Source organism: Tyto alba, unplaced genomic scaffold, assembly GCF_018691265.1.
Source record: "Tyto alba isolate M040663 unplaced genomic scaffold, T.alba_DEE_v4.0 Super-Scaffold_8, whole genome shotgun sequence".
Lineage (NCBI taxonomy): Eukaryota > Metazoa > Chordata > Aves > Strigiformes > Tytonidae > Tyto > Tyto alba.
Window position 1 is genome coordinate 20451475 of NW_024881329.1, and position 70282 is coordinate 20521756.

Sequence of the window (70282 nt, forward strand, 5' to 3'; positions counted from 1 at the left end):
ATAAGCAATATAAATTATATAAATACATAAATAAATAATAAAAATACATGAATAACGATAAATAAAAATAAATATATGAATATATTAAAAAGTAAACACATTAATAAAGAAAAATAATTAATAAAAATTAAATAAAAAGTTTAACCCAATGAATAAATAAATAAAAATAATATGAATATAAAAAATAAAATATCTAAGTGTATAAAATTAAAAACAAATAAAATAAAATAATAATATAAAATAAAAATCAATAAATTAAATTTAAAAATAAAATAAATTGAAAAATAAAATAAAATAAATAAATATAAAGTAAATAAAATAAATATTTTTTAAAATAAGGTAAAATTTTAAAAATGAATAAAATAAATTTTTAAATAAAATAAATTATATATATAAATAATAAAATGTAAATCAATAAAATAAACAGAAAAAATAAAGTAAAATAAATTTTAAAATGTAAATATTTAAATAATATAATTTAAAGAATAAAATATATTAAAATATTTTATTATTTTTGATATATTATTTTATGATACGATTTCATATTTTTTTTGTTTTTTTTATTTATATATTTATTTTATATATTCATATATTTACTTTTTATTTATTTGCTTTTATTATTTATATCATTTATATTACTTATATATGTTATTTGTTTTTATATATTTTATTTTATTTTTCTTTTATTCCTCTTATTAATTTTATTTATTTACATATTAATATATTATTATTTAATTATTCATTTATAATTTAGATTATTTATATTATTTATATAGTATTTGGGTTTAAATAATTTTTTATTTATATTTTTTATTTACCGATATAATTACTTATAATTCATATTATTAGTTTTATATTAATATATCATTATCTATTCATTTTTATATTTTATAGTGTTTATAATGATATTATTTATGTATTATTTATTTATTTAGTTTGTATAGTCATGTATTATTTATATCATTATTTTTAATTTATATATTTATTTAATTCATATTATTCATATACTTTATAATTCTTATTATTTATAGATAATTTATTTGCTTTTATTTATTTTTATATAATTTATAGTATTGATGCAGCCCCACCCCTTACCCCACCCCCCCCGAAGGCCGAGCGGGTTTTGGGTGGGGGGCGGGGGGGGGTTGCGCAGGGCAGGAGGGTGCGGAGTCCCCCGCGTGAGCCGCTCCGCGTCCGCTCCCGTTCCGCCCCCCGGGACCTCGCGGAGGAAAGTGCCGGCGGGTGGGGGCCGGGGCGAGGGGGGCACCGCGGGAAGGGACGCAGCGAACCCGAAACGCGCCCCGCCCCGCGCCCCGCGGACTCACCTCTGACACCCGGGTGATGCGCAGGGCGCGGTGCCAGCGCCGCATTCGCAGAACCCCCCCCCCCCCCCCCGGGAGCCCCAATTCCACCGCGACGGCGCAGCGTGGGGCCGCGCTCCCCAAACCCCGCGGTGCCGAGGGGCCGCTGCCCGCGGAGGGGAGCGCGCGCCGGGACGGAGGGCGCGGAGCATCGCCCGGCGCTTGCCCGGGGGGGGGGGGGCGCGACACGGCGCTTTTTTTTTTTTTTTTTTCTTTTTTGGAGGGAACAGCTCATTGTACACCCCCCCCCCTCCCCCGGCCCCCGATCCATTTTGGCAGCCGATCACCGCTCCACATCTCCGCAGCGGCGTAACCCCCGCGCAGCCAGCCCAGCAACACACACACACACCCCCCCCCCCGTGCCCCCCGCTTTTCTCAGCCCCGCTCCCGCGCGGCTCTGCCCGCCTCCGTGCGCCCCGTCGGGCCCCCCCCCTCCCCCCGGCACCGGGCGGGCTCTGCCCGTCCCCCCGCGGCGCTGGGGGGGCCGGGCTGCTCCGCGGGAGCGGGGGGAGGCTCGTCCCCCTCGCAGGCGGCTATAAAGGGGCTCGGAGCGGCGGCCGTGGGCTGAGCGGCCGCGGCCATGAGCGCTGGGGGGAGCCCCGACGGGGCGGCCGCGGGGCCGGCGCTGCTGCTGCTGCTGCTGGTGCTGCTGCTCGGGGCCCTGCTGCTGCTGGCCGGGGCCCGCTGCCGCCCCGGCGCCAAGGTGAGGGGCTCGGGCATCCGGACCCCCCCGGGACCCTTCGCTTGGCCTTTGGTGGGCAACGCTCTGCAGCTGGGCCGCCTGCCCCACTTGGCTTTCGAGCGGCTGGCGCGCCGCTACGGCCCCGTCTTCCAGCTGCGGCTGGGGCGCCGGCGGGCCGTGGTGCTCAACGGCGAGGCCGTCATCCGGCGGGCGCTGGTGGGGCTGGGCGCCCGTTTCGCCGGCCGCCCCGATTTCCCGTCCTTCGCGCTGGTGTCCGGCGGGTGCAGCGTGGCCTTCGGGTCCTGCTCGCCGCGGTGGAGGGCTCGCCGGCGCCTGGCCCACGCCGCGCTGCGTGCCCGCGCCACGGCCGCCGAGGTGGAGCGGCACGTGGCGGCTGAGGCCGGGGACCTCGTGCGGCTCTTGCTGCGGCGCAGCCGGGGCGGCGCGTACTTCGAGCCCTCCCCGCTCTTGGTGGTGGCCAGCGCCAACGTCCTCTGCGCCCTCTGCTTCGGCCGCCGCTACGGCCACGCCGACGGCGAGTTTGCGGCGCTGCTGGGCCGTAACGACCGCTTCGGGCAGACGGTGGGGGCGGGCAGCGTGGTGGACGTGCTGCCCTGGCTCCTGTGCTTCCCCAACCCCGTGCGCCGCGTCTTCCGCGACTTCCAAGCCCTCAACCGGGAGCTGCACGGCTTCGTCCGCGCCAAGGTGGCTCAGCACCGCCGGACCTTCGACCCGCGCGCCCTCCGCGACGTCAGCGACGTCATGATCGCCGCGGTGGAGCGCGGCCACAGGCCCCCCGAGGGGCTGGGGCCCGAGGACGTGGAGGGTGCCATGACCGACCTCTTTGGCGCGGGGCAGGACACCACGTCCACGGCGCTCTCGTGGGTCCTGCTGCTGCTGCTGAAGCACCCGCGGCTCCAGCGCGACCTCCACGCCGAGCTGGACCGGGTGGTGGGAGGCTCCCGGCTGCCCACGGCCGAGGACCGGCCCCGCCTGCCCCTCCTGGAGGCCTTCATCTACGAGACGCTGCGCTACAGCAGCTTCGTGCCCATCACCATCCCGCACGCTACCACCGACGACGTGGAGCTCGAGGGCTTCCACATCCCCAAGGGCACCGTGGTCTTCGTCAACCAGTGGTCGGTCAACCACGACGGCAGCAAGTGGCCCGACCCGCAGCGCTTCGACCCCGCGCGCTTCCTGGATGAGCAGCAGTGCCTGGACCGCGACCGGGCCGGCAGCGTCCTGATCTTCTCGGCCGGCCAGCGGCGCTGCATCGGTGACCAGCTCTCCAAGCTCCAGCTCTTCCTCTTCGCCGCCCTCCTCCTCCACCAGTGCTCCTTCCACGCCAACCCTGCGGAGCACCTCACCATGGACTGCGTGCACGGGCTGGCGCTGAAGCCGCGGCCCTTCACCGTCACCGTGCGGCAGAGGCACCCCCAGCTCCTCCAGCCCTGAGCTGGGGTGGGTCCCATCTGTGCTGCACCCCCTACGGTTTGGAGCTGGGGGGGGGGTGGGGGGGTGGGGACACCCCGCTTTGCCCACAGGTGGATCTTGCCCCCCATGGGGTGAAGGGCAGCAAGTCCCCACAGCAATAAACACTTTTGACACGGGACTTGGCTCCGCTCGTTTTCTCCGGGGTGGGGGGGAGGGGCTGGCTGGAAGCATCATTCCCACCCAGGCCTCCCCCCCCACCCCGAGCTCTCCCACCCCAAAACAGGTCAAACCCACCTTCCCCACTGAGACCAGACCCCCACTTCGCCCCAGGGTGCAGCAAGGAGCGATTCGCTTCAGCTATGGTGGCAGAAGGCTGGAGGAGGAAAGTTGGGGGCTTGGGGGGGGGGAAATGCACTTCGCAACGAGAAGGAAAACCACGTGGGAGCTCAGGGAGGCTGGAGGGGTCTTGTCGATGGCGCGTAAGGACCAGTTGCTGGGGGACAGGAGGACAGCCCCATCCCTTTGAGGCCGGGAGCAAGTGTCCCTGCTCCAGTTTGGGTGTGAAAGGGGGTTCGGGAAGGTTTTAGTGGGGGGGACTCTCTCACCTCCCTCCCCCCCCAGACCTCACTGGTGGCTTGTGGCATGGGGTGGGGGGACACCTCCCTGGGGATAGAGCAACCAAGAGGTATTTCTCCTCAACAAGCCTCTGCTTGGAGCAGAAAAAGGCTTTGGGCACCCAAAAATAGGCTCTGACCACGTGCATTGTGTCTCTGCTGAAATGGGGCACGGCCCTTCCCCAAAAATCAAGCTTTTTCCCCCCAAATTCAGCTCCTGAATGACATCTGGCAGCGTGACCTGCAGCTGTAAGGAAATCCTCTTCTGAGCACAAGTCCCTCGTGCCGATGCTGCCTTGCACACCCAGCCCCAGCACGCGGCCGTACCTCATCACGGAGACATTAAAGCAGATAAAACTTACCATTTTTTTTAAGGTCCAACCAAGGCGAATAGAGTCAGCTTTACAGCAGGGTGTCTTCGGCTTTATCTAGTCCCCAAAAGGGAGGGCACAAAGAGCCACACAAGTTAAAGCCACGCTTATCTTCGTGCCACCAGCCTGTGGCCACCCTGAGGAACTTCAGAGACTGGCACAAATCCCCTCCCAACAAGAATTTACCAAAAGGCAATCTCCTTCAGAGGCTTTACCAATCGGTAAGGCTGGATTTATGGGTTCTTTGGGGGCAAAGGCAGCAGAAACAAGTTGCCACCTGCCTATGCTGGTGTTTGCTCTCACCAGGAAAAGGCTGGTCCTAAAACCCACATTGGGCTTTGCCACAACACCCAAAGTCAGTTGGGTGGCAGCTGCCTTCCGCCTCTCGACTTCGTTTGACCCGTCGGAACACTGTCCCAGGAATGTTCTGTGTTGGGGCGTGTTCCAACCACCCCCTTGCCAGCTCCTTGGGTGCAAACTGACGGTGCAAATGCACGAATTAAATCCTCACTGGCCCCATGAATAGCACGAGGAGGATCTGGAACTCCTCCAATGTGTAGCGTAGAAATTATGTCACGGTCACGTCCCGCTGAGCATCCGGGCTGGTCAACCTTATTTATGGCTACACTAAAGCAGAGGAATGAAGATGGGAACAACCCCAGGGCCTCAGCCCTCCTCTTCAAGGCATCTCAGAGCACGAGGACACCTCCAAGGCCATCTCACACCCCAGTGCTACCAGTGGCACCAGTATGACCATGACACCCCTGGTCAACAGAAGCAACACTCCCACCGTAACCCGCAGGGAACCGGCGCAAAGCGAAGGCAGCAACTGCCCTTTGAGTGGAAACCCCGAGCTGGGACTCCGATCCCTGGGGCTCTGTGTAAACCCACCTGCACGTTGAGGGTGTTTTCCTCCCCTTTCTTGGCTCTCAACCACCAAAAAAAAAAAAAAATAGATGAGGCGGCCGCTGCTCTTCGGGAGCTGGTGGATGCTGAGAAAGATCGCTCGGCTTGTCCTTGTCGCTGTATTCTTCTTGTCTCGCCTGCGGCTGACACGGAGCCCACCAGGGACACGGTGTGGGGGCCCCCCTCTGCCATAAAAACGGGACACCCCCGTGCTCTTTACAGAACGGAGGCTGAGGAGGGGGAAGAGGTGCTGGGCTGGCCGGGGAGCACCGTGACGCCTCTGCGCTTGGCCCAGGCGCAGCTCAGCAGCCACGGGAGCATCCCGGCCGGCTCGCCTCTGCCCCTCCGGACCCTGCCCTGCCCCACGGCGGCTGAGTCGGGCTCTCCCAGCCCCAGGGGCGAAGGTTCAGGTGTTGGCGTCGGCTACGGCACCGACATGCTGCCGTGCACGAGGCGGCGGCAGCGCGCAGAGCGTGCGGCCACGGCTCCTCTTTCCACAGCCGCAGGAAGAATTTGCTTCCAACACTCACTTGAATGATTATGCAATGTTTTGACCACCTCATTTCTCATGTTTAAGGACAGACACTGCCAGGAAATATGATTTTTTTTTTTTTTTTTTTTTTTTTTTTTTACTATGGAAGCAGGATGCTGGGAAATGCGTTGTGTATTTACAGTCCCCTGGGTCCCAACTCCTTCCCGCTCCTCGCCCGCGCTGGCAGCCGTCTTCGCACGCAGGCAGGTACCACACCGCTCCCTCCCAGCTTCTGGGCCACCCAAACGCTGGAACACGCTCTCTGCTATTAAGCGAAAGACGCACAAGAGACCTGGCTGCAAAACTAAGCCTTTTACTAAGAGGAAAAGCAATCAGTCCATCATCAATCTTGCCTTCAAAACAGTTCACGGCAGGTATGTAAGCAACCCAGCACAGGGAGCCCGGACAAATCTGAGAGCCTCTTCCGCTTTTCATAAACAACTTAATTACCAAAACCTGATCCAAAAGGCCTTTAACTTCTACATTGCAGTCAAGCTGACATCAGGCCAGTAAATAAGCAGCTGATTTTTCTTATGGGATACATTTATAGCGACTGGACTCTCCATAGACAGAGGGCAATCCTGTATTACCTTGTCTGTCTTCAGGGTCCTGAGCCCTTCTCCGAAAAGTGAGAATTTAAATTCATCTTCTGAAGAGAACACAACCTCTGGCTACTGCAGTCATTGAGAGCATCGTGCCCGATACTGCCGTGGCTGCCTGTACATGCAAAACCAGAAGCGTGGCAGGTCTAGAGCGAGTGTTTTGTGTTCAACCTTATTCCCCCATCTCTTCCCCCCTGAATTTTGACCTCAATTTCCCTTCACAGTGAAAACATTTCCCTAAGGACAGCTTTTTCTCCGATTTTACCAAGTGTTTTGCAGACAACACTCAAATATTAGCCAAGCCAACTTAGGTAAATTTTAATTATATCAGTGTTTTCTGCTGAAAAAAACCCAACAGTGTATTTATTATAATATTCAGGGGACTTTCAGGTGAGCTTACGCTAAATAACTCCGAATAAAACAGCGACTGCTCCCTCACATCAACAAAGATTAGTCACGTAGCAGCCAGAATTGCTGTAAAAAGGAGACAGCAAGCCCATTGCTTGCAATCCTCCCACTTCAGGTTGTCTCAAACCAAGCAGGGTCTGCACAGGTCAGATTTTGCCAGGGAATTTCCAAGGAATTACAAGTGTCATTGAACCAAAGAAATCCAGGGTTAGCAGAAAGAAGCCGGGATGGGATGACTGTCCCATTCCTCGGAGGAAGCGGTGTTGACATTTCCATTCCAATACTGAGTCAGAAGTTTCCCAGCACATGGGAGAGGTGGTCACAGCTCTGGTATGCTCTTTTTATTGGAAACCAACTGCATAACTGAATTTTGTCTGCTTTTAAATCCCTATTTCTGAACAGGCTACCCTGTCCTGAGCCATGGGGTCAACGCCAGCCTCCTCTCAGAGATGTCCAAGTTGCTTAAAACCGTTTTCCCAACCGTGCTCTAAGCCACCACGCCCTCGGTCACCAAGTTAATGCTCAGGTCTTGCAAAATGTCCCTTTTAAAAGTCATTCTGAAACTTCTGATGGTCCAGGAGCCAGAGATTTACCGCTAAAGGACAGGGTACCCACAGGTCCCTCCCTGACTCGGTGTCCCCAGCGTGTCACACCTTTGGCCAAGCCAAAGAGCCCCCTGGGCCACAGGTCCCATCCTGCACAACCCCCTTTTCTGCAGGAGACCTTGGCAGGCTGCCCCTTGGACCGGCTCCTTCTCTCAGACAAATCAAAATTGTCCCTGAGGCGACCCAGTGAACCAGAGGATGCTACGATTTCACCTGGGAGACAGAAAGGACGAGGCAACAGCAGCTGCTCACAGAAGGCAGCCCGGCGTCTGCGGCCCGGGGAGGGGAAGCTGTCGGCGCGGTGGCTGGTGGTGCTCAGCCACCTTCCCCCACGCTTGTGACCGCTGGCTTCTCCCAGGGATGGGCAATTAGGGCTGTAATGCCTTAATTTAACGTAGCCAAAATTGCTCCTACCTGTTCCATCGGGCAGCCTAAACCCTCTTTCCCACTTCACTTGCTTCTTTGTACAACTACTGCACTCGAACTCCCAAACTAAGCAGAGTTTGAGGGATGCCGAAGCACAGTCAGTGTTATAATTCACTCTCTCTCCAAAGTAATTTAATATAAAATGACCCAAAAATCAGGCAGTCTAAACCACCCAGAACCAGCACGCCCCTCGCTCGTGGTTTCTGACCTGGGGAAGCTGAAGACAGCTTTCAGGATCACGAAGGTTGAGCGCAGAGTACTCACACCGGGTCACAGCTGATTATCCACCTTTATTTAAAAACAACTTCACCTGGAGTACATCATTCCCCACAAAGCGTGGCTGTATTATTTGGTGCGTTTTAAAAACATAAGCAGTAGTTGTTGTAGTGACACACAAAACCTGCTACAGGTGTAACCCACGTTATTACATATATAAACAACAATGTTGTACCTTACTTTCCCTTGATTTCCTATCGCCTTCGGCACGGCCACTGTGAGTACAAGTCCAAGGATGTTACGCAGACGACCTCCACCCGGCTGTCGGGTTCCTTCACCTACATATGCGCTGGCATAAAAAGCAAGAGAGCAACACAGGCGTCTTTCAGCAGGATGCCCTCCCCTTCTCCTTATTTATAAACACTATTTCAAACAGAACAGCACGGTGAAGAAACATGAGTTAAATAGCTTCAGTTATTTTTTAGTATCATCATTTAACCACAGGTAGGTGTGTTTTAAAATTAAGACAAGAGTAGCTCCAGGAAATTATTCCCTCGCCCTTATCTAGATGAGAGCAGGACAGAGAGTCTCTCTACCAAAATTGTACCAGGCAAATTGATTTCTTGTGGCCCTGGGATGTGTACAGTGCAGACAACTCTGAGAAATTCCCATTGTGCTCTGGAATCAGTCCGCAAAGCACATGCAAATTTTAAAAAGTCTCGATTTCCGTGTTGTCTGAAAGCTATCGGAGTGCATCCCCCCCCCGCAAACAGGAGGAGCTGCTTCCCCATCCCAGCGCGCGGCGAACCCAGAGCCTAACAGCAGACTGCGCATTTTATTGCTAAATCAAAAAATAAACCCCAAGCACGGCTGACTGGGAAGTGTTTTAGTTACACAGCCTTGCCTTATCTCCACATCAACCTGCAAGCTATGCTATTAGAATTAAATTATGTTACTTAGCCGCATTCCTCCTCTTCACAAGAAGCCAGGAAAAGGGAAAACCAAAAAAAAAAAAAAAAGGTTCTTTTGATCGTTATGTCATAAGTTCCTGGAGATCAGACTGAAGACGGCAAAATACAGCTTTTATCTGCACTTGAAAGGATCTGCGAGTTCTGTCATCGCCTTTCATCGTCGTCTTAGAGACGCATTAATTAGGTTCCGGCAGATAGAGCAGACAAGAAAAAACAACATGTGAGACACCAGCCTCCAGCCCAGCTCTCCCGGCAGGAGCTGTGCTGCCAGAGGAAAGCTCTCCTGCAAGAAACCCCGAGTGACAGACCCCTCAGCTCCAGATCCCCCCAGAAAGGGACGAGACCACACGCACAAAGGATACGCGGGAGCACAACGCCAGAGCCCGCTCTCTTGAGCCAAAACTGAAGTCTATTTAAAAAACCAAACAAAAAACCTCCACAAAACTGAAGCAGGCACAGAAAATGCACATAAAGCTTAAAGCATTCACCGACAGTCCAAAACAGAATAAATGAGGTTGAAAGGTTGCAGCCAGGTGAAACCACCTGAGGATGAACATCAAATGAGAAGAATTACCATAATTTAATTACCACCTTTTCCTCCAGGGAAGCAGGTTAGTTTTACTCAAAGACAGAAAAGGTTCTGGTCACAGCCCAACACGCCCCACACGACTGCACCAAATGCCTTCTCCCCACAGAAGAAAATGACTTCATCTTCTATTGGTAAGAAAAACAAGATTTTTGGTATCAGTTTCCAAACAGGCAGTTTAGTTTGTAATCCAAAGCCGTGTTTTTACAGCACTCTTTCAGGAGACTTTTTAACAGAAGCTGCTTGTCTGGAGAGGTGCTGCCAACCAGAACAGCACCTTGGCAATTAACAAATTAACAAAATGCTTTCCTCATGCATCCCCCTCTTAAAGACTTAACGAACACACATGGGATGAAACACTCAAACCCAAGCCAGCACAGAGACCCAAGCAGCAGATGAAAGGAACAGCAAATCAGCATTTTTTTCTCAAGACGAGAACCCCTTGTTGTTTTGAAGCAGACAAGCCCAGAAAAATCAAAGGAGAATTTAAATCCGTGAAAAAAGAGTGAAAGTTTTCTCCAGGAAATACATAATCCAAAGACTCCTCTTAACAGTTTATGTTTCGACAAGTTAAACAACAGGTGAAGGCCTGAAGGCGTCTGCAAGTCAGTAAATACGGGACTCTTGGTAGTGTAAATATTTCCTTTTCGCACTCTTCTGATTACATATGCTGAAACCATTTACTTTTGGAAGGCAGCAACACACAGAACAACAAACATTACTGCTTAATGTCACTCTGGGACTTGCTGGCAGGGAAAGGCAATGCAAGGACAGTGAACTATACGGCTGTTTGGAGAGCTGTTACCATTTCTCTCCAGAAAAACCCCTGCAAATCTCCCATGAAAGAATCAAGTTGCTGATCATCATCTTTTGGATATCACTGTTGCAGGTTTCCCAGCCTGGCTTAAGCAATCAAAAAGAAAATAGCAAAAAAACTTGTGCAAATATTTAAAGATTGGATGTTTCAGAAAAAAAAAAAAAGCGCGCCATCCACTGGGACATATTCAAACCAAGACAGATTCACACCAAGTAAAAAAAGAGGCAGCTTCATCACTCCACTGAAGAACTCAAGAGCATACATTAAATAAAAAAAGTCCCACAATTACAGATCAAGTTATCAACTCATCACAAGGGGAGCTCTGCACCAAAACACAGGGATCAACTTTAGCCTGTCAGAATTCGGTTGTCTGTTTATAAGTATCAATTCTTATCATTTCAAGCAAATAAAGCTAATTGCACACTTTCCTGGATCTCATCTCACGAGTTCAGCACCAAAATTTTAGAGACGTTTATTTGGACAAACAAAACAAAAAGCCAGAAAGTGCCAAATCCATAAAAAGGGAAGTTTTTAAGCTCAAGTTTGCTACACATTGCCACTTCAGTGTTATTTTCACAAAGTAAAAAAACCTGTGAGTTTAATACACATGTGCAAGGGACTAAAAAGGTGATTCAGAAGTGTTTGACTACTGCTCTGCCTTACTTTGCACTCCACAACCACCACACAACACGGCAAGACGCAACGAACATTACAAAATAAGCGTCCAGTTAGCTGCCAGCTGGAAAATCGAAGGGCTGTCAGGAAAGCCTGGCTAAGTGTTTGGAGAAATTTTTGACGGCAGTTTTTGCTTCACCATCTGTGTCAGTGTACAGCAGTTTACTCTCCCCGGTGCCCAGAAGCTGTCAGAGGAAATGTCAGTTGTCGGCTCCACCTTCTCGCTGTCGCCTCGGGAGGCAAGGGGAGCTGGTAGAAGAACATTACCAGCAAGCATCAGCTTTGCCACAGAATATTCCTGCTCCTGTAACCAGTGGTCCGCTTATAAATAACTACTTTTCAAGCTAAGTTATCACATCTAAACCATAGCAGCGTAGTTTAGAGGGACATAAGTTTTCAGTCTCATGTGAGCGAAGGGAGTGACATCACTGGGAGGAAGCCCTAAAGTTTAAAATCTTATCACTCACTTTTCTGACAAAAGCAATGCACCTCTTAAAAAATAAAGTTTGTATTGTGTAGGAAATCTCATTGGTCCCCTGGTAATAACTCACCGCAGTGAGCAGTGCTGGCTTCCCCCCACGGCAGCTCAGGCAGAGCTGGGAAGGGCAGAGCGGGTTTCGGACACCACCATCAGTTGTCTCACAGCAGGGAGGAAAGGGCTGACAACTGGCTTATTTTAAGTCACGGCTGTCTTCTCTTTTTTGTAAGTGTCTTCTCTTAAGTCACAGCTTCAGCGCCCGTTTGACTGACCGGGCTGAGGGCAGTGAGAACATCCTGCTGCCTCCAGCGCGTCGCGCTGGTAAAAATCAGCAGCACCCCGACCGCCGAGCACAGCGGCTCGGGATGTGATCGCAGCTAAACATCCAGGAAAGGCATCAGTTACTTCAGCTGAGGCTAGTACGACGTATTATTAAGGAAAAGAGAAAACAGCTAATCTGAAAAAAATGGTGGCTGAAGACTTCCTCGGGAATTGGTTGAGAGCTCACCAGCAAGCAGGGCTGAAGTTCAAGTTGCTAGACAGGTAGAGGTTGTGATATAAAATCTATATGTGTAGATATAAATATATATCCTTATATATTTATTTATACATATAAATATATAAAGATATAAAGATATATAAATATATATATTATATCACAAAGTATCTATCTCGCATATATCTATGATATATAATCACAAATATTTTTATATCACAAATTCTACCTATACACCCTCCTCCCCCCACACCCCCCACCTGTTTTTAGGAATTTTACATTTTCTAGGAATTTTAAAATCAAACATATGCAGTGCTGTAAGACGGAAAATAATACAAAATTTTATCTGATTAAATCCCACCAAGATCTTTCCCTGGGTGTGCTGATGAGACTGCTACATGCTTCTTCCTGTAAACTCTTGCGGCTTATCCATGTGCAAAGTTGTCAGGATCATGAAACCCCTTTCACTGGAATTTTACTGTCCGTGCAGTATCAAGTGAGATGAGACTTTACACAGTTAATCTTCCCAGGCTGATCGCATCTCTTCGAGTTCTCTCTCACTGTCTGCATCCTGGAAATGCAGTAAGAAAATATACAGCCTAATTGAAATAATTAAAAAACAGAATTTCCCTTTTCTTCTCCCATCCCATACGAGGTTTAAAGTATACCCCCAGCCTTACATTCTTCCTCTTAATGCTTTTTCCCCCCCCCTCCTGTACTGCCCTCCCGACACTACTGTCTTTGAAGCCTACTGAAGTTTTCCAAATATCAAAGAGAGTTTCTCTTCTATTTCCTTTTGAGAGATGAGAACTGACAACCAAAACAGCAGAATTCAAACCTCTGCTCCCTCACTGACTTTCATAGCCTGGATAAATGCCTTTGTTTTTCCTTCTCAACATGATGGAAGTTATTTGACTGATGATGAGAACTAACATTTGCAAAGACTTAACAAAGCCACTTAAGCACTGGCTTCCTTATTCGACTCCCACTTTTAATTTCAAAGCAGGAGAGAGAATTAACTGTTCATGAATTCTCTGCCTGTAGCGCTCTCATGGTCTTTCCTGAAAAATCTCAATGCTTTTCTCATTAAACTCTTAAGCCTCCAACACATATATTTCTTGTTCTTTTGGAAAAAACCTCTTCCTAGTTACCAGACATACCGTTCTCTGTCTAGAGAGCTTTCCAACCAGCGTACGGTGAGGAAGCTCCTCATCAGGCAGAGCTCGGATGTCTCCTCCTGGAGAAGGGCACAATCCTGCCCGGTGCCCAGCTCCCCTGGCAGCGGCTGGGCTCTGCAGTGCTGGTGGTAGCACTGCCAAGCCAGCTCCTCGCCAGGCAAGACCTGATTTTGGTTTGACAAGACCTCTTGCATGCTTGTGGCTTGATTCTCAGCACAACACACTTCCGCTACAGCACCCTAAAAACTAATTGCAGCCTTTAAAAGAGAGTGGCGTGAAAACACCGTGTATTTCTATAATTCTGCCTTCCACCCAGAGTGTTTATTCCGTCAGATTAAGGCTGAAGCTGTAAGATCTGGAGGACCTTGCTTAATATTACTTTTCTTACATTTTTCATGATGATGCAAATAACATCAGATTAATATTAAAAGCTGAAGTGTTTTTATTCACTTTCTAACTGGCAGTAATTTGAGGGCACCTTCTATAAAGTTTCTGCTTAACAGGGAAAGTGCAAAGGAAAAGGAAAGTGCGGAAGAGCTCCCAGCTGAGGAACACTGCCACATGGCAGCTTCTAAAATGCAGTACAGTCCACTCTCCAAAAACCCTGCAGAAGTAGTAAAAGAGCTGAAATATCCTAGATATTAAAAATAATAAAAATGCTGGGCAGCACGCACAAACCTGGGAATGGCTCAGTGCAACCATCAGCAGGCTGGGGAGCCCAGGGGCTACGCGCTGGCGGCTCCTCCAAAGCCCCAGAGGAACTGGAAGGGGTAAGGTGGCGCTCCAGCCCTAGCACCGCCACTCAGCTTAAGGGGCTCCCCCCCCAAAGGAAAAAACCTGCCCAAAACTGGGGTGCTGGGACCGCACTGCTGCCGCCCGGCAGCGCCGCAGATACTCCAGCGTGGGAGCTGCGGTGCCGAGCAGGTGCTGGGCGTCCGCAGGCGGCCGGAGCCCGAGCCGGCACGCAGCACGGGCCCTGCCGGGTGCTCTGCTCCGCTCCTAAGCCCCTAGCAGACACACTCCCAACCCCTTTGTGTTTTTCATTATTTTGCTGAATTGCTCTAGGCGTTTGGATAACGGGTCCCATAAGAAAAGAGTCCACGCTAAGGAACAAAATACTTTAAAACCCGAGCTCACAAGCTGGAAAGTCTTTTCAAAATCAATTTTATCTCTGTTAGCCTTTTATCTGTGCTCGTCATCGATCTGCGCTTACTGAGACTGCTACCTCTTTCGTAGTAGCTGGCAGCTCTGAAGCAAGATTCATCCAGAGAACAGCTGCAGTTTTGTTCCCCAAGTCCCTGTAACACTGTGAAATAAAAAATGACAGTGTGAGAAGAGTTAAATTGGATAAAATAGGCAGGAAATGTAACTGAGCAATTATGGACCCTGGCAACTGATAAAAAGAGCTATTTCGACCTCTTAACCATTTGTACTGTATAGTTTCAGGCTTCTGACATTTCCTGCAGGAACTTTCATTCACAAAGCATTACAATCACCGTTAGATTCTGGAATACTAGATTTCCTTTTTTGTTTTGAGCAAGGAGGTTGGTTTTCTGGTTGAAGATTTTAAGGTGCCCCTGTGATTCTCAACGTTTTTGAAGCTCTGTTTTTCTTTTCACTCAGCCACTGTTCCTCACGCCGCTCTCATCGTAAAAACCTCTATTCCAAGAGCACATCGTCTCATGAAGCTTACATTGCCTCGGCTGTTAAACATGAGGTTCAGCTGCAAGCACTGTAACATCGAATATTTACAGGTGTCTCAGGTCTTGCAATAGGTGTGAAATACTCTTCATCGGGAACTCTCCAACAGCAGAAACAGTCATCCCTCTATGTAAAAGGAAGGTTTTCAGTCCCTAGGCAGTCACGGAGGCATTTGGGGACTATGAAATAAGCACAGTAAAAGGAAGCACAGTTGCTAAAAAAACCCCATCAGCAATGCAGTTCATCATTGCTGTGATTGCCATAAAAAGGCAACATTCGGTTAGGATAAGGACAGCAGCTGAAGTCCTGCAGGGCCATTACTTCAGACTCTGAAATGTCACTGCACAGTAGGTGCCTGGGCGTATTCTGGTGATTTTCCTGTGTCATGGGATAGTTCCGTGAGCGCTATCAAATTTCTGTATCTGGTGAATTCAAAATAGATGGAGTCACGGACACCTCAAAGCCTTTGAAAACCCCGTGTCCCTGCATATCAGTCAAAAATGTCAGAAGATGACTATAAAACACAATTCTTTTTTTTCTTTGAAGTGTGACCCATCAGAGCACTATCACCTTCAAAATAATTATACCAATTGAATTTTTAAAATTTTCTGATTAAGGATGTGATCCAGAGTGACAGAGCCTGGGATTAGGGAAAAAAATCCCAAACCAAAATCAACAGATACAATTAGTCCTATTAACCTCTAATTTGTGTTTGCAGAGTATTTCTGAAGCTCATTCACATCTGCCAGACATGTGGTGAACTATTAGCCCCATAAAAACACATCGGCCCACGAGATGGCACACAATGAAACCCAAATTTTCACATTAACTCTGAAAATCTATTCAGGTTAAGACTTGCAGGGATTTGTTGCTGCAACTTCACTGGAAATAAGTTCCAAGTCTTTCATTCTTTACTCTACACAAGACATTTAGGGGTGATTTTGAATTTCCATGAATGCTGGCTATATTTACAAGCAGTGAGAGAAGCAATTAAAAGCACATTCATCATGGTATGTGAGCAGCCAGAAACAAAAGGCTGATTTATGAATACATAGCTGATTTTACCTAATAGACACATGGCTAAATACACACAGTGAGCTGCAATATATCAAAGACAAAATTCAGCTGGTGTGAAGGCTACTACACATCTTGGGTGGGTTTTCCTCCTCTACTATCACCTTCATTTTCCTTTAACGAGATGCTTATTGTGAAATAAATTCTGCACCCAGGTTCCAGAGATAATGTACTCCAGACCAAGCAGATCCTACGACTTGCACGCTACCCTGATAAAATTCACATTCTCTGGGACACTGGGAATTCAGGAATTTCACACAGAATGACTACAGCTACTCTTTGCTACGCCCACTCTGGCTAGTATTTCTAAAGCTATTTGGGCTTTAAATATTTCTAGACTCCAACTGGAGGTTGTAGGAATTAAGCAGCAATTTTAACATTTAAGAGTTCAAAACCAGTTATTCCCTCAACGCAAACAAAAAGATCTCTGGAGCTCCAGCTCCAGGCACTTGCGGTGTATTTAATCATTGCTCAAGACTCCCACCTACATTAGTAAAATGAGAGACATACTTTATCCTTTACTTTTCCACATGATTCTCTTTCAGTATACACCACAGAAATTCATGCTGGTGGTGGGATTAAACCTCCAGCCTGGGGCTTACAAGTTACCACTGCCACTTCATATAGAATTTGATCTGTTAAAAAGCAAGAGGGATGCTCCACTGGATGACTCAAAGGCAAAATCCTCCCTGAATTTTAATGCCTCTGCACTAGATGACTTGGCCTTTTTTAGAAATGTTATCACCGTATAAAATCTTGCTTCTGCATGGAGTAATTTACACGTGCTTAGCACTTTACAGCCAAAGATAATTTTTTAATACAAATATTTCTTACCCTAGAAGCATATGACCGAACTAAAGAAAGCAACAAGTAACTGGTTACCTTGGCAATATATACCCTTCCTGCTTTGGAAAACCCTGGGCTCAGTTCCTCAACCTACAGAGAAAAGAGGGGAGAGAAAAGCAGACATTAGGATATGCAAAGGACACGGTTAATGCTTGCATCAGGCTTATTCAATCTCTTAGGAAAAAAAAAAAAAAAAAGATGACTAAACTCTACTTTTGCAAATACGTAGATCAGTGTAGGAAGTTTTCATAGGCTTGCCTGGCAGGGCAGTCAAGCCCTCAGATGCTCAGGAAGTGCCTGTGACCCAGTGAACAATTCACGCTCTCGCTGCCCGGCGAGGTGGCGAAGTCGAGTGCTCGAGTCGAGGGAAACTCAGAACCAGCTTGACAAACTCCTCCTGCGCCTGTGCGAGCAACTTTTTATCCTCTTTGACCATTCAGTCTCACACATGTGGGCATCTCCCCAGTGTGCTGGTGCCAAACCTCAGGAATCTTCTCCCAGTTCTTCATCCTCTCCTTCCCAGCTACTAATTCCCAGCTTCCTAGTTACTCATATCCCTCTGCCTTCTTCCACTCATCTGTTATAGTCATCACTCTCCAAGCAACTTTGTTCCTATTACGAGCCCTTGGCTTGACCTGTATCCCATCTGCATTCAAACTCCTTGACGTGACGTGCTCTACCGAAATACCTGAGCCCAGACCTCAGAGGAGGCACTGAGGGCACAAGACAGACCACGTTCCTCCTCTTAATCCTGCTGTCTGGCCTCACACCTGGTTCAGTTTGTGACGAAGCCAGAGCTGCAATCTGCCAGCAGATTTCCATTCCCCGATGTCAACTGTGGCTGAAAGCTGAAATGGACTCTGCAGAGCATACGGGAGGTGCACTTGTTCAAGGTATAATTAGCTTCCACAGGGATGTTTTTGTGTCCTTTTAAAATTCTTTCTATATTTGACCAAAGCTAAACCTCAGAAAAATGCAAGTTACCATTTCAAACCACAGCAGCGCTCTAACTTACCAATAAAAGTGACAAGCAATTCTTCTCTCTAATGAAAAGAAACAAACCACTTTCTCTCAAATTTATCTCTGAAATGATTTAACCACTTTGGCTGAAAAATATATCGCCTAGGGCAGATATCTATCACAAACTTCCCTCTCAAACAACTGCATTTTGGCAAAATTACAAGAAATTGAAATAAGTATGATATTCCCTGACACTTTGCAGAACTGCTGGCCCAATCTATGAGTTATAAAGTGGTAGGGCAATTCGTTTCTGAAACACTTCATTAGAGGTGCTTAAGAGTAGTTCTCACAGGCACAGCCAAAGAGAGGCTGTTTAACTCATCTCGTGCAGACCCTTGCAACAAGAGCCAGATGCTCAAAAATGTGACTCAGGCCATGTCTTAAATTCTTTTTCATCAACGGGAGGACTGGAAAAAAAAAAGCTATTCAGAGGGTAGGATTCTTACAACGTAGGAAGCACTCCTAAGAACTTCATTCTAGACATACGTAAGCAATGTGATCCTGAAACCTTAAAGCAGTTGTCTTCAGAAGTTTAAAATGCAGAAGTTTGACCTAATCAGCCTATTAATAAAATATTCTGGGAGAAATTAAAATGACAGAATGTAACTATGCAAACATTCCCAGGGATAAGCTCAAACAGATCTTACAGACCCCGAAAGAGCATAGATCACATGCATTTAGTATTAGGCAATGAATCACTCTACCATGCAGCTTTTAAAAGGAAAACCAAACCCCTTGAAAACAATTCTGAACGCTCTGGGTCTAGTTCTGATGTCTTCAAAATCACATTCTTCTGTCTAGGTATTCTATAACAGAGGGTCCAAAATTTTTGCTTTCACCAGCTTTTCTTCCACAGGTTGTAGTCAATGGAGATGTACCGTGGAGCTCCTGGGGAGCGATGAGTTTAAGCAGAACACAAGCACTCCAGTTCCACACTCGCGATTGCATTTGTCAGGTTAGCTACTCCCCTGCTTATCAGGTTTCATTACCCGTAAGAAGTTCTGCAGGGCGTCCTGGACAGTGGCTGTAGGAGGGGCTTCAAACAACGCAGCAGCAGTCTTTTTTTCAAGCCATCCCAGGTGGGAAACCTGCAGAGACAGTAAGATGGAACCGTCAAACCTGCTAGAGAGACAGCACATGCAAAAGCATACAGAGGAGGAATCACCCAGCTCCTTGTAGCTGGCTCATGCACCTGGGGGAAAGCCAAAGGTCTTGGTAGTGTTGGCAGATTCTGGACAAGTATCCAAGTCCAGCCACAGAATTAAACCTGATTTGCTTTTCCTTGTCCTGAGTCAGCTTTTGCAGTTCCACACACCAGCCGCCACATGCATAAAGCTCGAAGTGAGATTTGTCTCTAACATCTGAGCGTTATGGGCATGTGACAGTGTGGGTGGTCCAAGCCCCCAAACTGCCATGTCACAACCACACCAGCTCCCACCTACGCACGGGGAAAAAGGCACTTACAGAGCCCTCCCCACTCCCACCTCAAACCCTGCCCGAGAACACGTTCTCACCATACAAAGACCCCTCGAGAGAGGCAGGCTAAAGCCTTCCCTCCAACTGATAGTCACATTTTGTGAAATAGATAGCAACTATAACTACTTCACAAAATCTTATTCTCCTGCTCCCAGCTCCTCTCTAATAAGAAACACTCTGAAACGTCAGTGGGGAAATGATGCATAGCACTAACTTCTGATAATATCTCCTCTGTTTAATATTTTGTAATTCTTATAATGCGAGGTGGCAGAAGCACTAACATATTTCTGTACACATCTGGTTTTGTTTCATAGCTTCAGCGGCTCTAAGAGCAGTAAGGCTGAGTAGAAAAGGCCACAAGAGAATATAGAGCTTGGGGTTTCCACTAGTTTAGCTCACTGCTCCTCTGTAATCACCGGTGTCAATTCTCTCAGCTATGATCTCTGCAGTGTGACTTTGTTTTTGACAGCAGAGAAGCACTTCCAAATTGCATAAACTGAGAAGTAGGTAGTTGCTGCAAACTCTCATTTCTTTTTATAGGCACTAAATCTGATTTATGGTATTTGACTCCAAGCTTCTCCCTGTCAAGAAGCATAAAGCAGCCGGCACGCTGCTTCTAATACCTCCAATACTTTGTGTATCAAGGGCAGAGGAAACACATGTAAAGGATTATACAGATATACTGTGTGCAGAAGCTCTTGCCAGCCCCAAAATGCCTTTGATCACATCCATATGTGCTTAAAGGACCGAACGTAGTTTGTTTTTACCGAGTTAAGCACAGGGAACAGTAAGCTAGCTTGCAGCTAGTGCTTTTCCTAATCTATTCTCTGCCATTTCACCTCCCATGCTGCCTGCAGTGACTAAAAAACTAAGTCCAGAGCCCCAAACCATTCAAAGCTCCAATTCAGAGCAGTTCAGAAATAACACTTCTAGCAAACAGCTTTCCTCTGGGAAAGAGACAAAAAGCACTGGAAAAATGAAGAGCAGAATAGTGGCGATAAAGAAATGCATCAACAGCAAATGACATTGCCAATACGAAACTGCACTCTGCATGCTTTCAAAAACTTGAGTGTGTCTTCAGTACCACTAACCTTTCTCTACCTTCTTCTGGCCTTTGGCGGTTAGCACAGAGCAACGTGCTGTTAACAGGCTCAGCCAGCACTTGTCCTGATCACCAACTCAATGTTTCTGCAGTCCCCCTCTCGCTATGGGGGACCTGAACTTACATAAACTCTAATTAAAAAACTGTACCATCTAAAATCTAGTGCTTCAAGTGGTAACACCAGTGTGAAGGTATGCATTCAGGTTCCATAGGAGGAAGGCATGAGGGAGATGGGCTTCCTAAGACTTCTCGATTACAGTTAAGAAAACATCTTAGATGGAAAGCTGAGAGATTCTGAATGAGACACTGTGTCCTGGCAGACATTTCAAGAACACTTTTATAAAAGCACTGAGGTGCTACACATACAAGAACATAAGCTTTTATATCTGAAGAGCTTTCCAAATGCAATGCGTTTATACTATTCATCAGTGGAATGTTTTTCTCTGCACTGTTTCAGGACTGAAATGAAGAGTTTCTAGATCCCACACAAGTGCAACTTTTAAACTACTTCTTCAAGCAACTAGGACATTTCACACCAGTATTTTCTATACAATATCAGAGCTCAGCAACTAAAGAGAGCATCCTCAACCGCTATGGCTGGTGGTCTGAATCCACCTATCTTTTGTTCAAACAGGGAATCAAATTCCAAAAAAGGAGAAAACAACAGTAAGTAGTAATAAACTATTTTACCTGGTAACACCACCTGCCCAGAAGATAGTAAGACTGTGGATCCTCTGGCTTCAGTTCAATTGCTTTATCAATGTGTTCCTATGGAAAATCATCACCAACACATAAGCAAATACATTTTGTCATAAGCAAATACAATATCCACAAGAGCAGGTGAACAAACGTGCAAAGAGGAAAGGATGAAGTCCACTATTTAAGGGTCAGTGATCAGTAAAATTAGAGCTACAAAGAGATTGCAAATTTTCTTAACATACTTTCAGTGAACACAGAAAACCAGCATTTTATCAGCCTGAGACACAAGAATTACTACACACAAAAAAAATCAAGATGCCCTTCATTTTATTCTACCACCGTTTTAGAGCTTTGACATAACGAAATTACTGCTCATGTCAACAGCTGACAAAGTATTACACATGGCCTGTCCTGTAGTAACTGCTCCACGCGCATCCTCTTACCCTGTAACATCCCCACTGTTGATGAAAGGCAAATAAAGGAATCTGAGGCAGATTAAAACCTCTTTGAAAAATAACTGCTTTGCATTTATGGGAGAGTGCAAGCATGCTCACAGGCAGCTATTGAAGAAGAGTTGTGCTGTACCTTATTACCACATGGTAATTTCATGTTTCAAGTTCTCAGTCTCATCATATACATACATTTTATTTTCTGAGATTATACAGTGCAAAGGTGCAGAACCAGACCAGTCACCCTCATCACACATCGCTGGAATCACTGTCCTCAGCCCAAACCACCCACTCAGAGCAGCATCTCTGAGATCTGTCGCTTCCCCAATAGAAGCTGGAGCCAATTTCCTTAACTTGCTAATACAGAAATAAGTATTGCTCAATCTTACGCAAAAGCCAGCACATCCTTTCTACTCACCTTAAAAACATATCCAGTTTGAATGCGCTTCTGAATACTCTCATGTTCTGATAACTGCCCACAAAGAATAGCGTACCTACACAGAGGAGACACTTGCATGAAATCAGTCAGTTGTAAATATACATTCACATTCTGTTGGTATCTTCAGAAGGAAGATATATAAATGCATTTAAGCTTCACAACTTCCTGGGGGAAACAAGGAATACTGTACATCTTTTACAAGGAAGAGTCATATGCAGTAAAAATTTAGTGCAGAAGCAGCTACTGGCTTGAAGGATGCTGGCAAGTCAACAGGAGTGGCCTGATGAAACATGGAAGTTCACGGCACTGATGGCTGGAAAGCATTCCTTCTACATAAACACTTCTACATCCTGAATGTCTTCACTCAGCAACAAAACTGTGTCAAAACACAGAGTGATGAGGAGTAAACACTACTGCAGCAAGAGCTAGAACTACAAAAAGCTCTAATTAACTCAGGCACACTGCGATCTTCCATACGCAACGCACCGCGGTTGTCTACTTTGAGGGAAAAATATTGTGGAAACCTACCTACATCCTGCAGCCCCACATGGCCACCAAACTTGGGAAACAAAATAACAAGTCTTCAGTGTTGCAAGTGCAAAGCCATTTAGTTTTGTCTGGTTAAGAGACAGTAAATTTTGACCCCCAGAAGCACAGTGCCTAGCAAAATCAGTTATTTCATGGGCTGCAAAAGCTAAGGAAGGTTCATTACCCACGGATTCGCACTCTCCCATCTCACCTGCTCACACCACAGCAGTTCAAACCCCCTCCCTCCCTGCATTGCTTCCCAAGAAACAACAAATCAGAGGCATGCAAGGGCAGCGCTGCCGAACAGAACACACGAGTTGAAGCTTCAGCCACGCTTGCTCAGTCTCTGGCCTCTGCCATTCCGTCGAGGGGAGAGCTGTGGGGCTGGAAGAGGCTTCTCCCCTCCTCTGAGTCTGGCTCAGAAAACATTAGGTGGAATGGATGGACAAATGACTCACACAGGTCCTCTTCTTTCAAAAAATAAAGCTGAAAAGAAGGAAGATGGATGCAAACCTCCCTTGAGATTTCTTTTACTACAGCCACATCCCAGGGTTGCTGGATGCTCTGCCTTATCTTGCCACGCAACATCCCAGCGCGTCCCCGGTGACAGCTAACCACAGCAGATGTTCGTGCAGGAATCTGTCGGAAGACTCGTGAATCTCCAAGTACACTTCCTTCAGTGTCATGAAAAAACCCACAAAACATTTCACACCTCATTGCTCTTGCCTGAACTAAATTTTCAGTGTGGAAGTTATGATACAAAGGAGTCGTGCCTTCTGAATGTTTTGTCATTAACTCTCATTCCTTTAACATGTTAGTTTTCTTGTGAAAAACTCTGCTTCAGTTCTAAAATTCTTATTTTTCACGATAATGGAAAAGATTACCAGATTAATGTCTTAATTGGGTAAAATCCTTTTCCCCAGTTGAAAAAGTTCACAGCTGCCTTGCCATAATCTGTCACTTGCCAACAATGAAGTGAGTGTTTTTATGATCTTCTCCAGTTTGTTTCACAACAAACATCAGCCTGTGCTAAATCACCCTAACCACAACATAACTAGGGTTTAGACATACAAGCCAATAAAAGGCTTATTTTCTAAGATCACAAGATAAAATATTCCTATACAATCAATCATCTAGCCTGTAAGCCCTGCCTAATGTACAGGACTTTGCCAGAATATAGCTCCTACGACCATATTGTTTAGGCTCCTGAATACGTGGCAGGCATTAAATACAATTAGGCCAAGTTTAAGGTTTTGCAGCAAAACAGGGCAACACCATGCCTTTTTAAAATGGAAGCTAAAACACTGAATAACCTCCCTCTATACTAGCCCATCCTTCCCCAGGGAAGGCCCAACAAGCCCCTTCAAAGCAGCAATAAATCCGATGGGACACCAAGCTAGCTCAGTCTGATCCTTCCACCACCAACCACAAAAACATCAAGTGGTAGATAGGCAGCTGTCAAGAAACCTAAATGCCAGATATTTTTTAACAGCCTGGTGAACGTTACTGAAAATAAGCAGCAAAGAGTAGTTCTATCTGTGTCATGAAATGAACAAAACACCCCAAACCAACCAACCAAATGAAAAGATAATAGATGCCTGAATCCTTTTTTCGCTGCAGCCCCAGGAGAAGATGGCTCTACCCGAGCCAGCTTTGCTGGTCCGAGCCCTTTGCATGAACCTTCCTCAGCAACTTGTGCCTCGAGGTCCAGGGCCACCAGCCTGTCAGTGCTTTTCATACACCAGCCTTTGCAGTTCTGAGATTTTAGGCTCTGGCCTGACTTCCCTTCCCCACTCGGCAGCGCCAACGTGGTTTTCTGCTTTTTTATCTCTGCTGCTTGTTTAGCTTGGCTTGTTGGAGCTATTTATTCTAGTTCATTTTGTGAAATGCCTTGGGATCAATGTCACATGAGGCACTGTTGAGTTGCAGAAGGACTGACTAGCAGTAATAGGATAGATTAAAAATAAATGAGTTAGGGAAGGGGATTTTCATCTTCTGTAAACAATATATAACCTCTGAAGCACTGTTCAGATCGATGCCTCAGCAGTTACCGAAACCTTGTATTATGATACCACTCAACTAATTATTAACCAGAACTACTCATGAAGCTGCTGACACTGGTCAAACTGCAAGTTCCCATAGGAATCTCAGCTCAGTAAGGATTTCCCCATTTATTAGAAAATAAACTCTGTGGAAGCAGATACTACCAGATGAGAGCCCATCTGTTCTCCCAGCTTAAATCCCCGAGCTCAGAACATGCAGCTTTGAAGAAACTTCATTTTTGATGCTGCACTCTGGCTGACTCCCATCAAAGCAAGACTTCTGGCCTCTGAACACAAAACACACAGCTCTGCGCAGCCCAGCACCTCCCGCTCCATGGCCAGGGTGGTTTGCCAACCCAAATACATCTCTTATCTCTTTTAACTGTTTCAAAGACTCATTAGCTGAGCATGCCAGTGCTCCTTTCTGCATAAGACAATCAGTAAATTAAAAAGAAACAGCAAGGCAAAGGGGAATAAAAGGAGAAGGGGAAAGAAATGGGGAGAAGCAGTTACTTTGCAGCCAAGCGATAAAAGTGAAATAAAGTGTGTTTTATATTGCCAAAGAGGAGTCAAACATGAAGTCTGACCACTGACAACAGCACAAAGACATGGAAGTTCTTTCCTTTTATTGACATCACAATTTGCTTCATACGTATTTAACCAATTTTTCATCACAATGCCCAACAAATTAATGATATATTCTCTATGCACAACCTAGTTTCTGCATTAACTTTCCAGGGCCCACGGGCCAGCCCAGTACCAGTAACTGCTGCGTTACTTTGTAGGAAGTCATGTCACTGCTGTGCTCACCGCTGGCCATATGCCTTCCCAGATAAGGGTAAGAATTCATCAGGAGCTTTGCTGCCTTGGCATAGGAGATAAAAGCTCGGTCCAAGGACTAAAAAGCCAAGATTTATGCAGAGATAGCAAATCTATACGTACCAACTAGTTGAAAAGGATACTTGATGGCATGTATGCTAGAGATTTATTGTGGTCTGGATTAAAGCAACACTTATTTTCTACTGTCACTGTCTCAATTTTCCATGGGACTGGTTACACAAAATATTTAAACAGCTAGCAGTTCATGGTGACGTTTGTAGTTGGCTCCTGTTAAGAGAATATTCTTTCTCTCCTTACATGTAATTTTCCAGCAACGGCCACACAAACTCCGCTTATTTTCTCTGAAGTGAAACATGGCAGTTGCACAGATAAGAATGTAGAAGGGCAAGCACATAATGCCACTTCCTCCGAGTATTCATCCAGCCTCCATCTGACCAGGTATTGTCTGAATTTTGATTTCCACATCCATTTGCTTTTTGAACCCACATAAGCCTTCAACAGTTGCCACAACTGGGGCACGGCATTCTGCAGTTTAACTGTGTGCATGACACTTTTGTTTAAGCCTGATACAAAACATTTCCTCTCGTTTGAGCCTGATGCTTAGCAACTTCAGCTGATGCCATCTAGTTCTTGCTTTGGAAGAAAGCATTCCCACTTCACCCTCTCCGTGCCACCTGATTTACAGATAAGCTATATTCCTCTCAGTTACCTTTCTTCCAGCCTGACAAGTCTTAAATCTATTAACTAATTCTATTTGCAAAAGCTGTTCTGTGCTTTTGATCTCCCTTGTCACACACCTCTGGTAATGCTGCAGTTTTAAAATACCTTTTCAGAGAAGGCAAGGATGGATTTGCACAGCTTTTAATGAGATTATGTTCATCATATTCCCATTTCACACAACTCTCCTGTTTTCAAGCAAAAAAATACTCATCACAGTTCATCCTAAAATGTAGGTGCAAAGATCTGTAAAACTAACTAGTCCACAGATACTTACCGACACAAGTTTTTAATCACTTGAATATGACTGAGACCACTTAAGCACTTACCAGTTCAGTTGCAGACCATCAGCTCTGGTGAAACAACTAACCTGACAGCTTTCTGCATGCAAATTCCCCTTAGCAAGTTTTAAAACTGCATAATGCTAATTAAGTTGACTAATATGTGGCTTAAGAAAAAAAAAAAAACAGTATGCATATACACTTCCTAAAGCCACAGACTTGTGTCTGCAGGTTGTTGGAGTTTTTTTACTAGTATAATTATTTTACTTCCATGTGTGAACTTTTCTCTCAATACACCATAAATTAAACGGTGCATCTCCTAATCTAGAGACTGATATATTGATTTGAAATGCAGATATGTACACATGTACGCCTAGTGAGAAAGTGGGGAGAAAAAATAATCTAATTTCTTAAAATGCCCACAGGCTCTCTCCAAACCTTTTAAGTAGCTGTCCTCTATCACATGCTTGCACAACTTGGTGGAAAAAGTAACCGAATACATTGTTCTAGTTGAAGTGATATGGCAACTGGGAGCACAACTATGCCAAAAGCTCTCTGTAGGCCTCTCGTGACTGCCCCGGATGATCGTTTGGGAACAACTTCAGCACTGCACACAACTGCAGGAGACCTCCTCCGAGTTTGACTCATCAGCAGACTCCACAAGGGCCATGATTATAGCAGTACAAACATTACACCACTGCCAAGCCATAAAACTCCCAAATGCCCAGATATTTATATGAAGGTCTTCACTATTTTATATGAAAACAACTTTAATTTTTTTAAATTGAGACAATACTGTATTTTGTTTATTTTAATTTTTGTTACTAATTGCACAGCAAAGGCAGATTATGGCTCCTGTCTGCCAAGTAACAAACTCCTCAGCACTGCTCTAGTGGGACCAACAAGAACACTCAACTGAGGCAAACTCATGACAACCCTCGTCCCTCTGCAAAAGCAGCCAAAGCCACTGCACAAGCAAAGCCTCACCCCTTCCACGGGCAGTCAGCTCCACAAAGACTACTTTATCTGCCCAAGATATACCAAAACGAAAGCAAGATCCCAACATACTAAAATGAGTAATTCCTATACCACCTTAAGGGCTTGAGGCAGAATATCACTTAAAATAGTATCTCCACTTGGAAGACAGAAAAGTGCAACCCTAGGAATCTCAGGATGAATTCAGACGATCGCTCAAAACTGCTCCCAGTCTCAGACAGAAAATCTGCTCCAGACACTTGGTATTGTCTTTAATTTCTGTGCTTCACACCTGCAGTCTCAGTGTCTTGGAACAGATGGGATGCAGAAGTTTCTAGCAACCTGAATTCTCAGCCTTGCTAATGAAAGAGACAACAAAAAAGTATCAAAATAATCTAAGTCTTCTGCCTTTAGAGAAATTAACAAGGTCAAAAAAAGATGTATATTAAATTTTAGGATTGCTAGCATCCTTCTTGTGAAATTTCTGTGAGCAAACAAAGGAAACTTGGTATAGCTGTAACTGGTACAAAGTTATTTGCAGTTCATTGAGGGGTGAACGTGGGAGGTTCATCACTGGAGGGCTGTCTAATCTGTTCTGAAAAGCACCCATAAGGAAGAACTGTTTTGGAGTGAATGAACTACCCGAGTCTCCTTTACCCTTATTTTTCCACAATTAACTGCTCTTTAAAACTTACTGCGAGCAGATGGACATTGAATGGAGCAGCAAAAAAATCCTCTGACAATGACACTGATGCTATTAACTAACTCCATTAGGTTGCAGCAGAGATTAAATTTAAATAGGCTGCAGACTAGCATATGTTAGAAAATTTATCAATTAATGGGGGTGGCTGCAGAGAATCAAATTTAAAGGTTACAGTATATCACAAGCAGCCCAAGGCAATAATATGATGCTGTACTAGCAAACCTCAGCTAAAGTACTGTACACAATTTTTGAGTAATAAATTAAACAGAAAAAAAAAGGACGAGCTGGACAGAGTCCATATGACAACAATGAGAATAGGAGGCTTGCAGAACACCACCACACTAGAAGGTTGTGACAAGTAGGTCTGCTTTCTTTCAAAACACTGGATGAATACAACAACTATTGTAGCCTCTTACAGTTTCTCACATCAAACTTTTTTCATGTCTAGAGAAGACAGAAGTAAAAATGAAGCTTACGTTGATATCAGGAAAAATCCATATAGTTATATATATGTATTATTATATCCATATAATTAAACAAACTACTTGATAAAACAGGAGAAAGGAGAGAGAAGGGCACAGAACAAGCCCCAAGTTTTTAGGGATCAGGGCCAGTTTTGGTATACCTGGCATACACCCTTGCAAGAAGGTAAGTGAGATGACTTTCTGGAGGCCCCTCCCAACTCTGTGTTCTCAATTCCTTAAACACTAGAAACCAAACTACTTTTCTGGATCAGTGTTCTGTTTCACATTTAATTAAGATGCCTATGAACGTGTTCAGGTTCCAGAGACCTGGCAAATTATGTTGAGTTACATGTTAGCTAGTAAGGAGTTTACTCAGGCACATGGCTAAAACCAAAGTCAATTTTCATTAGTGATTTTAGTCAAAATTCAAATGACTGCCACAGAAGAGAAAGGTTGAAACATCCCCTTCTTTACCTCTACCGCACTTCATCTTCCCTTGATCCTAAACAAGCTAAAATCTTCATTAGCTACCTCAACTGCGACACAAAGTAAGTCTTCAATTTAGTTCGATTTCTATGTTGATTTTATCTGCTGAAGATCTCTAGTCTGCCTTGGGAGGCAGTAAGAAAGAACCATATGCGATCTCTTTGTAGAACAAAACGTATTCATCCCGGTGAAGACTAAAGATACAAATGGTATTTATTGTGCAGAACATATAATTTTTATAGAGTGACCTCATGCTTATTTAAACCTCCGGTTTTACTCAGAAGACTTGCAGTTGTCCTCCCACGAGCTGCCAGCAAAGAGCCTGGACATGCCTGGGCAAGATACTCAAACTACAGAAACCCGGCTGCAGGAACTACTAATGCTTTCAAGGAAGGTGTCACCTGCACCAACACCAACGAGAAGAGCCATGACATGAAGCCTTTAGTAGTGCATGAGTTGTTTTTCCTGTTTGTAGCGTTATCACCTGTGCTCTGAGAGCTTCCTATTGACACACACAGACTCTTAAGATCTCAGTTCTCAGAACTTCTCTTTTCTTTACGCCTAACAAATAAAAAGCAACCCACAGACCGTAAATGTCAAATCACTTCACTGTTTCCAAGAAAAGGAGGGAATATTGATCCCTGCTGGGATTTCTTTTGTCCCTGCTCATGCTTTTCAGTTCTTTCTCTTCCTTGGCTCCTCTCCGGTGTTCCCACTCTCAGACTCTCCGTGGAGATGTTTCAGGGTACCAGCACCCCTGAGGAAGGGAGGGACCCTCCTGAGTCAGGGGGATGCTGTCAAGCAGCTCTAGCTGCATGCTATTTTTTCTCCTCTAAGTTCTGAAATATCTTCTAACGCCTGTTCCTATTTGCTATAGTCGCTTCTGTCCCTAATCTATATTGTCAGTAACTTCCCTGTTTAATCCACCCGCAGAACAGAAAATGCTCAGTTCAAATCCAGACATAGCTCAAAATTGGCCAGATCTGGGCAGAAATCCATGAAGAGTTAAATCCTGAAATACTGCCAGTTGTTAAAATTAAAGCTATCTTCAAGTCATATCCGGAATGCTGTCGCTTTTCAAAAAACTGGTATCTACCCACGAGCTACCAGATGTACTAACAGAATTTAAAAGGGCTGGTACACAATTCAGTGGCTAGCAAGCATGCAGGGTGCTCCACCAAAGCGACAGCCTCTTTAGAGGAGAGGACACATTGTGGAGGCTCATCCAACCCAAGAACATATCCTCCTCCCGCTTCTCTATAACATATATAATCTCTCCAAGAGGGCTAAAGCTTATTACTTCTTCTGTAACGACAGCCTTCAGCAGTCAGCAAATAGCCTTTAATTTCCAATGTGAAATATGAAAATCAAACAAAAGCTGCTAATACAAGACCTGCAAAATTTTTCCCAGATGGACCTCTGAAATCCCTCACTGCTCTGGTTGTACTTCAGTATTTCTTTTAACGATAGGAGGAGAAGCCAAGGCAAACACAGCTCACTATCCTTTCCCCATCCCTAGAGCTGCCGTTATGCTCTTGCAGTTGCACTGCAAACAGCCACACCAAAATGGACAGGGGATTCTAACAAGGCTACAATTATTTCTCTCACTTCATTCATGAAGATGTCACATATCTGTGCCTAAGCAACAAACTGCACAGGTTTGGGCAACAATCCATGCCTCTTCCACCCATCCCTAAAAGCAAGAACAGACTTACAAACTTGCTCTGTGCTCCTATTCATGAGTTGCCATCAGCTAAGGGAGTAACCAATTTAGTTGGACATAATCTCTCCATCCAGAGATCTTTTACAATTAAAGCAGAGAATGACTTTGATGTTTGTATCAAAAGTAAGAATCGGGAAATTATAAGACAGGAGTACACAGGCATTGAGAGCATTTGGTGTAATACCAATCAGCCTACAATACACAAACCTACTGTAAAGGTACTAAATATATCAAATGCCCAACCCAACTCTCACACGCTTCTACGTTCCTAAGTGGTGCCTGCAGGGGAGGCACAGCCAGAGATCAGTCCTGCTGCACGAGGCCTGTCTGGCCTGTGTAGCCCCGATCAAATCTCGGTTCTGTTCTGACCGGCTCTGTGGAGATGGCTCTCCTGGGACCAGCTGGCTTCCAAGAGCGACTACAGTAACAGCTTTGTACCAAATCTGATGTCAAGAAGACCCAAGGGATCCATGAAAGGACTCTCCTTCATATTTGGGCAGATCCCAAAGCTAGTCCAGACATAGTCCCAGACACTTACTGCTTCCTCTGTCATTCTTGAGAAACCACTTGCTCCCGCGCTGCCAAAGCCTTCCAGCCACCCAGCCACAAACGCTCCCAAGCTGCAGCCAGTCACGCTCCACTCAGCCTTTGCCAGCACTCAGAAATCCCTTCTCATTCACAGAGTTATTTTCTTTGTTCGTTGCTTCAAAATGTCAGTCATTACTGCAATAACTATGAAGCACTGAGAAGGGTAAAAAAAGTTTTACTTGCAGTGATAATTGTATGCAAAATATCTTCCATCTTGCTTGACAAGCATCACACAAAGCCAGTAAAAGAGGGAATGATTTGTGCAACAGAAGCAAATACAGCATAGAGAACGACAAATAAACACCAAAAACCAGCACAACTGTATCTTAAGTCATCCATAAGCACTGATTGGCAAGTGATAAAATAGAAAATTCCAGTCAACATGAAATAACGCACACAGAAAAAATGCAGCCCTAACGATACCTACACAGTCACCGGCTTCACAGAGTCTGTATCACACAGAAGAGGCATTAAAATCACTGGGAATATTTCTATTAAAATGCCCATTTAGTATGCTGTATTGAAGAGAAAGACAATGTTGACCACTGTATATGGAAGCAAGAATGAAAAGGATCATGTTAGTATTACACTAATCTACTCTGCTCCCACAGCTCATGTTCTGCAGTGAATTCCCATACTTTGTCTGGAAGGAGGTAGAAAGAGAATAATAGGGGAAAGAAAACATGGGAGATGAGAGATAATGATCCCCTGTGAAAAGAGATAATAAAAGATTGGGACTCTTCAGCAAGGGATACAGATACTAAAGAGAGAAATACAACAGAACAAAACCGTAATTTACATAGGAAGTGTGAATAAACGTTCTCTGTTCACTTCTCCATAAACCAAGAGCCAGGGCACCAAATCAAAAACAAAAAAAGCTTTGAAACCTCTACTGGCAATTTCAAACAGAGGACACAGTTTTTCTTCTAGACAGAGCACGTTAAAATATGGGATCTGTACCAGTGGACGGTATGGAAGCGGCAGGAGCGGAGTGGCTACAACCAGATTACACAGACTGACGGAGGACAGCTCCATCATGGGCAAGGAAGGGGCCCCTGCACATCTCCCTGCTGGAGGCAGGGACAGCACACTGAAGAGACTATTGCATTCTTTCCTTTTCTTTTTTATATTTTCCTAAATGTTGCTACCACAGACAGCATGATGAACTACACGTAATTCTGAGCAATGTGCCCATTACTTGAGTAAAGGGAAAACAACCTATAATGTCTTTTGAAACTATGTTTTATCCTACATTTTTCATATATATGTATCTTTTCACGTACTCATTTAATGAGCAATCATTCACATCATTTAATGAGCAATAGTTGTGTGTGGTTTTTTTTTTTTTTTCCTCAGGGTAAATTCGATTAGCATAAAAAGACTACAATTAAAACAGCTTGCAACCATCCCATGACCCATACAGAGCTGGAAAGGGAATAACTTCCTGTTCTATTCATGGTAGAAAATAATTATTTCTGTGTCTGATAAAGGTAGTTACATATCCATTTCCAATAAATCCCATGCCTCCCACATGCTGCTCTGCTATTTCCTTTCTCCAGCTGCCCTTCTGCAGCTGCTCTCTAGAATTAAAAGCAAGATGTAGCTGTGCAGAAGTCTTACCCCTGTTTGAATAAGAGACAGGTCTAATGGGACAAGAATTGAGCACTCTTTTACCAAAACCAGTGTGGGAAGAGGCAGGCACAGGCTGTAACAGAGGCACTGAGAACACCTCAGCTCGAGAGGCTTGAGATTTTCCGCTGGAGACGCATGACTGAACATCACATTACAGCCACTACTTCTGCCCACTGTAAACTCGGAACCACAAAGCTGTCACTATTACACCCTGGAGCAGAACCTTGCTTTGCAAGATACCAAACCATCGAGCAAAGTGGCTTACAAACTTTATGACTCAACCTGGAAACTAAATGGCAACTAAAAACCCATTCCTTCAAGATGCTACACCAGCAGACAAAGCTGAACACCATAATCTGCTAGAGATTTGTCACGTTGTCTGTCCCAGTATTCTTCCTTCATATTAAAGCTTTAACTGAAAACAGCAATTCATTCCTATAAGCTAAAAGACAATCTTTTCAATGTATTACTATAAGCTAAAAGACAATTTTTTCAAAGTGATAAAGGCATTTGTTTAGATGTCGGTAGTCCAAAACAATCCTCCAAATAAATTTAGTCATTTCAGAAGAGCACAGATTTTGCTTGGTAAAGATGTTGCGTATCCTGTTTTCCCAATAATCTTCATTAAAAAAAAAATTTCTCTTTTATTCTATTTTACATATTTTACATGTCACAGTAACTGCTGATAAACACTGTTCATCAAGGAATTTACCAGAATACCACAAAACCATGATCTCTACAAATATCTGCACCACTCTACAAACTCTCTCCTGGTATATTTTTTGAAAAGGAAACCAATTCTTTCAATCCCATGAGCTGCAACCAAAGCGTGTTCATTCAGGCTGCTGAAGAGAGCAAGGTACTTTCCCTCTCGCCTAACTCCTTACTGAAATCCCAGACAATGGCAGCATTTATACAAACATAGCACACCTTGCTTTGCTAAACTAAAGATCACCTCATCTTTTACCATGAAAAAAAAAAAAATATATTTGTAAAAAAAAAAAAGAGCCATATGCTGCTGTCTCAGTTCATTTCAAAGCCAGAGTGCTTTGCAGAGTGACAAGCAGCACACCCATGAGCAGAATACAGCAGTGCCCCGCCACAAGACACTCTCCAGAAGACTATAAAAGCCTGTCTGATAAGAATGATGTTTCTACTTACTCCAGAATTAAGATTAATATAAGAACATTGGCACAGAGCTAAGCCCATGCTGACAGGCCTAGCTGAGTGAGGCAAATATATCACCTCTTGACATAAAGCAAGCATCTCTGTGCAGCAGAGCATTATCGAAATGTCAATAACACAGTAAAAACCAACAATTAACCCAAGAATGTTGGAGGAGCACAAAGGAAAAGCCTCATTCATATTTAACAACTGTTAAGACTTTGCCCCCACAGCTGTGCAGCTGGCTGCGAGCGTGGCTTTGAAGGATATACACATTCTCTATAGGGGGCTGAAAAGAGGCCAAAGGAAACAGAGGATTCGAGAGAGGAAATAGAGAGCCTCACCATACTGAGCTCTCAAAGCCAGGAACTAGCTTTCTGCAAGTTATCTGCGTGAAACACTCTTTGGCAGCCCATCTGCAGCCAGCGCGGAACAGGGCGCTCCGCGACGCGTTTTCCCAGGGTCTGCAGGCGCAGCTCCTGCCCGTGCCTGGGGGCTCGCAGCGTCCTCCCTGGCACACACACAGCCTGGGGCCAGCTGCTGGGCACACCTCCTGCATTCGGACAGGGAAATCCCACGGCTCCCAGGAAAGCCTCTGAACAAGCCTTCCTTCACCTCGTCAAAATGTATGCACTCAAAACTACGAGTAGCCCAAAGAATATGCAGAATTTAGTCTGCTAAATTTGAGCTGGTGAACACCAAATGGAGCTCAGTGTACTTATTCATCTCAAGTTCCTTTTGTCAATAGCTTCTTTCTCCAAGGCTCATCTGGAAGTTCATCCTTCACTGCCACCACCAAAGTTCATCGGCTTGTTAGGTGCAGGCTCACAAAAGCCTTGATATGATCTGTTCTTAGTACCCAAAGAACTTCATTATTCTATTTGGGAGCTTTTGCTCAAGAACCCTTCTGGTCATCTCACCTCTGAGAGAAATTCATAATTAAATTGGAGTAAGCAAAGCAAAGTTTATTACTATAATCACAACCAAACCTACCGTCTGTCAAGCCATTACTTATGCCAGTCAACCAAAGCTGTTAAAACCAGCTTTTTACGGAAAATAACATCAATTTAGTATATTCCAAGTAAGGACAAATAATCTTTATGTTTTTCAATGCAGCTCAGCTCACAACAACCTCCAAGTCCTTTTCCTATGCTTCTTAAAAGCCAAAAGTAAGAAGCTACATACCACTGATGGCACTCAGCACTTTGATCCCACTTCTGTAAGGCAATTTCTATCTCTTCTTTCCCTGCAAAAAAGTGGTCAGAGGTAAGAACTTCAGCCGCTTTCCCTCTTAACTTCTTTCTCGAAGGCTGTTAGAGTACAATAATAGAATGGCATAGAAGTCATATTTGTTATTTTTATAATACTTTTGGCTTGAAAATGTCCTGTAAATAACTCCATGCTCTTGCAGTGAAATGGAACATCCAAGATCACTTGAAGAGATCATGCAAATTTTTAGTACAGTAGCAAGTTGTGTTGACTCATCAACATGGTTTCACCTTATTTGGAAGCACAGTTATCTATAATGAAAACATCTTCCACACCATGTTAAGAAAAGTTAATTAGAGCTTTCGGTGGTTTTGTTCCGATGCATTTCACAGCCTCAGACCTAGGACCTGCCTCACTTCCCCTTCTTCTCTCCTCCAAGAACCTGTAGCCTCAAAAAGCTGAAAACTCAGTGTCAACTGAAGGCTAAACAGACTATCAAAATAAAACCTTAAATTTTATGCTTTAAATGGCTACACTGATTTCCAAAAAGGAATAATTATATTAGATAGTTATAGTATTAACTCACTATATTTATTTATGTGCATAATAAACAGGACAAATTATTTAGAATAGTATTTTTCTTTGTTGCACATCTTAACTGTAACAGAGATGACTTTTTGTTTTATTATGACCCACCTACAGCCTCGCAAACAAACCACATTTGAGCTGGTGAAGAACAAGAGAATGAAACTAAACTGATTCCTCTCAGTAAACACGTTTAAAAATAAATTTCTTTTTTACTTCTACATGTGTTAGCAAGACAAAATTAAACGCATTACAGCAAAAACTTCTCTTAATACCACACAGAATACAAATGATAGGTTTGAGAAAAACTTTTACAACTTCAACTAGCCCTTGGTCTCATTACACTATCTTTCAGAAAGCAAAAATTTTAAACACATACCACCGCAGCTCTGCTAGCTACTCGCCTAAAAAAAAAGATTACAAGATGAAAAAAACAAAAATCCACACTGTTTGCAAGCACAGGGTTTATAAACCCGGAGTGTAATGTCAGCTTTGACCATCTCCCTCCCTTTGCCTCAAACACCCACTTCCTCACCATCAGATGCGTACGATCTCTTCTCATCTGTATCTTCTGTGACTTCGCACATATCACTATGTGCTCGGGCCAGGCGCCAAAGAAAGTCTTTCTGGTCTGCATACTGCAGTAAAAGCATAAAGGTTATATATCAAAATCCATTCTGCCATTGACAAAGAACATGAGAAATCAAAAATCAAGTGGGGGCATATACTAGAAGTCACACAGGCATTTTTTGAATCCGTGAAAGGCCCCAACTCTAAAAGAACTGAAGCAGAACCACAAAAGGGCAAACGGGATGGCCAAGTTTATAATTAAGCTTACAGTGCTACACTACGGCTATGGGTTTAATTGTTGCTGCCTTCTGACAAGGAACACCTCCACTTCAGAGGCCATACTGCAGTCAGTTCTTCAGCAGTCTCTGCTAACCTCAAAACACTGGGGAGGAAAAAAAAAAAAAAAATCACTGTAAACCTCACTACATTAAAATTCACAAACTCGATTTTGCTTTTTTCATGCCTCAGTCTGCATTCAAACAGTTTCACAGCCTGCCTCGTTCCTAAAGCCGGGCAATACTGCAGGTGTACTGCTAAAATTGAAGCGGATATTTTCTGACAAACTCAAAGTTACTTAGAAAAAAAAAAAAAAGTAGAAAATTAAACCACAACCACCCTAAGTCTGGATCCTTTTGCAGTAGTATTGTAAACAAAAGAAAGTGGGAGAATCACCACAAAGAAGGATGCAAGTGAACTTCGAAAGCCAACAGGCCTGTCACTTCCTGGTGGGAAGGAAAAAACCCAATCTACTTGAAATTAGAACTGACCACATTATCTGTTATTTCTTTCCTTCTGTTCCTTGTGGAAATACAGGAAACAAAAAAGGCTCTATAAAAAGCTGGTAACCCAAAATGTTTTCTTTGCTGGCTGCGCAGCACTCGGGTAAACACCAGCAGAGGCTGATGGTGCAACTGCAGCGGGCCCAGGCGTGCCGGCGCTGGCAGGTCACACCGGCCGCAGCAAGATGCTCGGCCGTGCCGGGTGCCTGTGGCCAGGGGTGGGAGCCAGCCACCCGCTGCAGCTCGGGCAGAACTGGCACTGCCCCCTGCTACGTCCCCACAGCCCAGCGCCAGCGCTCGCCGCATCAGGGGATCGATGCCCATCGCCTGTACTGTATGAAAACCCCACATTCTTCAAAGTGGCAAAACACCTGCACCATCCAGGTTTTTCACCTCGTTAGCTAAGACACACCTAAGTGTTGTCTGAGCCCTCTGTCGGAACACCCAACTTATTTATTTCACGAACCACCACACACGTGCACTGGGTGGTCCTCGGAAACACCAAGTTTCCTGAATACAGATCGAGCCATTGCACATGCAACAAGGTAAACGCTCTCAAAACATTTGCTGAGTTTACTGTATACACACAATACTGTTCCTTTACACATGTACAGTGCATTCACTCAGGGAAAGTGATGACATGATGAGACACAGAGTTCCAAGACAGAAAGCGACTGGGAACCGGCTGCTGCTGTAGCCCGAATGGTTTTGGCCTTCAGCCCACTCCCAAGGATGGGGGCCACTGGAAGCTGGCCCAGGCGCTGTGCAGGGCCTGAACCCTGCTAAGATATGCAACTGCCTCTTTCCCAGCTATTTAGCTGAAAACACAAATCACTGCTGGAAAATATAAAAAGGCAACCTTTACCGCCAGTTTATTATTCAGCAGCAGCTGGAATCCCTCTCTCTTGTCCTGCTCATCTCCGTCGTGCAAGCGGTCAGCCTGCTGCAGTAGCTGACCCAGCTCTTCCTCTAGTGAGGAATCGAGGATTAAATGTGGTTCATCCTCATTGACAAGATCCAGGGAATCCCGCCGTGCAGTTCTCACTGTTTCACAGCTCACTTCGTCTTCCCCTTCTTCGCTTTCTCTCTCGGACTCCCGGTCGTAATCAGACTCAGCATTGGCTGTGGTGTATCTTTGAAAAAACAAACAAACAAAAAAAAAAACACAACAAAAAACCACCAAAATCAAAACAACCCATAACGCAAAATTAGTTTGAGGAGATGTGGTGCAGCCTATGACAGTTTTATACATCTGGTATAGAAAAAAAAACAACTCTTCCTAAGAGAGGAAGAGGAGTTTCTTTCTTTATCCTGGGGAATACTGTACAATCCAAGTGTCTCAAACAGCACACCAATTGTTATTTCTCATATATTATACCCAACCTCAAACAGCTGAAGAAAGAAGGCCCCCCAAAAGTTGAGCAGAACTTGGTCACCAACGTCCACATCTCTCTCAGACACCATAACAACTTCTCTTAGACCTTCTAACTTCAATGTAAGAGAATTAAACTAAGAATAAGACAGGACAATTCACTTAAACGTATGGATTATAAAAGAGAATTTCAACTGAAAAATCCAACACGCTCACCCATGTGGAAAATATAACCTGAGGTTTTTAGCCTGTTCCAGGAAATTTCAGACACAATGGCTGTTTTGGCAATATCTAGTACGTCCACTGTCTTGTCTGAGCGCTAAATACAAAACAGCTTGTTCACACTGACGTGTGAAAAGGTGCAAACCAGTAGAAGAGGGAGCAAAACTATTTCACATGAGCAACAAGTCCAGAAAGGAGACAGCAGATGAGCCACAAAAAGACACCACATGTACAAAACCCCAGGCAGTGATTAGCTGCTAAATTAGTCAAATGAACCAAGATAAAGCTCAGCTCACAGTTTCTGAAAATGGCTAGAATCAAGCCTCCCCAAGCCATATACAGGCACATAAGCTGGACACTTAAAACAGCATTATGTATTGACCACTACCATTGCAGTGGGGTGCCTACTTACAGAGCTAACTTATTTTTGAGGAAGGCTCCCTATTTGTCTCCCTCACATTTATCTGTAAGCTTTTAACTGAAGAATAAGCACAAATCAGCCAGTAATTTAGGAATGTGCACTTCTGTATTTGGATTTTGTTGGTTTATCTGAATAGAAAGCTCTCTTCCCAAAGCAAGCTACTTCAAATCCCATAAACAATTCTAGGGGAAGTTTTAATTGTTACCAATTAAACTGTGCCCAAGCCAACCTTACAAGTTCTTCGAGAATTGAAAGTCATTGCAGCCTGGAGGCATTCAGTATCCACAGCTGCAGTCTCTTTGGTCCTGGCTGAATTTCTCCTCTGAGGGAGAGCCTCACACTGTGTATGAAGCTGCCTTTGTCTGGAGACAAGGATACGTGACCAAAGACCATATCGGAAGAAAGCAGTTATGGTAACTTGGCCAAACATAGATAACAAGACACATTTGGCTATCAAAGCTTCAATTTTCCAAGAACCATCAAGAATGCTCAAGCATTTCCCTCTCTGGTAGAGGGTAAACAAATACCCTCAACTCACCACAGCCTCCAACCCTCATCCATAAATTTAAAAACACACCACTCTCTGTACTGAAACATTTTAAGACAAGAAATAAAGTAAAAGTCAGCCTTATCTCTGCAAGTCCAGGAAAACAAGCACTACAAGATGATATGCTGGAGACTATGTAAGCAGCACTAAACTAATGGCTAATGTAACAACATGGTGGTAGGCGACACTGGCATGACTGTTTTGTGATTAAGATTAATTTCTTGGTATTTTCTTAAGATTAATTATATTATTAGTTCGCTAGACTACCTCAGTTTCAGTACTTAAACACAAACTCCTCAAATTCTCTTATTTCCCATTCTAACCTACTAGGCAGCACGGCCGTGGGCTATGCTCACTACAACATTTTACTGACAGTTGCAAAGATTTCAGTACTTCAGCTGAAAAACACTTTCCACATTGAAGGCTCCTGAAACACAATATGGTCTTTAAAAACAGGCAGCAATGGATGGCTCCTATACACTTTTTTCCTCCACCACAAAAATGTGTTTTCTCCAAGACAGCTCATACAAGATGCTGCCAGTTTAAAAAGACAAGTAATACCATATATGACTTCATAAACGCAGAGTTTTCAGAAAGATTAAGGGATTTAGATGTTATCAGCCTGTTCTCTCAAGTTTACGATGATGGAAAGTTCTTAAATGCTTTAGTATGTTGAGGCCTCTGGCTAGCACACATCCTGAAGGAAAATGAAAACATATATTTGGAACAAAAAAGCACATGGAAAGAGGAGGCAGAGAAGCCCAAAAGACCAACACTGTGCCAAAGCAATATAGAGAAATTAAGCAGCCCAAAACCTCTGGGCTCCTGAAAGCTCGTGATGATTTTTGTGAATTGTATATGGAATTGGAGAAGATGCTTATATCCATGTGGTTCACAAAAAGCTGAAATGTGAGTTCTGCCTTCTGAATGTCATTAAAATATTACAATTGCCAGAAATGAATGCACAGCTGAAATTTATCTGTGGAGAACAGTCTCATTCTTCCTCCCAGTGGCTGCTAAAAAGCTTAGTCTTTCCCAAAATTTATATTTCCTACTCCGAACTTCTAGTAGCAAATTTTAGTATTTACATCTCTAAAAGACAATATTGCACACTAAAGTCAGCTGGTCCTGAATAGACTAATATTACACCTAGTCGCATAGGACAAATACCAGAGTGAGAAATTATGTACTAGTCAATGTGCGTGGGTTTTTTTGTTTTGGTTTGGGTTTTGGTTTTTTTTTTTTTGTTTGTTTGTTTGTTTGTTTTGTTTTGTTCTGTTTTTTTTTAAATCAGGCGAGAGCTGCTTATGCACTAATTCTCCACACTTGTCATTAAACCTAATTACACACTTTAAATAAAAAGTGAGAACTCCTCCAACCATCACTAGGTTCCCAATACAGTAACGAAGGTTTGCAGCAAAATATATCCCTGCTCCACAGTTCACTTGAGGTCCCCTAAGGAGGACCACTTCTCTGAACCTTAGAAGCCCCTATCACGACATAAAATTTTCTCATGATCAGATGGCACCTAGGGCTGGTATCTGTTGAAAAAAAACACCATTTACAAAATACACTGGGAGCCTGATGACTTGATACATCTGTTATTCTCTAGATAGCAAGGTCTTCTCTTCAGAACCAACTATATAGTTTTAAAATTTATTCTGCAGCCTTGTTACCTGTTACACCATCGTGAATCGCTTACTCCCTAATTTTGCTTTCATACGAACACCCGCTTCAGATGAATGAAGCGGTTCAATATCCTGAATGAGATCACATCTGCTCTTTCCTGCTTCACCAATACCAGCTACCAAGGATAAAATACTAAAATGCCACCGAGCTATGGCAGTCACAAAGCCTGCTCTCCTGCAGATCCGTGTCCTTTGTTCTAGGAGGCTGCTCCCATAACAGTTGCTTTGTCCCCCGACGACAAACCCATGCTCCCGAGTGTCAGTCTGCACCAGCTGACTGGTCACTTGCACATCACGTCCCCATTCGGCCTGCCCTGCTCTCAGGGCCATCATTAACTTTGCTCTTTAAATCACATTCCATTTTAACTTCCCTGGGAAAACATGTATGACCAGCACTGCGTGCTTTAGAACACACATACCTCAAAAGCTACAGAATTCGTCTGATTAAGACACAGAAGAGAGGCGTTTCATCACAAAGGCAGCAGTCACACACAAGTATGCAGTAGACCTCGTAATATGACAATGCTTGCATCTATATTGTAATTTTTACTGATGTTCTTAAACTACACAGTACTTTTCACCTGTTTTTAAACTATAAATAATCAACACAACTGATCAGTGTGACACAGAAAAAAAAAATGTAAGAAATACCCTAGCTGAAGACATTTTAGTTAACTGGAATATATTTTTAACTTTCTCAAGTTTTCCAGACATTCTAAAATACATTATTGTATGGAAATTTTATTTAGAAGCTCTCTCATTCAAGTCCCAGGACTTCTACTTCTCATGTTCCCACAAGGCTCCCTAGTCAAATCTTTGCTTAAAAAAACCCCTCAAAAACTGTATTTTTTTCTTTTCCTCCTTTCTCTAAAAGTCAGAATCATTGCAATTCTCTCAATCTAGCCCTGCCATAGGTAGATTTACTGTAATAAAACCAAACAAAACCAGGATGACAGACACCTAGTGAGAAAAAAACCCGTCCTTCATGTTATCAACCGCTCAGACATCAGTGATTGGGCACCAAAGCCAGTAAAAGCTGCTTCTAGCCTGATGCTCTGCTTACCCTCCTTCACTTTCCCCATCATCTGTATTGGCTGTTCCTGAGCTGGCTGTGAAATAAATCGAACTGGAGCCTGTGGAATCACTTCTTTCTCTAGGAAAAGGGAACCGCCTCCGGCGAGTTACTTTCTGGGTTTCTTCCAGATGGGACCTTTGAGGAAGGCAAAAAGAGAAACAAATAAATATTTGATAGTGAAATGCCTGCTATTTCACTTCCCTTCCCCTCACCAGCAGGTTCTACCCAGCTCACTTTATATCAAAATGATTCATGATGTGACTTACTCTCGCTTATACAAACATCCCGCTACCATACAGCGAACAAGGTCTTCTACAGTTAAAGCAAGTCTGACAACAGACCTGGTCCATGTATGCAATCCATATACAAAGGGCTAATCATATCACACGTGGTCCTGCAATTTCCTCAGTGAACAAAGACATAGGAATCCTGAAACACCCTGCAGAACATAGGACCTTTCATTCTATATTGAAAGTTACCTACCGTTGGCAGCAATCAGAGAAAAGAGCAGTAACAAGAGACATTTTCAGAACAGATAACCTTCCCAGTCTACAATATGAAGCAAGTGTCACTACTTGCTAAGAAAAAAAAAATAACCCTGGCTAAACATACAATTTCTTTTATGTTAATCTCACTGGACATCAAGACGTAATGCCAGTGAAACCTAAAGAGACACTTTTTCCACTTTGGGATTTTAAATTGAACATACTCAACGATGGCTGCTTTACCATGCTATGGAGCAGATGTGTGCAGCAGCAGAAAAAGCCAGAAAGGGGCAGGGTGGGTTACCTGACTCCGCCAACGATCTCCGCAGCTAAGTGCTGCAGGCTGTTCCGCAGCTCCTCCACTTCTTTCCTCAGCTCTGCAATGTTTCTCAACACGACATCAAGGCGCTCCAGCACACCCGCCTGCTCCTCACACCCGAGGAGAGGGCTGCGAGGAGCGGCATCTCCCGCCTCCACGGGAACCACCGCTCCGGCCACAACTTAAAGAAAACAAGAGAAGGAGTTCATTAGATGCAAGTGGGAAAGGGCTTCGCATGGGAAGCCTTAGCACAATTTTGTTTTCAGAAGATGTAGGACATGAGGCTTGGTCTCAAGTTTTGAGGTTTTGGTTTACTGCTCCCTTCTCTGATACCAGCATCCAGCCACACTTAACAGATCTGCAATAGCAATTTGAGGTAAACAAAGCTCTGTTAACAACACTTCTATAAGAATCCCCTTGTAATTTTGTTTTTTTAAGAGCAAAATCCACACTGAATATGACAAAGACTACAGTAGATGAAGAAACTGCTGTGTTTTTTTTTAAAGTCCTGGCTGCAAATTAATTTAATTCCTATTCTCCACAATTCCGTACTAACAGCACACTGAAAAACTGCATTCTGCTTTTCTCTTGAATTGCAAACAGCTCCCCAGGACATCGAGTAAGATAACATCTGACCTTGCAATGAAGGAAGCCAATGGAAGCTAATTTTGGCCAAATAAGACCTATTCTTTAAAAGAACCCAAACCCTCTATTCTTATTCAAGGGGAAAAAAAAAAAACAAACAAACAAACAAAACAAAAAAAAACCAAACCCCAGAAACTCAAAGAGGAGACATCAGAATTTAAATAGCATTTTAGCCATTAAAATGCGTCATTGCCTTCTACTGAGTACCTTGAACCTTTACCAGTCTGTCTGACCCTTAAACCTGCTTGCAGATACAGCACGATCAGCCAGCATGTAGGAACATCTGTGGATGTGAAGTATGTTTTCTTGAAAGCTTACAAATACACTACCAGTTAAGTCAATTACTTAAGAAGGAACTGCCATTTTATATTAACAACAACAAAAAGAGAATCCCTCTCAGAAAAGCAGCCAGATTTGCAGACATGAAGGGCTTATCTTCCAGGGTACCCTGTGTTAACGTGTCTAGACTCGAGGATAAAAATCTAAATTCTCTTCAATAAAGCACTGTAATCTTTTCCCTCCTCTTCTCTAGCTCCTCAGAAGCTACGCTGCTGGCTTTGCCACCTTCCCCAGAAGGGGCTGTGCAGCCCCTCGGGTTGGTCCCAGCTCCTGCCCCGCTGCTCCTGCTCTCGCTGTCCCCGCAGACACTCCCAACCTCCCCGCTCCTGTTCGGGCCCTGCTGTTTCAGGGCAAAGTCCCCTGAAACCGGACGAGCCGATTCCTTCCGAGACATGCGGTGAGCAACCAAGGGTTGGCGTTTGCTGCAGCAGCAGCCGCCAGCCCGCCAAAGCCAGCGGGGCCTGCCCGTTCTGCTCGCACGGTACACGCTACCTGCGGCGTGCCGGGGAAAAGCGAAGGTGCGAGCACCTAAGAGCCGGTTCCGCAACACCGCGGATGAAAACACCGTTCACAGGCCGCTCCCGCCGGGTGGCCAAGGCAAGGCCTGGGATACCCCAGCGCAGATGCTCAAGGCACTGATCCTCCCCACAAGCGATTTTACTCGTAGCGCCAGCCTGCTGAGCTACCCCCGGTGCTGCCAGCTCGGCCCCGCCGCCTGAGCGGCCGCCCCGCGCACACCCGGATCGGTAAAAGCCGGCCCCGGGTCCTCGCACCGGCCCCCTTACCCGGGCTCCGGGGCTCCGCCGGCCGCCCGCCGCCCCTCCGCCGCCGCCGCAGCTCCCCGAGCAGCGCCAGCCCCAGCCCGGCGCCCAGAGCGGCGCCCAGAGCCACCCCCAGCCCCAGCCCCAGCGCCGGCCGCCCGGGCCGCGCCATGGCGGACACCGGGCTGCTGCCGCGGCGCGCGGCCGGGACGTGAGGGCGGCAGCCAATGACGGGCGTCGACGTCATCGCAGAGCGACCGGGGGGGCGGGCCTAAGGCGAAGCTGGGCACGGGGCGGGGCGGGGCCTGAGGCGGGGGCGGGGCCTGAGGCGGGGCGGGGCCTGAGGCGGGGCGGGGCCGGCAGCTGGGGCTGGGGCTGAGCCTGAACATAAATCTGAACCTAAACCTGTACCAGCACCATACCTGAGCCTGAACCTACAGCTACACCCACACCTGTACTATGCCTGAGCCTGAGCCTGAGCCTGAGCCTGAGCCTGAGCCTGAGCCTGAGCCTGAGCCAGAACCTGTACCAGTACTATACTTGAACCTGAGCCTGAACCTGTACCTGTACCTTTACCTACAGCTACACCCGAACCTGTACCTGTATTTGTACCTACAGCTACACCTGTACCCGAACCTAAACCTGAACCTAGACATGACGCTGTACCAGTACTATACCTGAGCCTAAACCTGAACCTACACCCAAACTTGTACCTGTACATGTACCTGTACCTACAGCTACGCCTGAACCTGAACCTACAGCTACACCCGAACCTGTACCTGTACATGTACATACAGCTACAGCTACACCTGTACCCGCACCTATACCTAAACCTACAGCTACACCTGTACCTGTACTATGCCTGTACCTGTACCTACAGCTACACTCGAAGCTCTACCTATGCCTGTGCTTGTACTATACCTGAACCTGAGTCTGAACCTACAGCTACACCTGTACTTGTACCCACACCTGTACCTACACCTACACCTGAAGCTGAACCTGTACCTGCACTTGTACATACACCTGCACCTGTACCCCAACCCACACCTGTACCTGCACCTACACCGGCATTTCCCCACCACTACCCCAGTCCCTACAGCTCCACACCCAGCACCCCAACACAACCACTAGCGCTGCACCCCGGCCTCACCAACCACCACTGCAGCACCACCGCCCCACAAAACTGCCCCAGCTCCCCACACCAGTATAGCAGCTGTCACCCCACACCAGTACAGCGGCTGTCACCGCACACCAGTACAGCGGCTGTCACCCCACACCAGTACAGAGGCTGTCACCCCACATCAGTACAGCGGCTCTCACCCCACACCAGTACAGCAGCTGTCACCCCACACCAGTACAGTGGCTGTCACTCCACACCAGTACAGTGGTTGTCACCCCACACCAGTACAGTGGTTGTCACCCCACACCAGTACAGCGGCTGTGCCCCTACGGTTCTGCCTGCTCTGACACCATGGGGTGTCTGGGACAAATTCTGGCAGCAGATTTCTCGGCGTGGCTGTGACGCCCAGCCCCGCCGCGCCAGCCCCTGCTCCCACGGATATTAAAGATGCTATCAGAGCATCCCCCGCCGCACTTTAATGAAAGCGATGAACCAAGCTTTCAGAAGGAAATAATTTCCGGAAAGAATAGGTGCTTTGCTCTTTTGCTTTAACCCCTTTATACCAGCAGTGAACAACCGCGCACTGCTGGGTGGGTGGATCTGAAATCCCCGCTGGACTTGATGTTCCGTTATTATCTTTTTGCCCCAAAATGTGCCAGCCCTGCAAAATGACACCCCCGCCCCGACTTGTGCCGGCGGTTTTGCTGTTGTCATCAACCCCCTGTGCAACAGCAGCCGGGGCCGTGTGGCAAGAACACCCCTTCCTGTGTCCCCACCAGTTCCTTCTGCTGGGCTGGAGGCGGGGGGTAAATCATCAACCAAGAGTGAAATCGCCGGGGGGGGAAGGACGGGGCTGGCCAGCGGCTGTGAACAATATAAATTCTAAAATCCTTCTACATCCCAGCACACCCCCCATCCAACCCACCCTGTGCAGCCCCAGAACATGCTGGGCCCTGGGTAAAACAAACGCCCTCATAGACTGATTGAAGATACTTTCTTTTCCTTAAATCCATTACTTTTCTTAAAATAACATCGTAGTTTGGTTTTACAGAGACCCCTCGGGTCTGTTCTCCCTGGCAGGCCTCCAGCAGACAGGCAGGGTGGGATGCTGAGGCCGGTGATGCTCAGCCTCACACCTGATGCACGAACCGAAGCTCCTCAAGAAGCAAAAGGGAGCCGCAGAGATTTTTTATCTTCAGCTCTACAGGGGAGAGTCTTTATTTCTCCCATGCGGCATCAACACCTGGGACAAAAATGCCTGCTTCCTCGTAAAAACGAGTCCACGACTTCATCCCCCAGAGCAGGATTGAGGTCAACAGGTTGCAAAGACCCAACGCTGTGGGGTCAGCGGCTTCTTGAGCGACTGGGGACACCTCTAAGAGGAACAGCAGTGACTTCTAAACGCATTGAGTTGCCATTGAGTGCGATACTCTTGGAATAGCCATCCTCCAGTCAGGCACAGCCATCAGCGGTTTGCTCGCCTTCCACAGAGCCGTTCACCTTCAAGAAGCAAACCCGCACCTCAGGTTCAGGGGATGCTCGTCCTACAGTGCTGCCCTCCATCCAATTAGTAATATTCTGGGCAGGAAATTTAATTGGGTGCTGCAGAGGAAGAGGGTGCTAAGTAGAAAAGGCTGCTGCTGCCAGAAGACATAAAATAAAGCTCTTCCATGCCTCTTGTAAGTGTGGGTAACGGGGTGATGATTTCTGGCAGAGCCAAAACCCCTTTTCCTTTCTTTTATGTGAGTTGCTGGGGGGCTCAGCCCAGCAGCTGCCACCGGCCCGTTCCAGCCCAGGCCCGACGCGGGCTGTGAGCAGACTGGTCAGAGACAGAGCCAAAGGGTAAGAAGTCGCTTTCAGATGATGAATGGCACCGCGGAGACACATCGCACTGAATTTTATAGCTCGCTCTCACGCCACTGCAGGGCTCAGTGCTCGGGCTGTCTCCCAGATTTCAGTATCTCATCAGGAAATTCAATACCGAGACATTGTGTGCAGGCTCTGGCTTCATTTTCCTCTCTTATCTCCCCCCTGGCCAAGAAGGAGCCGTGTATGAGCCAGACCAAGGAGTGAGAGAGAGCGCTGGGCAGGCTGCCATACAGAGTGAGCCCTGGCTATTTTTTCTTTAATTTATGGATTACTGAAGGGTCTGGATTTCATATCTGTGTTATTTTCTGTAGCCAGCGGGATGGCAACTGCAGGATCACACTTGTGTCAGAGACCTGCTGGTCGAGGTCCAGAGGGGTTACAGGATTTGGGACTCCTCTTGAAGTCAAACATGACCCAGGTGAAATGCGCAGGAGGCAGCATTTCCTTTTCATTTATTGGGTAGCAGAGGCAGTAACATGATAATTTGCCACAGTAGAAGCCAAATGTAGGTTTACACTGGAAAATAAGAGTTATGAGTAAACATTCTGACTCTTCTGGCAACAGAGAGTTTGGGAAGACCCTCCTTAGGATGGAAATTATCTAAATGAGCCAATGTTTAACCCGTGGAGTGAGGTATCCCACATACAGCTTGAAATTAATAGACTGGGATATTTGGGGCACGTTTTAGGAAGATGATACCATCGCCTCTGTTGGTTATTTCCTTTTGTCATGACAAGCCCAACAAACTTGTTAATAACAAACATGTTAATAATAATGTTAATGATAATGGTTAGCAAAGTTTGCCTTTGTTGGAGTGTTTCCTTTAGCCTAGCAAGCAGAAATGTTATTTATCTCCCTTGCTCCCTGTTGGAGTTACTGATTAACGTGGGGCAGCACAGAAGAACCGTCCCAGGTCACACAGGAGGGACACGGCACAGCACAGCCCGGGCTCTTCCATGCGGGAACAACCTCCTCCTGCTTTCTCCTGCAGTCATTTATCTCTGGAGTTTATTATCAAAACTGGGAATTGATTACAGCTTGTTAATAGTTTCTGGTGAGCTGCATGGAGAGGTTTCTGTTCCAAGTTTTGATGCTATTATTTTGAAACACCTCTGTCTGTCCTGGCCACAGGAAACGAGCTTCTCCTCAAATTTTGAAGGGATTTAAATCTCCATGTTTCCAGATAAAAGCTCAACAGCCCATAGAAAAAAGGACTTTTTTCCCCAATATGTTGGTTATGCCAAACACCCTGTTTCAGGGGATTGTTGGGAAGGGACCCCCGGATGGTACCTGGGATGCTCTGTGGGGTCCAGGGCTCCCCGCTGCCCGGCTCCCAGTCCTCACCTCCCCGTCCTCACCTCCCAGTCCCCACCTCCCAGTCCCTCATCTCCCAGTCCTCACCTCCCGGTCCCCCATCTCCCAGTCCCTCATCTCCCAGTCCTTCATCTCCCAGTCCTCACCTCGCAGTTCCCCATCTCCCGGTCCCCCATCTCCCAGTCCTCCCCTCCCTCCCCTCCCAATCCTCACCTCCCAATCCTCCCCTCCCCGTCCCTCCCCTCCCAGTCCCTTATCTCCCGGTCCCGCCCCCCGGCCCTACCCCCGGCTCTGCCCCCCCGGCCCCGCCGCCTTGGCGGGAGGATGCCGTACCTGCTCATCAGCACACAGATCCGCATGGTGAGTCCGACCGCCCCCCCCCCCCCCCCCCGGGCACCGCTGCCCCGGGCTGGGCTGCAGATGCTGGGAGCGGGGGGGGGTTCTGGGGATGATGCCCCGCAGGTTTGGGGGACCCCCGGCACGGCCACGCCACGCGCCGGCTTGCCGGTGCGGGGTGCGCAGAGCGGCCCCGGGGGGGGGGGGCGGAAAGGAGGGGGGGGGCCGTACCCCGGCTCCTTCCCCAGCCCCCCAGCAGCCGCCGACGGAACCAGGGCAACTTGTTGCAGGACCCCGCGAACGTCAAAGGAACAAACCTCGGGCCGCGTGTCCTCACTCGAGGTTTCCCTGCCTTCCCCAAATTGGCCGTTTTGGGGTGGAAAATGCCGCCGCAGCGAGGGACGGGAGCGCTGGCAGCAGGGGATGGGATCTCTGCCCCCCCCGGCCTGAGAGCGCAGCCCGTTATTCTCACAGAAAGTCGTAAAGGAAACGTTATTTCCTAACGATTGCAGCACGGAGCAGTTGTCCTGCCAGGGCTGCGAGAGCAGATAGCCCTGGGTTTGCCTGGGGTTTGTTAACTTTTCCCGACACGAAGGGGAACTATCCGCCTGAAAGCCAAAATACGGTGATGTGGCTTCGCGGCAGGATGGGGCGGGGGGGTAACGGTGAAAGGGGCAAATGAACAAATCAACACCAGGCTGGCAGGAGCTTGGTGAAAGAGGCGGCTGCGGTGGCTGAGGATGTGCCGTTACGCAGCCATCCCGAACCAAGCGAGCAGCGAGCCGAGGCCGAGGCCGAGCGGAGATGCTGCCGCACCGGAGCGTCTGCCGGCGGTGCTGCCCGGCACCCTCCGAGCTGACCCGGCCGTTATGGGCCGAGGTAGAGGAGGTGCCACAGGGTTGGGGTTCAGAGCACTTCGGGGACAGGCACGCAACGGCACGGACTGGCTGAGCGTGGCTCAGCACCTTTCCCCTCCGGACACTCTGGGAACTCTGCTCTTTAGCAGGGCAAAGCAAACATTTCCAGCCTGAGCCTTGGCATCGAGCCGTGGCTGGAAATGGCCCGTCCTGGTGCTCGACTTTGCTGCTTTTTGCTGGTGGCAGCTGGGGCTGGGCTGGGTCCCGGCTCCTGTGGGGGTGGCGGTGCTGGGCTGCGCAGGGGCTGCCAGCAGAAAAGGCTCTTCCTCCCTTTCGGTGCCTGCCTTTTCATCTGCACAGCTCGTGAAAAACCTGCGAGTAGCAGTGCTGCGTAAGCGCTTCTCCCTGGGGTCTGAGCGAGGCTCCTGATTTACATGCGATTTGCCGGTGCCCATTTAGGTGGGTGCTGTTGGGGGGGGGTGTGTGTGGGTGTGTTGACCCTCTCCGCTGTGCTCAGTCCTCACCCATCCGCTCTCCCCAAAGCAGCTCTCAGCTCTCCCAGCCACGCAGAATTTCTCTGCTTTCCCTGCCACCGCCCTCCAGCCGCTTCGCTGCTAAGCTGGCCGAGGGGCAAAGCTGCCCCACGGCCAAGGGGCCCGCACCACAGCGTGAGGTGCAGCTCGCAGCCCCCAAACCTCTGACTGAGGCTCAGGGACCCTCGGCCTGTCCCTGGGCTTTGATTTCTCCAAGGGGTGATTGATAGAGAAGAGAGGGTTCAAAAAGGGTCTGGGTGATACTTAAAATATTTCTGAGGTTCTTTAGGGTCGAGCGGCCCTTTGTGTATCATAGATTGTTGATAATGGTGTGATGCAGGTTTGACAGTGGATGGGGGACATCCCTCAGAAGAACAGTTCTCACCCACAAACTTTTCACAAGTAGTGTTTAAAAGGGAACAATTGCCCCTCCTACTAAAAACAATGAATCCCTGCTGCTTTCTGGGGGGGCCGGGAAGGTGCAGGGGTCGGTTTTGGAGCACGGAGGGTCTCGGCAGCCCGGTCAGCACTGAGTAGGGAGGGGTGGGCTGTGGTCCCCCCGTGTGTGTGACATCCCTCCTGCTCGCCAGCCCCCCAGCTCTGGGCAAGGCTGCGCTTCTGGCTCTTCCCACCGGCGCCGTGTCGCAGGGTGGCTGGTTGCCGCCCCCAGTTGCACCCCAGTTGCCCCCCGGCCATGCCATGGGCGGGTTGGGAGCGGGCGATCACGGCGGAGCTCCCATCGGTGCTGTCATTATCTGCTGTGCCCTCACACTTTGTTCTGGAAAACCTCCAGCCCAGGAATATCTCATAAAATCACATTTTCGGAGCTCTGTGCAGAAGTGGCCCCGGCCCCTCTGTGTGACGTGTGGGAAGCCCACCCGAGGGCTCCGGGGGGGAGATGAGTCACGTCTCTGCCCACCTCCCCCCAACTCCTCTGCTCGTCACCCCACGGGTGCTCAGCTGCCCCGGTCCCTCTGGGGCATCTTCTACCAGTTAACACGGCCACTCCCAAAGCTCTCTCCTCCCAGGCACAAGGTCCCTAACTGGCCTGGGGATGCTCATTCCGTGGTGAAACCCACAGATTCGCTGGTTTTGCACCACGAGGCTGCGAGTAGCACCCCATTGCTATACTACAGACGTCCCAACGGTGGGTCCCCGGGGGACCGGAGCCACCGTGAGCTCAGCCAGAAGGTGGCCCTCCAGGACCAAAGCCACCCCGGTGCTCTCCCGGTGGCTCTCAGGAATTCCCTTCCCAGTAAAGCTCTGGCTGGAGCTGTGCTGGGGAGCGTCGCTCACCCTCTCACTGCCTTTCCCTGCAGGAGGTTGGCCCCACCATGGTGGGAGACGAGCATTCGGATCCCGACCTGATGAGCTTCCTGGGGGCCACGAAGAGGAACATGCTGGGGAATCACTTGTAAGTCCTCCTCTGTGACACTTCAGGCTCTCCCCTCTCCTCACTTTCCCAAGGAAGTATGGAACATCTTCACTCCTTGTATTCACCACGGCACCTTCCCGCGGCACAGTTAACCCCAGCACTAGTTTGATGCTGAAAGGGCATGTGCCTTGCCCTGCTTGTTGACACTCACCCAAGGAAACACTGCCTGGAATTTCATGTAGTTCTTTCTTTTTCCTCGCTTCAACCCCATTTTAGCACCTGAACCCCCTCCCCTTACCCCTTACCTGCTGGGGATGCTGCGGGCTGTTACCTGACGCATGCCTTGGCGGAGATAAAACACTCACAGGGAGCACCTGAGTCTTTCTGCCTAACTTCATCTGCCTTCATCCCAGCCTTCATCCTGAAAGACAAACCTCCTCTGCCCCACTCCCCTTCACAGCCCCGAGATGCTCAGAAGCAAATGGTGCCCAGCCCACCCTTGCTCTGGCTGGGGCCCTTTTTGGTGCCAAGCCTCCCAACCCGCTCACCTGCAGCCTGTCCCTCCCGTCACGCTCCCCAGTGCAGCCCGAGGGTCCCCCCCGTTACCGAGTGCCCACGCCAGCCCCCCTTGATGGCTCCTGAAGCTTTTCCTTGGGGAGCTGCTTCCCATCCTGTCCCCCCCCAGCTCCAACCCATTAGCCTGCGTGTTCCCAAGCCGCATTTCTATGGCGCTTCTCCATGTTCCCGTCTCTCTCTCTGCCCACGCCAAGTTTGACACCAGCCTTCATCAAAGTGGGAGATGTTACCAGCATGTTCTTTACATCTTGGCCCACTTTTTTTTTTTTTTTTTTTTTTCTTTTTTCCCCACTTGATATCTCACTTGTCTTTCTCTGGGGTAAAAAAAAAAAATACCCACAAAGCAAAACAAAACCCCAAATGCAAGTTAAAACAACAGAGAGGAGCAGTTAGATTTCTGCTGAAGCTTGCCCACTCGTGCCGTGGCGCAGAGGAGGAGTAGGAGGAGAACCAGGCGTTAAACAGAAGGGGCCTCTCGGTCCCAGTATGTTCTCAAACTTTCATCGGCGGAGCTGGGAAAACCCACCTACACCGTACCAGCCTGGCAAACTTCGAGGTCCAGGTCCTCAACTCCTGCAGCATTAGAAACCTGAAGGGGGTGGGAGATTTTAAAGAAAAATGAGAATAAAAAATTAATACCGAAGGCCCCCCATTAAAGAGAAAGCCTTGCAAATGCAGACCTGGGGCTCCAGCAGCTCCCCGCGTTGGCAGGGAGCCTGATCCCAGGCCCCCGCCACCCCCCTCCCTGCCCAGCAGCTCCGGGTGGGTTTGCTGGGCTGAGCCATCTCCGCGCTGCTGCTCCCAGCGCTGGGGGAGCGACAGCAGCTCCGTGCTGCTGCCGGCCGAGCCCAGCCTGGGAGTTATGCAAAGGGAGAAGGAAAACCCGAGCACCGAGAAAAAGAAGAGGCTTCAGGAAGGAAGAAGCGCTGCTGGCTCCTGAGAGAGAGGGGCAAGGATCCCTAGGATTCGGGTGGAAAAGAAAGGCAAGGAAAAATAAAATGGCCCGGTGGTGCCTGCCCCAGCAGCCAGGGAGGAGACACGGCGTTGTGAGGAACTGGAGTTCCACATTTCACTTGTCAGGGAGAAGGGACCTGAGCTTTCTGTGGCATCTCCTGGGTGGATTCGCCACCTTTCTTCCCTCCCTGGGGCCTGGAGCATTTTGAGCTCCCTCTTGCCCCACCTGCTTCTTGGTACAGCTCATGTTATACCCAGGGTAACGTCCCTGTGGCACATCTTCCCCGTTTGCACTTGAGCAACAGGGGATGGAGAAGATAACCCAGCTGGAATGTGGCTGCTGACACCCCGAGAGGCACGGCGGCATGCCAGCGGGATGAGCCCCGGCGCCCTGGCCAAACATCCCAACTGGGGATAAGAGCTGTGTTTGCACCACAGCCGAGCAGGATTTTCCATCCCCCTGACTGCAAGGCTTCGCCAGCAGTAAGCCCGGCTCTAGGATGCTGCAAATCTTGCCCTTCCTATAGCACCATGGGCCCTAAAACCTTAAACACGACCTTGGAGGGAGCTTGACAGAAAAGGCCTAAGCGCTATGGACCTGCTGGGGCACTGTAATATGCAGATGAAGTACTTAATTGCCTCTAATAAGGGAGAGCACTGCTCCAGTTATGCAGCTCTGCACTGGCTGCTGCAAATGAACACCATTAAGGTCACTCAGCCGCCGGCGCGGACACGCAGTCACTGTCACTCCCCGCTCTGGGGTGCGGCAGCAGAACCTGGGCGGCAGCTGGGCTTTGGGGAGGGGGGAGCCGGGCTCTGCCCCGGCCTGCGCGATGCTGGAAGCCAGCACGGGGCCAAGGATCCAAAGCCTGACCCTTTGGTGCTGCAGAAACAGGGTTCTGGGTCCACCCGGGCGGACGTGCACGCGTGCATGGCTGCTGGGCACCGTCCCGGCATCTCCTCTAATCATAAACGCTATCGGCACTGCTTGGTCTTAAACAAAAACTGATGCCTCTCTGTCAAATCCGGGGAGCTGCGGTCTGAGGCACCTGCTAATATTTTAATTTATCTGCTCCCCAGGGCACAGCCAAGCCCGGTCCTCGAGGGAGCTGGAAGGAGCCGGGCAGCTACCGCTGGGAGCCTGGCTGCTCCGCCACTGAAACAGCTCCTGCCCTGGCTCCATCCCAGCCCCAGGCTCCCCCAGTCCGTGCTGGCTCGGGCACACTGAGAGGGAGGGCAGCCAGGGACAAGCACCGAGCCCTGGGCAAGCGCAGAAGAACCTCGCCAGCCTCAGGAACTCCCCGAAAAAGGCTTCGTGGGTGTCCCAGCTCAGGCTTTGCGGGTGTCCCGACTCAGAGCAGCTGCACCCGGAGACAGCGACACGTTTGATACGCAGCGAGCAAGCTTTTGTGTCACTCAAGACACAAGGGTTGTGTTTAAAGCCCTGGGCAACTCAGCTTTCCTTCTGCTTTTAGCTCAGCCCCTCAGTTTTTTAGGTTCTTACAAATAACAAACAATCCCTGCCTCTGCATAATGGCAATAGTATTTACCAACTCCAACATGCGAATCTGAAGGGTATGTGGCAAGCCTCTTGGAGAAGTTCAAAGACACTTATAATAATACATATTATCTTTACACCACATCTATAATTATAGCAAAGTATAGTCTGTCTTGAGAAACTGAAAAACAGCTTTCACATCTTAGTGTTATTTCATGCTTTAAAAGCACTCCCCACTCCATTAATGTTTTGCAATCTTGGCAAGAGCAATTCTGGAAATGCTTTTGGGTCTTTTTTTATTGTTATTAGTATGAAAATCAGAAGAGTCTTTGTTAAGGTGCCCAAACAAGATCACCAATGGTCCTGCAGCCCATCATTATCAGCTTATCTGGCACAGTGAGTCATCTAAGCGCTACACCATTATGAAGCTTATCCCATCTGCTTGAGCAAATACGGCATCCAAAGACTGTGCTGGAGGCAGGAGGGTTAGTCGCGTCACCTCGGCTCTGCTGCCTCCCCACCTCATTCAGCCCCTTTCTTGTCTACGCTGTGCTACTCTCCCTCTCCGCAGCAACCCTCTGTTTTCTTTCGGCGGAGGGAAGGAGCGTCTGGTGTGGGAGCCGGCAGGAACCTGAGGAGCAGAAGCCGGACAGAGCCCACGTGTCAGCCTGACAGCCACTGCACACAACCCTGCACCGCGGGGGCAGAGCCCGTGCTCCACCTTGGCTGGCAGCTCTGCTGAGGACCGACGGCTTCTGGTTCTTCAAAGGCTTAATACTTGGCTGAAGGCAGCATTTTTTTTTCCAATCCCCACATTGCAAGCACAAGCTCTCAAAACCACTCAATTTACAGACAGGCTCTGACCTAGGCCAAGCACTGGTTTTTCATTCCTCAGAAACACTTGAGTGGCTCTCCCCTGTTTTGCAGAATTTATCCTCTTTTTCCACAAATTCCCAGCTGCGAATACTTGTGAGCCCTCCCTGCCGCAGTTCCAGCCCAGTTACCTGAGCAGCACGTGGCTTTGCCCAACCGGTCTCCGAACCACGTTCCAATTTAACCCAACCCTTCCCTTTCGGACAGGTTTTCTCCTTGGCTGGGTAGCTGTGGGTTCTGGCCTTGCCCATCTGGTTAACCAAGACCTCGCATCCCACAGCGAGCGTGGTAGATGTGGTCAGTCCAGCGTCTTACAGCGGTTTAGTAGCGAGGCAGAGCCACTTCCACAAGGAAATTCTTGTCTTTTCCTTCCCCACCTCATTTTATTTCTTCTCCTCTTTCCCACTTGCAGCTGGGAGTACTACGTGAACGACGCACCACGGATAGTCTTGAACAAGCTGGAGAGCTGTGGCTACCGGGTGGTGAGCATGACAGGCGTGGGCCAGACACTGGTGTGGTGCCTCCACAAGGAATAGTGAGGAAGACTTCACAAGGAATAGCAAGGAAGACTTCTGCGCTCCTCCCGGAGACCACCTCGCACGGGACTGACAGCAAACTTTTTCCCCTTAATTCCTTTCTGTCCCAGACTCCAGGCACTCGGGCACGGGGCGGGGAGGAGTAGAGTAGAGGCAAAACTTGACCAAGTGGGAACTTGCCCTCCGTGCTCTTTCACAAGGCCGGGGGGAAGGAAGGTGCGCCCAGCCCAGATGAAATCCATCCCAGAGAACAGATGGCTTGCTGCATTCAGCCGAGTGCCAGTCTGGCAAATACCATCTTTCTACATTTTAATCATCTCCTATTTAGCATGCACTGGAGGAAGCTCAAATATCAGCCGAAGCTGCCTGTTCCTCGGGGCCGCCCCAGAGAGGAGCGTGCTGAGCTGGGAGCTCAGGGCTTGCCTTCTCCTGGTCCGTGGGGGTAGGGAGGGGAGGCCACGCATGGGCAGCAGCCTGCCTCAGCCCCGAAACGCGCCAAACCTACTCCATGCTCCCCGAGAATCCCTTCACCCAGTGGCAAGGCCCGTTTCTCTCCCACAGGGGAGCGTGGTCAGCAGCAGCATCTGACTCCCAGGCCCCAGAACACCCTTCAAGCACAGCTCATCATTCCTCAGCTAGCCCCAGAGCAGCACACAAAGGTCTTGAGAATGTTTCAGGGCCGGGCTCTGTAAGCTTAACAGCAGCAGCTGCAATGCTGGATTGTTTGGGACTGTATCGATCCTGCTGGGGAGGGGGGGGAACACCAATAAAACATTTCTCTAAGGAGACCAGTGTCCTCTTGTGGGTTGTTTTAAACAGCTGTTGCCAAAGCTTTCTGGGTGCACAGCTCCTGATCAAGCTTTCAGGAATTAAAAGAAGCTCCTGGGTTTGGTGTCCTGACAGCACCTCTCACGCTCTCCCTCTCCTCTGTGACTGGGCAGTCGCTCTGAGGACACAGACCGACAGGTTAATACACCCACTCTGAAGCTTATGCAGCCATTTTTCCCCTCCACTCTGGAAAGGGATAAGGGAACTCTGCAGTCACCGAGAGTCCGTACTCCTACAACAGTTTTAAAAAAGGGGGTTTATTAACTTAAGAAATAGCTTTGGAAATGAAGAATGACGGGGTGGGGAGAATCCATACTCTCATGCTAGGTGTGAGACTCTTCCTCGTCCTCCCGCTTGAGCTGCTCAATGAGCTGCTGCCTCTCTGCCGCTTGGCGCATCCGCATCATCACCAGGCTCTCGTAATCCCGTTCCGATACCACCGACGCCTGGCAGGGGAACACAAATGCAACCCGTCAGGGACCGCGCATGCCCTGGCCCCCCCTCCACAAACCACCCCCACAACGTGCACATTCGGGCCAGTACGGCCCCAGAGGAATCGGGTGAGGCCCGAAAGCTGCCTGGCCCACAGAACACAGCCTGCCTCGTAGCAGCGTGGCGGATGGGGAGCCTGGACCACCCTCTTGCTGCTGGAGCTCACCGTGAGCCTGCATGGGGAAGCGTGGCCAGCGAGCTCGCTCCGCAAGTGCCACGCTGGTGCAAAGAGTCCGGCGTACACGTCACCCGTTATAAAGGCTAACGCCATTAAAAAAACAAAACCAAAAAAAAAAAAAAAAAAAAAAAAAAAAAAAAAAATCAAACCTTTCTGGTGCTTTAGTCATGAAGCGGCTGCAGAAAGAAAACCACCAGGTATGTTCCCGACCCTGACACAAGAGTGTCTCAGTTCGCACGAGCTCTTGGAGCCTTTCTGCTGCGTGTGGTAGCAACTGTCACGTCAGCGACGCCGACTGCAGACTCTACCTAATAAACGTAGGCAGCAGATGACAGCTGCTAGCGCAGCGCAAAGGGGTGGCTTTGGCACTCTGCTTTCAAAAGCCATTTAACAGCAGTAGGTGTCCTTACTATTTCGGATGTATTCGAAGCGCTGCAATGCTTGGAAACATCCAGCTCATTTGCTTGACAGTTCAGGTAGAAATAAAAGCATCTTGACAGAAGGTGAATGAAAAAAAAAAATAAAAATCTCACATTCATTTTTCTAGGAACTACATCTAGTCGTGATTTAAGGGCATCTTAAATAGAAAACAGAAGGGATGAAAAGGCAATAGAATAGCTAAGTGAGATTCTGCATGAAAATGGGGCAAGTGCAAATTTGTTATCATGTGCCAGCAAAGTGGTTCCTCCAGCTGCAGAGTGTCTAGCTGCGAGGACAAAATAGAATCCCACTACAGGTGAGAAACTTGGACTGGGAAATTAAGAGACTAAGATGCCATAATTGGTATCTTAGGAGCTGTATGAATTAAATAACCTTTCAGCACTGCGCAGCACACATTTTCACAGTGTCTGAGAAAGCACCAGATTGTATCAGCCTTCAGTGGCAGAACTCGGCTTCTTCAAAGCTCCTGTCCACTAACCACAGATACTTGCTGGCATTTGCCTGGCTGAATGAAATAGCCTACATGAGACTCATGCAGGTGAATCATCCATACAAACCTGAATCACTACCTCACGCTCTGGATTTAAATTTAAAACAGACAAAAGATCTTTTCCGGCCTCGTTGGGGCGCCCTGCTGATATAACAAGCCATCAGAAGAGACAGAAGGGAGAGCACCAAGAGAAGGAACGGTCTGATTCAAGATGGGCTACAAGTCGCTATTCACGTTGACAGTTCTCAGGCAATCTGGGCGCCTCTGAGGGAGCTGCTTTCTCCTCAGGCAGAGTGTGGGCCGATGCCTGCCACTCCACACACCTACTTCCTGCAATCCTGGCAATTACCAATAGTGTAAAACCCAGTTTCTGACGTGGCTGACTCAGCAAGGGCTTGGCTCAAAACAAATACGTACGCACAAGGAACGGCAGCCTGGGAAGCAGTGACAGGAGGCACAAGAAGAGAAGGAGGCATGGGGGATTTTTAGCTTTCCGGGTCCCACCTGGCTGAATCATCCCTGGACCTGCTTCTCCCAACATCCCAGCACCCTGGTGAACGCAGCAGTCACAGTTCTGCAAGTGCTTCAGCAGTTTCTCCTCTCCGCCTGTTGGACTCCACTGCTGCTCTGACACCGTGTAAGTCTATTTTGCATTCAATTTTCCTAATGTTTGTCGTTTACATGTGTTTTCTTGCTTTTTGTCTTTCCATTTGACTGTACTTCTTTGGTTTTCTTCGGTGTGACTGAGTCACCGTCTCCCTTCCTAACCACCCACTGAGATTTTTATACCGTGCCCTTCACCATGAAGGTGGCTGGTTACCATGGTACCAAAGTGCCCTTCTGTTCTAGATGCTCGATTAAATCTGTTCTCATGGTGACTGGGTGCCTTTGCTATTCTTCATCAGCTTGTTTCTGCAGCACAGATTTAATAAGCTCAGACATTGCCATTCCTTCTCCACTGAAGAAGGAGACTCCTTAACATCTAAGACAGGCCAATTGCTCCTTAACACAGGGACGTAGTGTGAAGTTTGCATTTCCTGCAATACCAGCCTCTCTGTTTTCCTTCCAGCTACAGGAACAGGGAAGGAAGAGGGTGTTCCTGTTGTGTGGCTTGCTGCTGATCCTGCGGCTTCAGTCCAACATCAGACTGCAGAAAGCCAGCAGTTTCCTCCTCCTCGCTGCCTTTCATCGGCATGGATACTTGGCGGAGAGGGTCCATTAAGTCCACAACGTTCTTCAGACGTTTCTCACTCCGGAGACACAAAAAGCTGAGCAACCAAGTCATCATCTTGAATCAGAACAGCCACACTCTGGACAGTGAGGGACAGTGCCAGAAGAGGGAATGCTTGAGGGATCTGAAGGACAAGTCTGATTACCTGTCATGTCAGAGTGAGCAAAACCTAGCCAAAGCACAAGCACCCCCCAAGCCTCCCCGGCTGTACCTGGACAGTTCTAGCTGCCCTAACATCATCGATCACACTGATTCTCACTCTGACATCTCCTTTTCTGGTGCTACTCATCAATACCACAAAGCCACTCAAACTCAGTTCCACAAGGACCAGGCTACAGACTGCGGGACCTCAGAGGCAGGTTCCCAGAACGGCACCACTCTTTCTGACCTGTCCGATCCCTTCCTGTCCTTCAAAGTGGATTTGGGGCTATCACTTCTCGAGGATGTTCTGCAGACCCTCAGGAAACAGAACCCAAGAGATTACACCATTTGAAGGTATTTATCATTTAACATATCACATTTACGTACTGCCGCTGGCAGTTTCTCTAATCCTAGGGGGAGGAAGGATACTGCAGCATTCCTGTTGTGCGCGGCCCTTTTGTTGTTCTCGCCTTATCCACCACAGACTGTCCCTGTCCTTGCCCAGGAGTCCTTCGGAGCAGAGCTCATGGGCTCCGTGCTCAGATGAGAGCACTGTCTGCTGGAACCTCGTGGGCAAGTTTCCATTCTCCATACTGGGAATTTCCCACTCCTGACTGTGCATCTCCTCCCCGGGGAAGAATGGCATTGTTTGGCAAAAGACTGGTTATTTTGGGGATGTGGCTGTGACACTGCAGAACACAGACAGAAAGGGATATGGCATACATCATCTGTGGATATGCAGGCAGCTTGCAAGGAGACAGTAGCATTGCATCTCAAACCCATAGCTATGGCAAGGGTCAAGAGACAGAAACTGGTGTTTCTTCTCCCACCGTGTCTGGATGTGAAAAAATCAAATCCATTCCTTCTTTTTTTGTTTCTTGTGGGTTTCTTTTCCCCTAACTCAAGTGCAGTTGGCACTCCAAGACTAGAAACAGGTAAGCATCCACACCGGCTCGTAATACAGCAACAGCAGTCCATTTATCCTACTAGCAGGAGAAGAAATTTCTCTAGATACTGCTGCTTGAAGCATGCACTGATCTATCAGCTGTACAGATATGGAAGAATAAATGTATCTGTGACTGGAAGTGTCTTGTTGCCTCATTTCATTGGTAGCAAGCGAGAAAAAGCCCAGGCACCAAGAGCACAGGTCCCTTCTCTATAGTGACTGAGATGTGTCCTCTCTGGCACTTCAGGCTTTTATGAGGGTGGGGAAGCTGTGTGGCTCTGCTTTTCTGGGCTGGGAGCAGGCTAGAGCTGCTGGTACTTCACTTTCCCCCAGGGAGAGCGTGCACAGCTCAGGTCAAGAGCCAGCATCAAAATAAACAGCGCTTCACCCAGTGAGCTGGACAGTGGGAAGGGCTCTGCCAGGCTGAGAACATCTGAATCAGTATCAGGGCAAACTATTAAAAGGACACTGCAGAAACTACTGGGTTACCAATTCTTACCTTTTGCATAGCTAGATTAGATACTGGGGCTCTTTTTAAAAATAAAATAAAATCTCCATGCACTCAGATAACCATAAGTTTTGGAAGCCGGCTACAACGAAGTGCACATAGACATTTCAGAGAAGACACAGACAGCCCTTAACCTGCTAGACTCACATCAGGCTGTAAAGTCAGATAATATAAAGCAAACTCTATGAAACCTCAAAGGAGCTTAGAAAAGATACAAGAGTGCCAGACAGAAGGCTTCTGTCAGCACTTTAGTATGGCTGAATGCATGGTCCAAAATGAAGGGGGAGTGCTGGCTGGGAGACCCCACTAGTACAGGTGCAAGGAAGACCTTCCCAGAAGAGGATGCTTCACGCTGTTGTCGTGGCAAAATATGCTCTTCACAGCACTGTACAGCTGGTGTGCGCTTTGAGCCATTCTGAACCACAGCAATCAAACAGTCATTGCTCTCAGATAGCCTAGAGTAACACCGGCCAATCCACAGCTTTTGTAAGTCAAGCATAACTCGCCTGCTTGGCTCCAGCAGCTCTCCAGGAACTGCTGGACAACGTGCACCCACCGCTGTAGAATAAAAGAAGCCAAGATTGCGGAGGCGAGCATCTTGTAACTTACTGCCTCCTCACAGCACGACTTTTCAACAGCCAGCCCTGCTTTCACCTGGGAAGTGCCTCCAAAGCCCCCCCGGTGTAAGTCAGCACAGAGCTGTCCCTCCTTTGAGGGCTCTGGTGCACAGGTCCTGGGTGACTCCCCAGGCAGGGAGCAGACACTGCTCCGAAGCGGGGGAGCGGTGAGCGTGTTGCCATACGAACGCAGCAGGTCTTCGGCTGTTCTCTGAAGCAGAGCAGGGAAGGAGCTGCATTTGCAGGGTGAGAGCAAACAGTGGGGGTGGATTCAGGCAAAAATAGAAGCAACCTGGAAGGAGCAGTAAATAGGAAGTAAAGGCACCTTAATTCAGAGTAAGATTAGTGGAGCTTGAAAGGGAGAATGTGGACCCTTACGGCTGGGAAGCCAGACTGGGTATGAAAAGATGAGGCAGGGAGTCAGTTGAGGCAGTGGCAAAAGATATCCGAAAGACCACATTTCATATGGTCTAGAGTTGAACAGCTGAGAACAAAAAGGATAAGTCAACTAGAAGCAGTACAGTCAAGAGAAGCTATTATCAAATTACAGATTTTGGAAGCATCCTAGTGGAAGCAGCAGCAGGATCTGGGGAGGCCTGGAGTGGGAAGTAGGAAAAACAGGAACCAGAGCAGCTTGGAGAGCTTAGCCTGGACATCAAGAGTGTAATGTAATCAAAGAAATTGCAGCTGCTTATACAGAAAAACAGTAGAAAGAACAGACAAATATCAGCAGTGCCATTCTTGGGAAAGTGTGCAAGCCACTGGCCATAACTCCTCACCATTTTGAGAGCTAATATGGGATCGACGAGGCTGTGTTGGACAGAAGTGAGTCACCACCTCCACACAGCATGAACACCATTTGCTGCTTCAGCCTGCACTCCCTTGCTGCTCCACCAAGCTAATCCTTCACAGCAGGCAGATGCTGCAGTTCCACACTGACAAGCTTTGGTCATGGAAACAGGCCAAGATAAATTCAGTCAAAACTCAGCCAAAAGCCTGGCCAAGCTTTTGAACCCACAGAGGCAAGAATACACTACCAAGTTTGCACCAGCAACCTCCTTAGGTATGAATGAGCCAGTTCTCATTCTCTACTAGTGAGAGATACTCAAACAAACTGGATTGAATTCTGCTTTTTTTCCCCAATTTGCCTTCTAACACTCGGGCCACCTCCGTGAATGTACTGTGTCTGCTGGACTCGTGCTGGTTCTGCAGTGTGCATGGAGATCTACCTGGCTCCTGGGCTCTGATGCAGTAACTGCCTTCACTGACATTTCTGGGAAACTGCTGCGCAGGCCAGGCTGTTCAGGCAAAGAACATGGATCCCAAGTGAAAACATACAGCCTTAAACAAACCTAGAACAACAGCAAGGCGCTCGGATGTGTAAGTGCATCTACTATAAATAAAATACTTAACAGAAAGTCAGGTGAATGTACCCAACAACCTCACAAGCTGCTAAGATACTGAGGGAGCGAACACACACAAGGCTGATCACGACACAGACACACAGACTAAGGGCACCTGCCCAGCATGAGGCAGGAGTCCTCTCAGCAATTAGATCTTTCTGATCTTTATGCCCCAGGGAAGGAGGAGAGGGGACTAACTGTCACAAAGTTTGAACTCAAATAACCAACAAAGGATCTAGGGTCCCTTCACAACTTCACAGCCAAGGAATTACTAACTAGGTCAGAAGACATACAGAGCACAAGATAAATTCTGTGCTACAGAGCAAAATGGGATGTAACACTCTCCAAAAGCCGTGGATACATCTCCCACTCCAAAGGGCCAAGAGGAGCAAGGGGTAACGGAGAGCCAACAACGTGCTGCAGCACATCCTCAGATTAGTTTTTATGTTTTAACCACTAGATGTTATTACCTTCCATGTGCTTTGAGATTGGAATATATTTGCTATTCAGGAGTGACAGCTTCAGAGGCACTATCTGGTGAAATAACCAGGAAGCAGCTACGAGCAACAAACACTTTGCACTCAAAGTAACCACACCGGTAAAGAGGACCCAAAACAGACAATAAGGTCTCTACAAGGATATTTATTTTGATATTGATTTCTCCTCTTTCCTGCAGACCCTAAGAATATAGGTTTCCTTTTAGCACTGAAATTCCATCCTCTTATGAGTGCAGTGAGTAACCAACCCTTTCTAAAGAAACCTTCTAGGAGACTCATTTCAATCAGAGGACTCCCATAAAGTATATTAGAAAAAATTCCAGAAGAATGGCACTAGAGACTTTGGGCTGAGCAAGCAACAGACTCGTTTTTCACTTGGAAGAGACAGAGTGAGACTGTGTGAAGATCCAGCCATCCAAACAGCTTGCGTTCTCAGCGTGCTGCTACTCAGGCAAAAAAGGTCCTTTAAAAAAGCCACTGCTTCAGCACAAAAAGGCTCATCAGAAAGGCAGGTCTTTCATTAAGAGCTTATTCTCAGCTCTGCTGAGAACCAATGTATCTTATCAAAATGCAAAGCACACTGTTAAATGTAGGTTGCTATAGAAACAGATCTAAGTTACAGCAGCCCATCTCCTTACCTGTGAAGTCCTAGGCTGACTAGTGCTGTCAAAAAGGACAGTGCTGGGATTGTTCCGGGGCTGACCCTCCAGCCAGGAAATCTTTAGAGGATTATTTATCAGGCCAACTTCATTCTTCACAGCCATCTCCTAATAATGAACATATTTTTCCATCACCACCTGAATTTCAGAGCCCACTCTCTCACATGTCACTAACAATCATAAGAGTTTCTCCATCTCAGTCTGGCATCAAGGCCAAGTAGGGCACAAACAATGAAGATTTCACAGCTGCCCTACACGAGAAGCACCCTTTAAGGTCCATATCTACACCAACTATAGAACATTTCACTGACAGTACTTTTGATAAACAAGTCACAGATAATTCTGGGATTTTTTAATTATTTGGGTATATAAGGGAAAGAACAGGTGACAAAGAACAGAGACTCTTGTACAGTGTAAATTGATGGAAGTACTAAAATTAAGGGTAACTGATGATTTCTGTTTCCACAGCCACATGAATTATTACAACTCAGAGTGAGTCAAGACATTTTGATTTCTCTTAAACTGCAAATGCCTTATATAACCTTGAAAACTCATTAGGCTCATCTTCACAATGGGTAATTCACCTTCAGTGAGAGCTGATTAAATAGCTCAGTGCTTTTTAAAGCAGTGTCTCTTTCCTCAGCCTTTTACCTGCACAGCCTGCTTGTTTATGTGCATGATGGGTGCTGGGTTTATGCCTCCAGCTTTGCCACTCCCTTCATGCATCTGTATCCTTAGACTCTCATTACCCTCCACTGCCTTAATGACAAGGCAGCGTCTCTAGGCTGTCCCTTTGCTAAACCCTTCCCTTCTGCAACACCCCATCTTGCCCACTCGCCACTGCACACACCGGGGGTCTCCGCCAGACTTACAGCAGCCTTAACGGTAGCAAATTCCACGACTGCACTCCCAGTCTTCCTACTTGAGATCAACAAATTGAGCACATCGCCATACTGTTAAGACAAAGAAAGAAAACTTAATTACAGCCTCAGAAGAGACATCAAGTTCGTTTATGGAACAAATGCAAAGAGAAAACATGTGTTTTCACAGACATGAGGCTTGAGCCGTCACCCCTTCTATCTTGCACGATGCTTCCACTGATCCCAACCTGTCATAATTTCTGTCCCCCCAGGAAATAATTCTGGGGAGGAAGGGAGCTACACACTTTGCTTTCAGCAAGCCCCAGTGCAAGAGGTTGCTTAGCTCAGAGTCAGAGCTACAGGAGATACTTGCACAAAGGGAAAATAAAGATCACATGCTGGGACTAATCAGATCAAAGGCTTGTCTATTCCTGTCTCTGAACTTCCCACAGCAGCTCATGCATAATGCTTTAGGTGAAGGCAAGAGCGTACCACAACCACACAGCCAGACTAACTTTTTATACAGTCCATGAGCCATTCAGTGGGAAGTTTGCAGTTGCTCTGTTTCAGCAGGAGTGAGACAGAGGTGCTCGCTGGGGAACAGTTCACAGCAAATGTATCACGCTGATGATCTCTGAACAGAGAAGAAAATGAGCCGCTCCAGTTTATATGGAGCTTCCCAGAAATTACTATCCTTTCTTATACTGTTGAAAGAAGGGGAAGATCAAGTAGTAGGAAAGTGTCAGACATGACCTTTTGCAGGATCTGCAACAGAACATCTTTAGAGTATCCCCCTCTCGTCTCATCTTCTTTCCTGCATTTCCATTTTAGCTGGGAAATAAACATGACAAGTTAATTTTGTCCGTTTGAACGCGTGTTGCCTTGCTCAATGCAGCTCCTGCCACCTGCACATTAATCAAGTTTGCTATTTACAGTTACACTCCCAGAATTGCCAAGACAGTGATTTCAACATCAGAATGTGCAAAGGGAACAAATGATTTGGGGAGCAGGGAGAAACACTGCTCACTGGAATAAGAAAGATCATACTTGAAAGCATACAAATGGCTGTATCCGGGTAACAATCAGATGCTTCCTTGTGCTTAAAGCAGTGACAACTCAATTTCAGGCTCAAAAGTCATGACCAGACAGTAGAGAAAAGGGTGAGGGAGAAAGGGTATCCAAGGCAATGACAGGAACTGTTTATGTGCACGATGCACATTAGGTAGAGGAACTTCACCTCGACTGTACAAAGGGACATGCCAGTGCAGCAGAGCTGAAGTGTCCCTTCTGTTTTCCAAAGCTGCATAATGTTCTATCAGGTCACACTGCAACCCAGCTTTGTAAGGATGTCTTACTTTGAGTTTAGGAGTTATTTTGCCTTCTGCTCCATTTCTTTCTTGCTTGCCTAGAGAGGGGAAAGGAAAAAAAGGATGGAAGGGACATGGGTGAAAACTCTGCAGAAGAGCATTTAGCTGAGAAAGTACATATAGCAATAGCAAACACTTCTGGATTTAAAGTAGATGTCATTAAAGACAAATAGATTTCAAGGGGATACATAAGTAGTAACCCAATAACAACTACTATTTTTTGCAAACTCAAATCATTCTCTATTTTGAGCCTTCAATGCTGACTGCTTTAATTGTGACAGATGAGCCAGATATTAGGCTCCTTCCTTCATAACCGTGGGGCTCCACATCAGGCCATCCTGATTCAATGCTTTAGAATATTTATTGAAAAGGAGCAGAAACAAGGTGTTAAAGAGTAGCATGCCACATATAAGAAAGCAGCCCCACAGAATTACTAGTCCTTTGACTTATCTGAGAAAAAGGTGCTAAGCTGGATCCTACATATGGCAACGTGACCAAGTCAGAATGCTGCATCTGTACGTGAGCTCTGTCTACAAAAGAGTTGGAGTCCCACGTGCACGTATCTGGCTGAGGGCCCCAATCTCCGCTGTTCTCACCGTGGATGTGCTGCTCTCTTTCAAGCCGGATCTGTTCTTGAATGAGTCTCTGCTGCTCCTCAAGCTGACGGGAGCCTTCTTCACGCAGGCGTATTATCTGCAGCAGAGGTAAGACAGCATGGATACCAGAGGGAGCAGCTCCATAGCTGGTTCGTGCTGGCTAAAGGCTGCCAAGAAGAGCTTTGTCTTATACCCATCTCCTGGGGCAACCCTGCTGCTAGTTTCCCTGTGACAGCTCCAGCACTCATAAAACTGAACCCCTCACGTTCCTGGCCACAGTCCCTATCAGCCAGCATACAATCAATTAGCTGTTGCTATTATCTGCTATGCAAAGGAAAAGGGCAGACAAAAAAAATATATAAATCTCAGGATCAACATATTTGCCAGACCGCTACAAGATCCTTTCTACGCGCCTCTCTTTCATAGACCAAATAACCCAAAAAGCTGAAGGATTGCTATACACAGATTTGCTGCATCTCATCACATGATTTTCATTGTGATTGTAAAGACTTTCAGCAATTCTCAAAAGCAGCAGAGAAATCTAAGATTTTATCTTTACTTCTTGTTCTAATGATCTCGTTATCCTGATCTCCTCCTCTTCACTCTCATGGGTCTGGGCTTCTCGTTCTCTAGCTTCGAGATCTGCAGGGAAAGAAACAAAATTAAAACAATCCAAAGAGAATTTTCACTACTGACCAGAGGTGGATGGAAAGATCACAAACTTGGCTACACTTACACCAATTTCAAAGTAGAAACCTAATAGCTCTGTTAGCTCTCCTCTGCCCAGGCACATCAATGTATCAGCAGCATTAACAGCCATCAAACCCCCTAATTCCTGCCCAGAGCAGGACCATCCCCAGCTATCACTGTGGAGGGAGATCTCAGATGGCTACTATATTGTACTGGGCATAAAGAAACCACTGCCATCACAAATGGAGAGCAGATTAATCAATGGTGAATTCCAGCAGTAGAAGAAATGCAAACACCCAGCTAAGGAAGACTTCAAGCCAAGAGAAAATGAAGTTTTGATTTTATTACCAAGCTTTACTTTCTTTCGCTTCTCATCAAGCTTTTGTGTCCTTTCTGCAGCTTGCTTCTTAGCCTTTCTCACTTTGTCATACGCCGCCTGTCAAAGAACCAACACAATAGTGTGAAACTATATAAAGCAGAAGAGATAAAATGAAAAGCAGCGAATAAAGGCGAGATCAAATATTGGAACACTGTAAGCAGAAGTGAAGCTTCTTCTGCTTCTTGCTAGCATGCCTCCTTTTAGGTGCTGAAGTTAACACAAATATCCTGAAAACATGAGAAGAGGACCAGGGATCTCCAGATGGAACATGAAAGGGTGAGGAAGTTCAGGAATAACTGCAAAGTGTACTGGAGAGAAAGCGTGACCCATCTTCAGAGGTGGGAAGAATATTTTGGTTTTCTGAACATGCGAAAAATAGCTTTAGGGGCACTGGTAACAGATCAGATTTGGTTTAGAGAAAAGTTTTACAATTAAAAAGGTCTATTTTATATGAAAGATTGATTCACAAGACAGACGTTTGACTCACACGAATGTATGAGATCAAAGAGCATCAGAACAGCGGCAATGAGACATCAACATTCATTTAGCACTACAGAGACTTAAGAACTGGGGTAAATTGGCAATTTCACTGGCACCTGTTTAAACCAGTCGATAATCTGTTCATCAGCCTACACAGAACTTTTCTGTAGGTTAAACACACACAGGCACAAATGCTCAAATATTACTTGTAGAATAGTTGTACAGGAAAGCACTGCTCTTGTTTTATAAAACTAGAAAAGCTGGTATTTTTCTTCCTGCGTGGGAAGGGTTTGCTAAACACTTTTTCCTTTTTA

General features: G+C 47.0%; 5 protein-coding genes across 7 annotated transcripts in view; 3 read left to right on the forward strand and 2 right to left on the reverse strand.

The window, feature by feature from the left end:
* Positions 1-1918: 1918 nt before the first annotated feature.
* Positions 1919-3520, forward strand: LOC116961599 (cytochrome P450 1B1-like). The gene has a single exon (XM_032993137.2). It carries the CDS (start codon positions 1942-1944, stop codon positions 3496-3498), a length of 1557 nt encoding a protein of 518 aa, XP_032849028.2. The 5' UTR covers positions 1919-1941; the 3' UTR covers positions 3499-3520.
* A 4691-nt stretch (positions 3521-8211) lies between these two features.
* On the reverse strand, positions 8212-45496 carry RMDN3 (regulator of microtubule dynamics 3). 2 transcript variants are annotated; one of them, XM_042784865.1, is made up of 12 exons: positions 45349-45496; positions 43565-43760; positions 42764-42910; positions 38316-38583; positions 36637-36739; positions 35493-35553; positions 22144-22219; positions 21268-21345; positions 18989-19087; positions 17016-17069; positions 14584-14664; positions 8212-12751 (listed from the first exon to the last, which is right to left on the reverse strand). In XM_042784865.1, the coding sequence occupies exons 1-12, from the start codon at positions 45494-45496 to the stop codon at positions 12698-12700; spliced, it is 1365 nt and encodes a 454-aa protein (XP_042640799.1). In that variant the 3' UTR covers positions 8212-12697. The 2 variants fall into 2 exon arrangements, with proteins under 2 accessions (XP_042640799.1, XP_042640798.1); XM_042784864.1 differs by having other exon boundaries at positions 14572-14664.
* Positions 45497-49910: 4414 nt separating this feature from the next.
* GCHFR (GTP cyclohydrolase I feedback regulator) lies at positions 49911-57953 on the forward strand. The gene is made up of 3 exons (XM_042784938.1): positions 49911-49987; positions 52673-52767; positions 57042-57953. Exons 1-3 carry the CDS (start codon positions 49952-49954, stop codon positions 57163-57165), a joined length of 255 nt encoding a protein of 84 aa, XP_042640872.1. The 5' UTR covers positions 49911-49951; the 3' UTR covers positions 57166-57953.
* Positions 57954-58123: 170 nt separating this feature from the next.
* DNAJC17 (DnaJ heat shock protein family (Hsp40) member C17) overlaps positions 58124-70282 on the reverse strand; it is a 16570-nt gene continuing 4411 nt past the window's right edge. Inside the window, exons 4-12 of one of the 2 annotated variants that reach the window (XM_032993124.2) lie at positions 69458-69545; positions 68979-69061; positions 68420-68516; positions 67812-67861; positions 67210-67287; positions 66469-66549; positions 65576-65704; positions 58310-58439; positions 58124-58225 (exon numbers count right to left, since the gene is read on the reverse strand). In XM_032993124.2, the coding sequence (XP_032849015.1) occupies positions 58317-58439; positions 65576-65704; positions 66469-66549; positions 67210-67287; positions 67812-67861; positions 68420-68516; positions 68979-69061; positions 69458-69545 (729 nt within the window). In that variant the 3' untranslated portion in view covers positions 58124-58225; positions 58310-58316. The other variant, XM_032993123.2, reaches the window with a different exon arrangement.
* Positions 58447-62051, forward strand: CUNH15orf62 (chromosome unknown C15orf62 homolog). Its single transcript, XM_032993126.2, has 2 exons — positions 58447-60231; positions 60664-62051. Exon 2 carries the CDS (start codon positions 60788-60790, stop codon positions 61316-61318), a length of 531 nt encoding a protein of 176 aa, XP_032849017.1. The 5' UTR covers positions 58447-60231; positions 60664-60787; the 3' UTR covers positions 61319-62051.

Coding starts and splice junctions, on each gene's coding strand:
- LOC116961599 (XM_032993137.2), top strand. CDS start 1,942: ATGAGCGCTGGGGGGAGCCCCGACGGGGCGGCCGCGGGGCCGGCGCTG.
- RMDN3 (XM_042784864.1), bottom strand. CDS start 45,496: ATGGCGCGGCCCGGGCGGCCGGCGCTGGGGCTGGGGCTGGGGGTGGCT. Junction 21,346..22,143: donor AAACTGGATATGTTTTTAAG/GTGAGTAGAAAG, acceptor GATTTTCCATAG/GAACACATTGATAAAGCAAT. Junction 14,665..17,015: donor GAAGGGTATATATTGCCAAG/GTAACCAGTTAC, acceptor TTTATTTCACAG/TGTTACAGGGACTTGGGGAA.
- GCHFR (XM_042784938.1), top strand. CDS start 49,952: ATGCCGTACCTGCTCATCAGCACACAGATCCGCATG. Junction 49,988..52,672: donor TCAGCACACAGATCCGCATG/GTGAGTCCGACC, acceptor CTTTCCCTGCAG/GAGGTTGGCCCCACCATGGT. Junction 52,768..57,041: donor AACATGCTGGGGAATCACTT/GTAAGTCCTCCT, acceptor TCCCACTTGCAG/CTGGGAGTACTACGTGAACG.
- CUNH15orf62 (XM_032993126.2), top strand. CDS start 60,788: ATGGATACTTGGCGGAGAGGGTCCATTAAGTCCACAACGTTCTTCAGA.